The sequence below is a fragment of the Coptis chinensis genome, chromosome 2 (assembly GCF_015680905.1).
Source record: "Coptis chinensis isolate HL-2020 chromosome 2, ASM1568090v1, whole genome shotgun sequence".
In the NCBI taxonomy this organism is placed as follows: domain Eukaryota; kingdom Viridiplantae; phylum Streptophyta; class Magnoliopsida; order Ranunculales; family Ranunculaceae; genus Coptis; species Coptis chinensis.
The window spans coordinates 113049594-113117831 of NC_141457.1; the positions used below are offsets into that span (position 1 = coordinate 113049594).

A 68238-nucleotide genomic window follows, 5' to 3' on the forward strand; every position below is an offset into this window, starting at 1 on the left:
TGACACTCGTCAGCTTTGCTGCTCCCCTTAATGCAAGTCTTGTTTATAAAACACCCTTTACCCACTACTTTATTTACTTAAACTACCATTGGGACATAAACAACAGTTGAAGAAAACGACTCCTCTATCCCTCTCGTACTTTGATAACAATTGCTATTTTTTTTTGTTATTGTATTCTTTCGACATGGTAGTCAAAAAATTTATTATATCTTGGAAAAATAATTATATTAATATATATGGTGACTTGACTGTTGCTTTCACATGTATAACTCAAGTGCTTATGTTTTTTAATTTCAACTTAAGCCAATTTTCCCATCCACTAAAAATTTGGCAACACGGCATGTTCCTACCCGTCTGATCTTCATCAAAAGTTCAATATGTTGTGAAAGATAGAGCCATAGCGGGTATGAGAATATGTGGTGTGCAAGTGTGACTACTTTCGTTTAGGGTAAATTTCTGATTCAACCATGATAATGTCATTTTGTTTTTAATCCGGCCAGTGCAAAAAAATGCTGACAAAATGCGCTGAGTTGCAAATTATGGCTGAATTGGAAAACATTAATATTATCATGGCCGAATCATAAATTTACCCTTTTTTTTATTGGTCTCAACCCAAACCCAACTATGATGGACATCACCCCCTTAGCCTAGCTAGTGGATGAAATGTGGGCACCAATTCCCTCCTTTTAGCCAATCTTTTTAATTCTCCCACTCCACATGCAGAGTTTCACATCCCCTTCTCCCGATGTCACAAGAATTCAACAAATATATCATATAAAAGTTCCCATAGGTTTTATCATATTCCCTTTCTCTAAGACACATCCCTATAACAGTGCTATCACACAAACCATTTTTTTAAGTGTCCATACTCTTTCTTTGATAGAGTATCTAATTAAGCTTACGCACCTGGTGCTGACTGTAATACTGGAACTAAGGAATCTATAGCAACATGAGAATTTGATTCCTGAAGATATGGTATTCGAGTTTGAGCTGGCTTAGAAGTTATAGAACTCAAAAGTTGTCTATACGAAAGATCCTGTCGTTACAAATTGGATTGGATTTTGCCCAAGTGATCAAACCTCATTGTGGCTCCCTACATGATCTAGACAATGAATTATCGTCTTCGTGGGAGTGTTCGATTTTACGACATGTCATGCTCAACCAAACTTAGAGGTCCTACATGTCTAAGATGACTTTTTAGAACAGTATAACAACCATTCCAAGCTTGTGGATATATACCAACTCAGGAAAAAGGGTGTTCTAGTGTATGCCCCATATGTTTGGCCGATGTGAGTTTTGACCCAACCATAGCCACATTTATTTGGGTTATGGTTAGCTGCTTGGTACTAGATGAGGTTATATATGAGACTCTAGATGCTCATCTTCACTATGAATAAAAAGATCCCTAGACATTACGAATATCTCATAACATAATGTATCGTAAGTTCTTAACCATAACATAGTCATCTACTTGTGGACAGTGGATCAGTATCAGACAAAGGAGATCTCATCTGTTTACAGTCTAAACATAACTATCGGTCCTAATATCTGGTTGAAGAATATTGTAACCAAGACATGAATATCTTCTACATTGCTTGGGCAAATCAACTAGTTATGAAAGAAATCAAGTAGATAGAGAAGATTATAGGAATCATTTTAACAACTCATCTAAGTCTAAACAAGAGAAGAGTTAAAATATAGCTAGTGGAAAAAGCATTCTTAATTACCTGGTGAAACACAATGCACATGGCCAACAATAGGTATATCACATACCCCGGCCTACAACTGAGTACAATAAGTATCACATACCATACAATTGACATTAATTAACAAATCATTTTACGAGCCCCCGTTATATGAATTCCATCACAAAAAGTGGATTTATAAGATGAATTAAGATCTGATTTTTTGTGAAGATAGTTTTCTCATAATAGAGAATCTCTTTACAAAAAATCAGCCCAAACAAAAATATTTAATCTTATCAAAAGTTGTTTTGAAATTTAAAAAATTTAGACTGTTGGATAATTTTATAACATTTATAAGCTAATTTTGATAGCTCTAGACATTTTCAAATGTGCTATTTTTTTTTTTTAAAGATGATATATATTGTAGGGAGAATTTATCCACCAAAAATTAGTTTCTAATTCATTATTTTTTATGGTAGAGTGTTTTTTGAGTTTGTATAAGTAGAATTCATATAAGGCATGATCATTTTATTCATTAACTTTCTACTAATGTGATCGTGGAGGTTCAGTCAAAACTATTTCCATTGATACGTTCACACCAATGAAGTGGTTATAAGTTGATAATATGAATAATCTTTGTGACGATTTTATAGAATCTCATGTTTCCTTCACAAAATAAATAAATTTTGTACCACATTTGTTTTTCTGCAAAGTAGAGCTATAAACAGAGGAATGGAGTCTTTTGAGAAATGAGTGGGGGAGTCACTGTCTCAGCCTATATAAGAAACACTTTGCTGATAATTTTCATTATAGTTAATTATTAATAGCCTGAAAAGTTTTATCAAATCATTTTACAACATTGTGAGAATTATCTGTATAACTGCATTGTGAGGATTTCTCACCGCATACCTTGGGAGATTCAATCAGTAATCACAGACATCAAGGAGCTACTAGCAGCAAACACAAGTTTTGAACTTATCTGAAGCTATAGAGAGAGCAATTTTGTGGCTGACAAATTTGTGAAATTTGGTTCAGATCAAGCGACTGATAATAATTGGTGGATAAATCCTATTCTCATTCAGCAAGAAGTACCTGAAGAGTTGTCTCGGCTTTCGCTAGGATGTACCTCGTTATGGTGCAACACAGCACCATAACGTTGTGTTTGCTTTACTGTTTAATGACAAAATTGTTGTATGTGCATTTAGAGACATAAGATAAATAAATTGCAGTTACCAAAAAAAAATCATTTTACAACATCTTAGTCCTGGTTGCAGTTCAACTTTACTATCTTGGCATATATATTGCCATACCACATCCAAACGACTAGCTAGAACAATTTATATGTAAAAATACAATTTATCTTAATACATATTCCTTTTTCCATTACCTGAACAGAATAAATTTGTGGACAAGCAACTGTTTGCTGTCCACAAGACCTCAGCTTTTATTGGTGGAGTGGCTACCCAAAAAAATTGTGCCTACTGCCCGAAAAAACTGTTAACCAATAGAATTGTGCTGTTTGTGGACAAGTCTGTCCACAAATTCGGACTCTTACCTGAATGTAATATCGAAATTTGTTAGCAGCATACTTAAGCAGCCTAATCTAGTTGCCTATATACCTATTGTCGTCCATCAATCATCTAACCTTACTTGATACAAACAACGTAACTCAACAAATTGTCAAGGACTGTTTCACCATTAATTTTCTATTAAATTTTTGTTAATATTATTTAAAATGACTAAAAGTTCGAAAAAATATAGTTAGGTTAGACCAGGGCAGCTCAAGGCAATCGGGGCCTATGCAAAGTTCCAAATATGGGGCCTTATAGTATTAATATATACCAATACAATTGTTATATCTTATTGATTTGTTTATATTATTTCATATGAATACAAACCTCACTTTATTTAACAAAGAATTTACAAAAATATCACAATATTTTCTTTTTTCTTTCTTGAATAGTCATCTCATAAACTTAAAACTTCGATAGATTTATTTAACAAAGAAATACACAAAAATAGAAGAATTCTATACCAAATATGCAATATATAAAATGAATGAAGGATTATAGGGAAAAACCATAAAAGACAAAAGAATGGTATACATAAGATTGAAGTGTTGGTTTCAATATCTCATATTTGATTATTTGTTATAGAGTGATGAATTTTTTTAATAAATTATAGAGTGTATGTTTTTTTTTGTTGGAGAAAGCAAAAATGCGAGGAAAACAAAGGGGTTTAACATGATCTTCTAGTTTCCAATATAAAAACGTTTATCTATCGGATTAAAATAAATGAAAAATAATAGTGGAAACTTTTTTTGGATAATAAAACAATAATGGGATGTGGGCTAAAATATATTGGGCCCCTTGGCTGTGGGGCTCTAAGCGACTGTTTATTATGCTATGGGGTTGGGTGTTAAAAGGGCCAGGTCGGGCTAGCCCTAGCCCGACCCTCAAACCATAAAATCCCTCAAGGGTCGGGTCAGCCCGTTCCTAATGTGTGTTGAGGGCCAGGTCGAGTAGGGCCAGGACATAAATACGCAAGCCCTTACCCGCCCCTCAGCCCTCAATTTTGAGGGCCAAATGAGGACCGGGTCGGGCCCAATCAAATTATACACTACTAATTTACTTAATTTTTTTTAGTAGTTTTAATTTTTTTTATTATACTTTTAATTATGTATATCAATTTCAACTAAGGATATAAAACTTATTTTTATATATTTAGAAAATGAGATATAGAGATGGTGGAAGAGATGAGAGCCTTACACTTTCAATATTGAACTATGTTACTATGGCAGGGGTATAGCCGGCTCTGGGTTAGACATACAATTCCACATTTTAGGTTTAATGATTATTCAAAGTTGATTTGTTTTTGTTTTTGTTTGTTTTTTTTTTTTTTTTTTTTGCCAACTAGGAAAATTGGTAAAAACCTTTGGGTGATGATACCAGAGGTCTAGAGCTCGAACCCCACCACCATCAAAGAATTATTGATCTCATTTAAAAATAGGCTTACCAATAAAAAAAAATTGATTTGTTTTGTAATTGTGATTTTCGGTCATTCCTTATAGTCTTTTTTATTTTTTAATTTTTTTGAAATATTTAGAGAGTTAAGACAGACCGGTTATATTGAACGACCCTAGCTTGAAGAGTGATTTTTTGCTCCCAGTAATATTGCTCCAAGGCCAACCACCTGTTCAACATCATTTGAAAACCAGCCTAGCAGTAACTGACCTTATTTTCGACTTTCTAATTTGTCCTTTACCTTATATCAAAACAAAATGAAATTTATCCTTGTCTTCTCCGTTGAGGCTGAGTACGTGATTTCGGCTTCGAAATCGGTGGTAATGAAAGGCTACCACTGATAACCATTCAAAAATTTCGATCTTATTTGAGTTATTTCAACTACTACTAATAACAGTGATTAATGAAAGGCTACTTGTATTTCTAACTAAATCAAAATATGTAGTGTTGCTCAAAATTGTGGGCTATGGCTAGAATATTGTTGATTTTCCTCTTGATGAAATAACAAGGGGGAGTGGGAAACCCAGCACCGTACGTTATCTCTTTTTCATTTTGTATTTTATAAGGGTAATATAGGAAGTCAAGATTTTCCATGGTTTTTGACTAGCTGGTTTTCTGATTTTACTGACAGGTGGTTGGTTCTAGAGTCCGCTTGGAGCCCTTGGAGCAATATCGCTGGGAGCAAAAAATCACTCTAGCTTGAAAGCTTACATAGCCCGAAGACTCATCAACCCCGAAGGGAACCTAGCCCAAAAGCTCACCCGGCCAAAGGCCCACCACATAATTACACAAGAAAGAAATCACAACTAACACTTGGTGGGATTCAAACTTGCAAACTCTCCCATGAGAAGAGGGGTACACAACCAATTAAGCTATAAACTCTTGTGTAAATTCCTTATATAGTCCTTAATAGAACATAAACAGCAAAATGTTATATTTTAGGTTTAGCGATGCTTTCCTAATTAAGACACGAATCAAAAGTTTATAAGTGATTGAACTAAATGTGTGAAAGGAAAATTGCATCAAATAGTGAAAAATGATATATAACATCTGGGAGGCCGGGTTTTAGTGCTACCTTAAGGTGGTAGCTAGGTTAATTATTAGTCATCAGCATTAGTCATCTGTTAATAGTTAAGACTTAAGAGTGAAGAAAAAAAAGGTGCAAAGAAGAGATCCTTTCATTATATAATTAAGCTTCTTTGTTTATGAACTTGCTAATATTGAACTAATACGTACACTGTCCATCATATCCCCCTCTCTTCAAGTATCAAGATGTGCCTGATTATCTCTCAAGATGTGCGTTAGTCTATATTGTTATACTTGCACAAGAGGTCGGTATGTACTTTAACTCTCAAAGCTTATAAACAATTAAGATTATTGACCAGTGAAATGTATCTTCTCCTGCTTTCGGCATATATATAACTAGGAATTGAAAATCATGATCATGACTTGGAAGAATGAACTATATGGCGCTGGTAAAGAAAAAAGTTCGAATTGTGGTGTGGACGGGTGACAAGAAGAAAACAAGAGGAACCAAACAGTAAACTAGTAATCAAGATCAAACCAAACTGAGAAAAGATTCTCTAGCTAATACTAGGATTGCCCAATAAAAAGTTTTACAACTTTAACCATGATACGAGTGAGTGATTTATATATATGTTTATGCCCCTTTATTCTTTACAGTACACTTCTAATTCTTGCATGAAACCTAACTGTTTCTGTGACACTTCTAAAGTTCCATAAAAGATGTGGTCCAAAGGCACCAAGTTAGGCCTGCTTTTGCTTTTTTCAAGTGAAAAAGTACTGCTGAAGATGATGATGATGATAAGAGTCTTAAGCTCCATCAAGCAATAACCACAGTCCATAGTATTAGGAACCATATCATCTATCTACTCATATCTCTCGATCTCTTCTATGATGATTACTTCTTTCTCTCACCTTTTCTAAAAACACTTGCATAGTTGCATTGATTGAGATGATGTAGACGACACATGGCCTTGAGACCACCATTAGAAGGTACACCAATTCAATGACCAACCATCAACATCTTTAGAGAAAGAAAGAGAAGAAGAGCAGATACATTTGAGAAAAGAGAGAGAGATGTACTCAATTGACAATGCATGCTCACTAAGAGAAAAGAAGAGGGGTCAGTTCGTTGCTTTGGAGTTGTGTCAGCATCTGTTTGTATAGACTATAGAGATTCTACTCTTATTTGCTTTCACAATATGTTCATATATAAGAAGTGGAAAGGCACGCGATGCATGATGACCATGCTGATCGTGATGGCCATAATGTGTTGTTCCAAAAGACAACAAAATCTGCCAAATTCCATCACTCATTCCTTTAACATAAAATCATGGATAGATGGAGATATATACTGGTATGATTAGCAATTAGCATCTCAACTCTATATAAGGAGTATACATACAGATATAAATAGAATTCCACTTTTTAGGACAAATTTTGTGTTAGATTAGATTGGAAGCAATGAAACATACATGGGCGGATTTCACGGCCCTTGGATCGTCTCTATTCCATAAATATTAGGGTCTTTTTGTAGTACATACGTCACACTATATTAGTGTGCTTTTGAGTTTAGTCACACAAAGTTCAAAATTTTGATTTTAGTCGATCATACTCTGTTAACAAGTCTGTCTCAAGCAGTTAGTCAACGTATTTGACTAGATTTGACCGTATGTTGACCATAGAAATTAATTTTTTTTAGAAATGAAACAAATACGGGTCATTTCTAAAAAAAAATTATATGTCAATTTTGTATGTCAACGTAGCGAGCCCGTATATATATATAAGGTCAACGTATGGTCAAACCTAGTCAAATAGGTTGACTAACGGCTTGAGACAGACTTGTTAACGAAGTGTAACTAAAATCAAAATTTTAAACTTCGTGTGACCAAATTCAAAAGCGCACTAATATAGTATGACGTACTACAAAAAAACCTTAAATATTATTTCTTATCCTTCCTATGTAAACGGTAAACCTTACCCTGGAATAGAAGTTTTTTGAGCGGAGTTCATAAGTGATTCCTATACCCCAAAGATCTGCACGCACTAGAATAAATCCAACGTAAAAATTCGTGTGCGCAATCATACTTGCCCTTAATGATCAGATGACAGAATTCACATTAGATGATCAACTTGCCCTTAATGATCAGATGGCAGAATTCACATTAGATGATCAACCTGATACATGTAGGACCAATCAGCCTGACCATTTTGTGGGAATCAAACAAAAACCGTCTCCTCAAAAAGATCATAATAATGAAATAAAATATCTTATAGCCCTCAATATGAGTATATACAATCTAAAGTATTAGAGGTCTGTAACATTCATCATAATGTATAAGTTTTTGTGAGGTGATTTGTATGATGACGAGCTCATAACTTCGTATTCATAAATAAAATTTTCCAGACGAGCTTTTCAAAGACCAGAATAAACTCCTCGTATTCATAAATAAAATTTAAAAAAAAAAAAAATAAAAATATATATATATATATATATATATATATATATATATATATATATATATATATATATATATATATATATATATATATATATATCCAGCCGCACATTTGCGTGCCAAAAAACGGAATTTCTCTTCTAAGCTTGAAAACAAATTCTCGAAAAATTGGGAATTAAATCGGGAATCATTCAAAAACATTTTGGTCAATTGAAAAAACGAAAACTTTTTGTTATAAAATTAAAAATAGTTAGCCAAAAAAACGGTACCAGAATGCAAACAGGAGATCCTGACCGTGGATATTCTCACCTTTTTCCCAATTGAAAAAACGGTTTTAAAACTTAATTAAAACAATTTGGGATTATCGCAAAAAAAAATATATATATATATTCTCACTTTTTGGATTTTGGGCTTTGGTTTATGAATTTTTTGACATGTTATTGGGTCCAAAGGAGCCGAAGGTATATTAACTTTGATGGGCTAAACCAACTCATGAATGAAACCGATCCAATATTCGAGAAATAGCGGGGAAACTGGGCCTTAGTTTAGCATTTTACGAGATGGACCTTACGTTTGGGCCTCAAGTACTTCAGCATTGGGCAATCTTTTAGGGTAACGGCCCCTAACCATAAAGTAGACCCAATACTGCTGGACCTAATCTTAAAACTAAGCCCAGTTTTAAAGCACTCCTCTAAAGTCTAAAGGAAAATTTCATAGGACGGAGGAATCACAATCTTGTTCTCTTTATATTACAACCCAAACTAAGATTATTGGGTGTATATATTCAGTTTGCAAGTACAAGCCTGTTATGTTATATGAATTCTGCCTTAAATGAACTCTAAATGAATTCTACCACCAAAAATAGATTTATAAGATGAATTGAGGGCTGATTTTTGGAAAGAAAGTCTTCTCATAATGGAGAATCTCCTTACAAAAAATCAACCCAAACGAAAATGTTTAACCTTGTTAAAAATTGTTTTGAAATTTGAAAAATCTAGACCGTTGGATAATTTTATAACATTGTAAACTAATTTTGATACGTTTATACATTTTCAAATGTGTTGATTTATTATAAGGATAATCTATATTGTGGGGAGAACATCTCCTCCAAAAATCAGTTTCTAAGACTATCTGAGTCCAATAGTTATGTATTCTGCATCTCTATCTCTCCAAAAAACAGTGTTATACGGATAGAGAGGAGGTTTCGCTGAATCAATGGTCTGAACAATCCTACACCACTTGAATTGGCGTGGTTTGAAACCCACCTATTTTTCAACGTCACTTCGACCAGTGACGTATGAAATTGTATTTCAAAATCGGTTTGGTGGGGACACTTCACAATCCACTCCACTTCAAATGTTGTTGTATGAATTGTTTTTACATTCCACGCCACTTCAAATGGCGCCATTTGGATTTTTACAAACCACGTAATTTCAACTTGCGTGGAATGCACTCTCCATTCCTCGATAATACTCTCTATATATAGAGAGTTAAATGCGGATAGGGAGAGAAAACCACCGCAACTCCCACCGATTTTAAGGGAATGCAAAGCCATTGCACCCAGCCTAATTCATTGTTTTTTGTGATAGAGTTTTTTTGGAGTTCGTATAAGTGGAGTTCATATAACGGGAAGGTTGCAAATATGATCCATTTTCAAATGTTTTAACTTAATCCTAGCTAATATATATATTTCTTCGATAATGAATCCTAGCTAATATGATAGATCCATCTTCTAATTTGTCAACACCGTACTCTATTTTCTTGATCATTACTAACACATATTTATTTTCGTGTGTATATGTACTATATAGACAATGCTTGGTCACCATATTGAGGTTTATATCCATTTTGAGATTTTTATGCCACCGTATTATTAAGGAGATCTCGGGTGTATGATGATATCAGATCACACTTGATTTTATTATTTTTATGGACAATTAATATTGATTACCAATGTTAGAGGTTTCCAAATGAGCTAAAATTTTGTAGAGATGATCTTAATATTGAGTATATCATATCCACAAAAAATAGGTTTAAATTCATTTTGTAGGTAAAGTCTTTTAAAAGAAGGACTGTATATATATATCAAGTCTTTTAAGAGAAGGACTATATATATATACAGTCCTTCTCTTAAAAGACTTCACCTACAAAATGAATTTAAACCTATTTTTTTGTGGATATGATATACTCAATATTAAGATCATCTCTACAAAATTTCAGCTCATTTGGAAACCTCTAACATTCGCAAAAAACAATTACAAAAATTCAATATTTCTGGACCGTTAGATTTCTTTTTAAAGATAACAACAATTTTTATCTATGTTAGAGGTTTCCAAATGAGCTGAAATTTTGGAAAGATAATCATTATGGTGAGTGCTTCATAACCACAAAAAAATTATGTTTAAATTCATTTTGTAGGTGAAGTTTTACGTACGGACTTATTTTAAGTTAACTTAAGTAGCTACTTTTTAGAGAATTATTGTATATATATATATATCTGTTTTTTCTTTTATAGTAGTGAATGGCTCTTGTGTTGTGGAAGATAGTTAGTCAAGGAGCTCATAAGCAAATGTTGTACATACTGTGAGGGACTAATATACACAACCAATATATATTATACATGTGTCTAGCACAACTCATTACATAACTATATCAAGACCTGCCAGGTCACTCACGTCAAGACCTATCAAGTTGCTCATACCAAGGCCTGCCAGGTCGCTCATATCAGGATCTGTCAGGTCACTCACGTCAAGACTTTCAGGTCGCTCACCTGCCAGGTCACTCATACCAAGACCTGCCAGGTCACTCATATCAAGACCTGCAAGGTCACTCACGTCAAGACCTCATCCAAGTCGCTCAGCTAGGTCTTATAACGCTCAAAGAAGAAAAGACAACCGTTACAGCAATTCTTTAACAACAACCATGCACTCATTTATCCTCCATCTAAGCTCATTCAAGAGCCACATTGACCAAGGATCACACGCTATAAATGACGAGAGAACTAACAAAGTAGGGGAGGGAGCTCTACGCTCACATTCTCTTCATCTCCAACTCAATCACACAACATGAACTACGTCTGACTTGATTCCAGTTCACCAGAGAACTGGATACGTAAGCAGTTCTATCATTCGAACTCAGTCATATCATCACCAATCTCATCTACCCCCTATTCTCATAGGTTGATCAGGTCAAACACAAAATGAACCTTTACACATACTACGTATATATAGTCACAAACTCTCACTCTAGAAAGATAAAGTGATGTATTTTAATTGAAATAAGTGGAACTGTAGAAGATAATTCTATTTTTTAGTTACCACCACACTCCTTGATACAAACCATTGACTGTGCAGTGGGTTGTTATTTTATTGTGGAAAAGAATGTGCTTATGGATAAATAACCTAAATACGATTACCCAAAAAAAAAAAAAAAAACTATGTAGTTGCAAGCTAACTTAGTTGGTAAAAATTTTGGGTGATGATACTATAGGTATGAGGATCAAACCTGCCAACATTCAAATTGCCTGAATTACTGATCTCATTTAAAAGATAATTACTTTAAAAAAATTATCTAAATCTATTATTGCACAGTGGGCAAAAATGCTCATCTGCGATTTCATGAGGCCACGTCAGCAGTATTTTTAAGTGGGTACCTAAAGTTAATTAAAAGTCAGGACAATATTTTGATTATTTGTGAGTCAATCCCTACTAAAAAGTACACCAGCCCGTTGGATTTGCTTGAGATTGGTTATATGTTTTCGAGATCCATAAAATAATGAGAAAACAATTACACGCCAATCAAAATTATGATTCGTGATATACCTACGGAACATTAAAACACAAAAAATGATTAAAAAAAAAACCCCCATCGCCTCAAACTATGAATCCTCAAAAAACGAAAAATCTTCAGCTGAAATAGAAAATCGTTCCCATCGTCTCAAACTACGAATCCTCATAAAACAAAAAACCTTCAACTGAAAATAGAAAACCGTTCGTCAAAACCCCAAAACTTTTTCTTCTAATTCTTGAGTTTTGTTCCCAATCGCATCAAAATGGTTGAAGGTAATCAGAAACGCTTTGAAATCCACTGGTATTCTTTAGTTGTATGTGTACTGGAAAGGTAAATATGGATGAGGTCTCACTTCTTGCAAACGTTGTTTCTCAACTTGATGATCCATTTTTGCTGGTTATAGTGGTAATTGTTTGTTGAACTTCAGCAAACTCCAGTTTGCGGTACACATTGGTATTAGCTTGAAATCTCCAATAGTTACCTTTGTAAATTGTCGTTACATTGATTGCTAGAAGTCATTTATTTCCATGTACTCCTTTTTTTCTTTCTTTCTAACTTTATTTCATGATTTTATTATAATCATTTGATTGGTTTGATTAATTTTGTTTGTTTGTTGGGTTGTAGATTTGAGGAGTAATCATCATGTCGAGAAAGATGTTAATTGACGGTGAAGTGAATAACTCGGTGGCTACTGATGCAGAAGAACAAGTATATGATTATGATTTGTTTGTTATTGGTGCTTGTAGTGGTGGTGTTCGTGCTTCTAGAACTTCTACTGCACTTGGAGCTAAGGTAATCTTAAAGGCTATTAGTTGTGTTGTTTGATTGTGTTGTTGTTTTAAATCAACCCTTATATGTGTTGCAAGGTTGCCCTGTGTGAACTTCTGTTTCATCAAATCAGTTCAGAAGTTATTGGAGGAACGTAAGTTTTCACTTTTTTAACCACTACTAAGAGTTCACAGACTGCTACACAAAAACCTCTAGAATACAAAGTGAAAACACTATTGTTTGTACCAACTGTTTCCCATATCGCAACAAACGTATCACTGTGGAAAAACTTTGATGCAGTAAAAGGTACACTTTATTAACCAGTTACCTACGTTCCTCTTGACTTCCTCAAGCTGTTTCCAGACATTGAAATATGGCAGCATGAATGTCTGTTGTTCAGTGTTTCAAGTTCTTCAAGGCGTATAAGGATCAACTGAAAATCATTTGTCTTTCTTCGTTGTAGTTAGAAATACAATCCTAATGTTCATGGTTTTTATGGTTTGAATATTGTACTTGCTGCTATCATCTATTCATCCATAGCAAGGGATTAAGATACAATCTGCAATTGGACTGTTATGCATTATGAGTTTAGCTTTGACCGAACACATGACCATAGCAAGGGATTAGATACAAATTATATCTGTCGTTGGATTGCTCGAGATTCTCTAGATGTTCTCGAGATACATATTATAAGAACAAAACAATTACACGCCCAATCTCTAAACCAATTCGCGATAACTACGAATCATTCAAACACAAAATTTGAATCTTAAAAAAAAAAACCTCTTCGACTTCAACTAGGAATCCTAAAAACCCAAAATACCTTGGACTACTATTAACCAAATAAATAAAAACACCCAAAATCCAAAACCTACGAGTTCTCAACCTCAACAAAATGAAGAGTTCTCTTATTGACGAAGGAAGAGGAAGCAATTTGCCAGTCCATTGATTCATAAGTTTTTTTTAGTAATCTATTTTTCACTATTTTTTCAAGGAATATATTGAGATCTATATTAAATTTTGAGTTATTCTTATTGTATTTTTTGGTTAGAGATTTCTTTTTGTATGAATTGTTTTGGGTAATGGATGTGAATAATTTTCCATTGAAAAGAGAATTTTGTGTGTGCTGCACTTTAAATTTTGAGTTATTCTTACCAATTTCAGTAATAACAATCGCCAAATCCAAGAAGCCAAGGAGCTTCAATGCTGTATTGGGTTTAAATAGAGCATAATCAAGTGTGTCAGCTGAGTAGCCAAAGAATGGATATGGATTTATCATGAAAGGAGAACTGGTGGCTCTTAGGAAGCTAAGCAATGGCTTTAACATAACAGTATCATAGCCTTTTCGGAACTTCCCAGTTGAAGGGGGACTAGAGGAGGATAATATGCCTAATGAATGTGGTGTGGATACTTTGATTTGACGGTCAAGAGACATGCCAACAAGGGCTGTGTGGAGGTTTCACATAGCTGGAAGAAGGCTTACTATCAGTGATCTGCTCACCGTTGATAAGACCTCATTACCTACTAAGATGCGAACAATATTTGTTCTTTGGAGTGTAAGGAAGCACATGAGTACTTGATCCACTGCTTGAGCAAAGGAGAGCTTGGCAAGGTCGCATTTTGTTCATTAGGTACAGTGATGGTTACTTCAATGCCAGTGTGTGTAAATGCTCTTAACGTCGAGGGGTTGGCATCGAATAGTCTAACACGATTTATAACGGTTTTTTGGAGGAGAAAGTGTGCAACTTCTTCTACTGGAGGAATATCGTTTGCTACTGTACCATAGTTCACACCAATGGTTCCTTGGACGCCTAAGGCAGTAAAGAAGCCAATTATATTAGGGGCACAAACAAAATTTGTAACTAAATATAGCTGTAATATAATGATTTGGTTCACATACCTCTGAAAAAGGTGATTACAAATGCAAGCAAGACACTGGCAACAACTGAAGTGGAGACACCATTTTCTTTCTCCATGTTTGAGGTGGGATGGCTGGGGTGAATGGTTAGTAGCTGCTAACTAGCCTCACTTTGAAATATTTGAAGTTGATCATATGCTTTTCTTTGGATATGGGGAGTTCCTTATGCCATGGTATCAAGTGTAATGAGAGCAAACTATTTATTCATTCGCATGTATATTTTCTTTAGTCAAGTGACAACAATCTATAGTATTCTTAAAACTATGTATGTACTTTTTTGCTTTAATAACCATTATTTCTTTATGCTATCAAATGGGGTCCTTTTTATGGACTGTTAGGTTAGGCTACAGGCCATATGATTTTCATGCATACATGATTCTCATTTTCATACATACACACCAAAATTTTGTTTGGGTGAATTTTTTGTCTGTTGCATTCTATTTTATTTAGAAATTTTCGATTTTGATTCAGTTTTGAGTTATTCCATCTCACTGTTTTTTTTTCCGTTTTTTACATCCCATGTCGCCAAAATAGACTAAGCCAGTTAAGTATAGTTGACTCTAATAATTTTATAAAAATTAAGCCCAAAATACAGATAAACCCAAATGTTTAAAGCATATAATGAAACAATCCCGGTGGAGCCGGGTGAAATGCTAGTATTGGATTAAAGAACAAACAATTTTACACTTGGCAAACCCAAGTACACCGTTAATAAAGACTGAGGCCCAGATGTGGACCTTTATTGCGCCCCTGCGATAAGCCCAATACTGCTGGGCATAATTGGTATAAACCAACAACTTAAAACTAAGTCTAGCTAAAGTCCAAATACAACTAAGTTGTTACCTGATGCTGGCGTTATATCGAGTCCTCCTAGGCCATTTTGGCAACGCCATCAAATGACTGATTCCGCGCGGTTCAATGGAATCTGGGGCTGACTATAGTGACTTGTTCTGTCCTCATTGCATGAATTGCGAAGTTCACTAGGAAGCTCGGCCGAATTAAGAGTATGTGAACTTTGTTTGGTAGGAGAATTTTCATATGCAATGCTACAATTTATATATGCCAGTCAACACGTTTCTTAATCTTATTTGAGCAAGTTTCACACTTTTGAACATGGTTTTAAGCAAATTATACTCTCTGTGAAGTCATGATTACCTAAAATAAGCTTCATTGGATTATTATTAGAGACTAGATATGTATCTTGTTGAAAGAATAAAGTCTACTTGTCAAGTTGTCAATGGGCGAGTATAGTCGTCCAGTAAAGTTGCCTATACAGAACTAAATGATCTCAGGCATTGCATCAACACTTCAATAGATAATTCCAGAATGATCTCCGGTAAGTCTTTCTCTACCAATGTAGGTATTCAAAACCTTCTCCCACACGCTAGAAACACGGTACATTATTAAACAGCAAAAAAATACTTCGCATATTTAACATTCCGCAACTTACACCCAAATTCATACCTTCTTTCATTTACCACATGCCAATATCCCTTGTCAACAAGTTAGATAATTTTTTTTAAAAAAAAACATACTTCGTCACCAATGATTAAGGTGTGCGAATTTAAGCAGCAAAGACGACTAATATTAAGATCGAACATGCAATTGGATCACAAAGTCAACAAGGACGTGGCGACTTGAACACCAAGATGCCTTCATCCATTTAGAAATTAAAATGCAGTTTATTGGAGTTCAACAGTAGTTCTGTCGATCTTGAAGATCAGAATGAACAATCAGAAGATATATTTAGACATATTCTCATCATTCTTCAAGTAAGAGGATACAAAATTGGATTACTCTTTGATAAGCACTGGGAACTTTGATTGCGTGTCTTTAAGTAATTCTTTCAATCATCACAAGTTTATGCACCAACTAGACAACTATGGTCTTCCAATCAGAGTATAGTTTGAGTATAAAGTTTCTAATTGGGAATCAAAGTTCGGCTACAAAAGAATGTGTATATACTCTCCTTACCCGTCAATGAATTCAGTCCCCTATGCTGGCCCTAACTTTGACAAAAAAATATTTTTGTACAAACTAGACTTTAATGTAGACTAAGCAATTCAACTTTCAATTTGGTCGGAATTGTTCTTAGGCAAACGTTTTAGCTCGCAATATTGGGCATCTATCTAATGAAACCAGCATTTTCATAGTACCTAGTGATCCAGGGAGACTTGAGTTCATAAGATACCTCATGTGTGTCGGTATAGTTCATAATAAGCTCAGTTTAATTAATAACTGAATTGTATTATCGTGGCTTAGTCGAATTGCTTCAATCACACGCACCAGAATCATATGAAACACATGGAAGTTTGGTGTTACACTTCATATCATCAATTTAACATTTTAACTTTAACATGCAGATTGGAAATCCATAAACAGTGGTCTGCCTACTTACCACGTAAAAGAACCAAGAAGTAAGTGTAAGTAACATTAGCAAAAGGCAAATTAAAATGAAATCACTTCAATTATGAAATTAAGGAGAAATTAATTTTACAAAATGAATGAATTAAAGATTCTCTGTACATCAATTGAACATATAACTTTCAAAGAACAAAATTAACAAATTGAATGGATGAATTGCTCTATTCATATCCCCGATGGAATCGATAAACGCGATTTCTTCATTGGATGAGGACTCTCAACCTCTTCATCTCCAGAGCTACGACCAAAGCTAAAACCAGGAAAGAATAACTCCTGGGGAGCAGGCAGATTGAGATCGAAATCGCGTTGGCTGTGGCTGTGAGTAGTGGTAGAACCTGCACCCTCGGACGAGGTAAGACCACTACTACCACCATCATAGTGACACCTTTTGTGACCACCCAAAGCTTGTCCAGAAGGAAAACACTTGTGACACACAGAACACTCGTGTGTCCTACCACTTGAACTAGTAACAGTGGTGGTGGAGGTTGATTGATGTTCATCAGATGGTACAGCAAGTTTGCGGTGACTTGCCTTATGTCCACCTAAAGCTTGGTAAGACGAAAACGCCTTGTTGCATACAGAACACTTGTAATTCAGCTTTAGTATAGGTGGTTGTGGTGGAGAAATCATATTAGTCGTGGTACCACCTCGAGCGAGCATGATGAGACAAAGAGCAAGGTATTCTTCTTCAGTAGGCGAGTTGTTCTCGGAGCGTGATCGCTTGGAACGCTTTCGCTTCATCCATGGCTCAAGACTGTGAATATCCATGTCGTTATGAGTGTGGAAGGTGGGAGCAAGTGTTGTGGGGGAGTTCAAAGTTTCAAGAGCCATCGTCTAATGAGTTAATTGAGGTTTCTTTTGTGGTTGCTTCTTCTTGTTGTTGTTGTTGGTTGGAGCTGAGTGTGAATGAGTGATTTATTTGGAGTTGGGGATGGTTTTATAAAGGAATGAAGTGAAGAGAGTGGAGAGAGGGAAGTTGCGTGAGAAGTGGTGGGAAAGAGTGAATAAAGATGCAAAAGAGTGTGATTATAAAAAAGAGGTTGGACTTGCACTTAGCACGTTTTAAGTTTGTTTGAGTCGTTGGTGGTGGGGAGGGAGGGAGGGAAGGTGTGAAGTGAGAGAGTGAAGTCAGGTACTCAGGTCAAACACTTCTAGTGATCGATGAAGTGGTGGAAGGGGGCTATATTTTGGTGACTTTTGACTGCTTCCCCAAGTCAAAAGTCAAAACTCAAAACAAACGCGGTCGATACTATTAGCGCAGCCCCATCTAGTCAGAGTGTCTTACTAGTTGGCTGTCGCTGTTGGCCAAAGTCTAAGGTCTTATCACTTGTTTTATGGGTTAGGCCTTTTTATTTGGTAACTAATTGGGTTAGCTTTTATAATAAGGTTGAGTCCAAAAGTCTGCCATTCTCTCTCCAATTTCTATTCCATGTAAGCCACTAGGATTTTACACTCTTATTTTTTTAAAAAAAATAACAATGGTGGTGTGGAAATAAGAGTAAAACAACAGACGTTAACCGTTGCAAGTTTGCAAAAGTAAAATTTAAATAGAGAATCGCACGTCACTTCAACTATCGTCCGTATTTCAAAAATCTGAAAACAAACGTAGCGACGGTCATGGCCCGTCGCAAATGAAATATTTTAACTTCCCACATCTGTTGAAGTGACGTCCGGACTTAAAAAACCCACCAACAACATTTAAAGCTACGTCCGTGTTTCTTATTAGCTAATAACATGAGAGGGGAATTTCCACCAAATTTTAACAACTAATAGCTATTGTATACGGTTTACCCCCTCCATTGGAAGGAGTTTTTTCAAAATAGGAGTGTAAATTTCACACATTATACGCTTTACACTCTCCATTGGAGATGCCCTTATAACGATAGAGAGTAGTTTTGGGTGAACCAATGGTTTGAACAATTCTACACCCATTTGAACTGGGCAGTTTGAAACCCACTATTTTTTACGCCACTTCGACCAGCGTAGAATGAAATTTTATTTTGCATTCCACGCCACTTCAAGTGGCGCCATTTGGATTTTTACAAACCACGCCATTTCAACTCGCGTGGAATGTACTCTCTATTCCTCAATAATACTAATAATACTGTCTATATATAGAGAGTTATATAGAGATAGGGTAAAAAACCACCACCGCTCTCTCTGCTTTTGAGAGAATCGAGAGCCATTTCACCCAACCTAAAGGCCCACTGTTACTAGGTTGACTATTTTCTGAATTACCAATTTATTTCACGAAATTTCAACCTAAAATTTTGAAATTAAAATTGCCGCGCCAATCCCCGCACCGGCTAAAACCTTGCCCACTTTACCCTTCACCATCACCATGGCGATCAGCAACAACAAATCTTACGAAGATGCCCGAAGGCAACGCCTTGAGGAAAATAAGAAACGATTGCAGGTTCTTTTTCTCCTCCTTCTTATGTGTTTTCATGTTAATTTACGGATATATTGAACGAAAAAAAAGGCAGTTTGAGTTACATTTATTAAACTGGGTTGTGTTTATATCGGATGAGATGTTGGAAAATGTTTGTTCAGCATATGTCCATCTTATTTACTCCTTTAATTATGTTTTTTTTTTTTTTCTTTGTTTTGAAGGATGAGAACGAAACCAAGCTATTTTGTATGCTGAAGTAAGGAATTCCACAATCTCATCTGTCTTTTTGTTTACTTGCTTCCTGATCCAAGTATTCCAACTAAACTAACTTACGTATGGAGTATGGACCCTAATGATATTGCTCTGTTACCCACTTATTCTGTAAGCAACCCATGTGTCCATGACTCCATTACTGTGAGGAACTTCATACAAATGAGCAGTACTAGTGTTTCCATGTTGACATAATTTGATTTGCTGCATAATAGTTAAGTGAGCTGAGCGAACGTTATGGGCCGAAGGGAGGTATGTGGCCTAAATGTGAGTTGGTTGGTTTCTATCTGTTTGTCCTCATTTTTTTTCTTTTCATCTCCCTCTCTCTCTCCTCTCACGCCCCCACTGCTATGGCAGTATACTAGTTACTTCAGGTTTGGCATTGCTACATCAAACTTGGTGTTTATATTTCAGTGCCTCATTGTATTTCTTTGCAACAAGCCTAAACTTTTCAAATGTGTGATACAGTTTACTGAAGAGCTTCCTCTTACACGCAAAAGGTCAAGAACTAGCTCAAGCTCATTCGTCTCATGGAACTGGTAGCTGAACTGTTTGCATTTTTCATTTTGTGTTTTCTTACTATCATAGATTGCGAATACTAACTCAATTTGGATATTCAGCTACTTTGCCACTTATGAAGAACAGGTTTCTGCGACAAGACGTGCTGAGGAATTTAATACCAACTTACAATCTGGGAATCCATCATTTGTGAAATCTATGCTTCATTCACATGTAGCAAGAGGTTTTTGATCATCGAAGTTAAATTTTGTGTATGATTTACCTTTTATTGGAGCTAACTCATTTCTGGATCTTAGGGTCTTCCAAGGAAGTTCTGCAATGACCACCTTTCTTCTGAAAAAGTGGAGGTGCGGAATACCCATCTATATTCATTGGGGATAAAACTGGCCTAGGTGGCGGATGGAAACGTTTTGTTGAAAGCCATAAGTTGGACGATGGGGACGCTGTGGTTTTTGAGCTTATTCATTCAGATAAGTTCAAGGTAAAATCTATAGTTTACAGATATTTAGCAAATATGCTGTGGTTTATATATTTGGACGTGTCCTCTCGAAAAAAAAAATTCGGTTTTTTTGTCTGTATTCCAATGCTCTATTCATGCTCAGCGCAGATTCTTATGTTATCATTGAAAAACTCACGGCACATTTCAGATATGGTCTTCCCGAATTGGCAAAGTTATGGTGATTGGTTTTTTGGATTTAATTAGTCATGTTGCATTTGTTAGAGTATTCCCAATGCAAGTTACTATGTGAAAATAGGGACTAGCACCCTTATGAAGCCAAAACCCTTGCCCAAAAGCAAGGGTGACAAATCAGTAACTTGTAACTCAGTGACAATGAAGGTAGTACTTGATGCGGAGATAGCTGCTGAGTTATGAACTTCGGATGGGACTTTTTATTTTGTCTTGCGATTATTTTCGATTTTTTTTTTTTTTTTTTCTGGACGGAATGAAACCTGCGAGTTTTTTCGACTTTTTTCGTTTTTTTTTTTTTATTTTGTACGGGATGTTTCATTCCGTCCAACATTTTTTTTCCAATATTTTTTCATTTTTTTACATTCGCATGAAATCATTCCATCCGACGTTTTAAAATCATCTCTGCATTGGACAACCCCTCATAGCTTTTCACCATATTGTCCTACATGGAGGTGAAGACTTGCTGCTTGCATTGGGAATGCTTAAGGGCCTTATTTTGTTCTCTAATTTATATACATAATACATTCCTATCTTAACAAAATTTCCTTTTGTTTCATTTGATTTTGTGTTTTATTTTCTTCATATTAATGATGACGGGTATCATGCATTGTGGGTAATTTTACCTGTAATTGGAATATTACTTACAACTTATTAGGAGTATAACAACTTGCAATGTATGATGAACGTATAGTAACAAAATGGTATGCAGAAGAGAGGAATTTATCCTTGGCGATTAATAACAAAAGGTTATCACGGAATTTTCATTAATGCTTAAGGGCCTTATTTTGTTCTCTAATTTATATACATAATACATTCATATCTTAACAAAATTTCCTTTTGTTTCATTTGATTTTGTGTTTTATTTTCTTCATATTAATGATGACGAGTATCATGCATTGTGGGTAATTTTACCTGTAATTGGAATATTACTTACAACTTAGTAGGAGTATAACAACTTGCAATGTATGATGAACGTATAGTAACAAAATGGTATGCAGAAGAGAGGAATTTATCCTTGGCGATTAATAACAAAAGGTTATCACGGAATTTTCATTATTCACAGATGTCATTTGGTTTATTCAAGCTTTGCTTTTTGCACACATAAGTTTCTCCTGCTTGAATCACAGTTGATGTTCGTTGTGTAATTGTATTTGAGACACAATTGAGAAGAATTTTCTGTTAGTTATGTGGGAACGTAAAATTGCACCCGAGGAATTGTCAACCCATTGTCTCAATTAGTCATTAATTTGAAAACGATAAATTTAAGGTTTACACCCAGAAGATAGCTACTGCATGCTTTGTATTTTTAATTTTTTGAACAGATGTTGAAATTAAGTTCTGAATTTGATTTTTGAACAGATGCTTAGAATAGTTAAAATCCCAAAAACCATATGTTAGTAAAGTTGATGAGTTCCTACTACCTGAGAATCTTGCCAACATGTGCTTTTCCAATTTGGTTGCAGATTTATATCTTCAAGGTGCATGAGGAGTAAAAACCTGATAGGAGTTTGGCGCGAAAGAAGGCAACGAAGAAGTCCAACCAAAAAGGCCTCTCCATATCGATGGGTGTCAAACATGTTGAGATTTGAAATCCGTCCATAGATAACCAAAACTTTGAGTGACTGAAGAGATAAAATGGATGCCATGAATTTGTTACATAACATGTGGCACAATAGAACTCTTATTAAGAATCTCAGTTAATATGTTAATAGTTTATTACAACCGTCTCTCAGAGTCTGAGTTCAATGATCCATCGAAAAAGAAAAAGAAAAAAGAGTCTCCGTTCAATGGCTCAATAGTAATAGTAACCGTCCAATTGAACTAGTACATTGAAATGGTCGTCAAAATAGTAGCGAAATACTAGTGTTTTTTTGAGTTATCCCCCTAAACTTACCTAACGTTTTGTGTTTAATCCCTAAATTTTGAATCATCACAATTAGATTTCCAATTTCTCAAATTTTGAATCATCACAATTAGACTCTCAATCTCTCTCAGACTTCTAACATAACTATTCATTTTTTCTATAACGCCCAAACTACTTTTTCAAAAAAATTGCGGGAGCAAATTGTTTTCCCTAATTAAACATGTTACTATATTCTTCCAATGGTTCAAATCGCCACATTGAAAACAACTAGTAGCCTGAAAAGAGAAAAACATAACCCTCAAATCATGTGTTAAAATTATGTTATTAACCCTGCGAGCATCATCAACGCATTTATATTTTTCGATGTGACACTTCAGCAGTTTTGGTACTTCAAAATTTCTAAAACGAAAGGAAGAACCAGTGCATTTTGGGCAAAATTTGCTTTTTAATTTTGGACAGGAATAGTTGTCCTGTGCCAAATTACAAAAGCTGAACGGTACAAAATCGAGCCATTTGAAATTTTTTATTAAAAAAAAACGAAAAAAATTCTAGACAGCAAAAGTAGTTCCGTCTCACTTTTGGATGGGACAAATTGTCCCGTGCAAGTCATTTCTATATTTATAAGTAATTTGGTTCCGGATTTGACAATTGTTATTATGAAAACATTGTTATAACAACGCGTTGGGGACGAAAATTGTCAACTGTCACATTAGAAATAAAATTTATAAATCGTTGATGATGCTCTTACTCTTTGTAACTAATTTGTCATTAATCCCCAAAAACCAGGACGACAAAACGAAAATTGTCTAATTTTAAGGACTCTAATAGTAACAACTGAAGTGTCAAAAACGATACTTTGAAAAGATAGTTTGAATATTATGAAAAAAATAACAGTTAAAACATATTGGGGTCTAATTGTGATGATTCAAAATTTAGAGGTTAAACACAAAACACCAAGTAATTTTGGGGGATAACTCAAATTCACCCTAAGACTACATTACATATTTACATATGCAAATCTGAGACAGCAGATAAAGCAAAATGAGTAGCTTATTATTATTATCACACATCGCTGCTATTGGCACGCAACAACCTAGGGAAAGGACAAAACGGGTAATAAAAAAAAGTGGACTCTCACCCTTTTTGTTACTGAACCACTCTGAAAAGTCAAACAAAAAGGTCTACTGTGTTTCTTCTTCTTCATCAAGAGAAACAGAGGAAGAGAAAATGAGTTCTACTAAAGATGATCGAATTGCAAAAATTTCTTCTGCCATTAGAGTGATTCCTGACTTCCCCAAACCAGGTTGCTAATGATTTTGTGTTTTTTTTTTAGTAAAGATACTAACTTTAGATTGGGCTAGTTGCCTTCGTTTCCAATCCTGGTCGAATCACTTTCAATTTTTCATGTTAATTTTTGTCTTGGCAGGGATTATGTTTCAGGATATAACTACTTTGCTTCTGGACCCAAAGGCATTCAAGGATTCCATTGATTTGTTCGTTGAGCGATACAAAGACCAACAAATTTCTGTTGTCGCTGGTATTTCGTTTGTTTTTTTCATGTTCATGTTACAACTTTACTGATATTTATATCCTTGGAATGGTTTCTAGAAACACTTGATTGGGTTTTTGTATCTCTACAAAGATCTTATAAGAGGGTAGTAACAGGCCAATCTTTAATATAAACTTATCGAGCCTCAGGGGTAAACAGACTTGGGCAATTTTTGAGTATTAGTGGATTAGTCACAGCTTACAAGTTCAACCTATTTCTAGATTTTTTTTTATACTGGATGAAATGTCATCCAGCATTTCATCTTGTATTGGTGTTTATTTGTTTACTTGACACGGGAATTTTTGCAGGAATTGAAGCAAGAGGGTTTATATTTGGTCCTCCAATTGCCTTGGCCATTGGGGCAAAGTTTGTACCTATGAGAAAACCCAAGAAGTTACCAGGTATGGTTGCAATCCTTATTCATGTATTAGCTTGGCGAATTGCTTTGTTGATGACCAGAGTAGTGAAACCATGCTACGTGCAAATGGCTTTCTTTCGAGTTTCCATTAACATTGAAAATTTGAAATAGGTTATGTGTTTGTTTTGACTGCTAAATTCTAACGGGAAAGCAGATGGTGTCAAGTAGGATTGATATGATTGGTTGGTTGTTGTACATCTATGGTTGCTTGCATGTTTTTATAATTTATGGTGTCATGTTAATTCTAATAGATGTGGTTCACCAGGGGAAGTTATCTCGGAAGAATATTCTCTCGAGTATGGAACAGACATAATGGAGATGCATGTAGGAGCTGTGGAGCCAGGAGAACGTGCTCTTATTATTGATGATCTCATTGCAACTGGGGGCACCTTGTGTGCCGCAATCAGGCTACTTGGTAATCTGAAACTGCTAGAGAATATAATTATTTGCACTACAGTCTGAAGCCAAACTGTCAATTTTCAATGGGCACTGTCTGCTGCAATCGCTAACAATAAATGAGTGTAGTTTGTGACAAGTGGTGGTTGGAGACTAAATATAGCTGTCTAAGATATAAACTTTGTTTCTCAGTCCTAAAATTTAAAGTTAATTTTTTCTGGTTATTTGGTTTGTCCTCAAATTATTGAACACAAGTTGGTTCTCTCTTTGCTTATCAATCTGTCTTCAAGCAAATCCTTTTCTTTATAATACATTTAAATTTTCATTTATGTTAGTTTTTCATCTATATTAGTTTATACATAACGTCGAACTGTTGGTATTCAACTATATTAGTTTTTCGTTGCAGAACGAGTTGGAGTGGTGGTGGTTGAGTGCGCCTGTCTTATTGAGTTGCCAGAGCTGAAGGTAGTGCGCCTGTCTTATTGAGTTGTCTTAGAAATTTATGTATTGATGTCTCTTATGATTGTTCTTTGAGATGGTATCCTTATTTGGGTACCATCGTCTACAATATTTGTCTAAATTGTCTCTATATATGAAATATTAGTTTCCAACTTTCTATGAAAGCAGGAAATATGCTTCTAATTATTTGGGGGGGAGGGGGAAAGGGAGATTACTGCTAGTCTATAATGAACCTGAGTCCACCTCTACCTAGATACAGAGCTTGATTGTGCAATCTCAATTCCAGCATATGGTCAACTGGTCATGCATTTAAAAAGCTCAACAATCCAAACTCCCTTGTTAAAACTAGTTGCTTACATCCAGATCTACAGAAGCTTCTCCTTTTTAACACTCTTAACCTAATTACAATTACATTTTTCGTCTTAGTGGTTCTTTCAACCACTAGCTCTTTACATTTACGGTTTGTCTTGATATATGCAAGTGAATGCTTTCTTTATCTCTTTTGCAGGGCCGGGACCGCTTGGGAGACAAACCACTCTTTGTTCTTGTGAGTGCAGATTGATAATGGTAGTTCCCAATATGGGATACTATTGGTAGAGCATTTTTAGCTCGGGAATCTTGAAGTCATCATTTGAATGGACGTTGTCTTAATAAGAGGAGTAGTTGTAAAAGATGTTTCTTTCATTTATGTTTAATTTGTACTTTAAAACAATTATGTTTGAATGTAAGAATATGATGATGCTGTGGGCTGAGGTCCTTTGTATTTGTCAGAGTTATTGCAAGAGAAATTTATCTAAATCTCAAATTCACCATTCATCTGGTATTTGCAGGCTTGCCCAGTTGCACCTGTCTTATAAGCTTTCAAATTGTTTTAAATTGCTTCCCCCCTGTTTTTTCTGATAAAGAGAAGAAAAAGATCAGGGTTGGTTGTGATTTAGTCAGCATTCAGCAAGGACAAAAGTTAATTCCTTTGTATCTATTTCCAAACACTTGTTTTTCTCTGACAGGTAGTGTTCACATGTTCATTTTGTTTGAGTAACTGAGCCGCTTACCTGTTTTTACTAGAAAAATTGAAATGCCACTGGAAGCTTACCCTTTTGGTCTCTGCCATGTGGGGATATTATCGATTGACAGGGATTGGAAACTGCTCAGTGATTTCGGGATCACAGTACAGGCTCATTGACTGGTAAGTACTCGTTTTAGATGTAATGGCGGCTGCTGCTAATTGATGATTAAGCATCCACAGGAAGCAGGTGCAATTGAAATGGATGTTGTCGATAATGCAATGAATTTTGTTCCAGAGACCAACGGATGCAACTTAGTGTTTTGAGTTGCCCGCACGTTAAAATAAACTAGCATGCTTGTCACATTTGAAAATGGAATCTTGAAGGGGAAAAGGATTTCACTATAGAACACTATTCTTCCTAACCAAAACATCAAAACTTAAAAGTATAATATTTAGAAATATTAACACATTAAACCCCAAAATCTTGACATTATTGTATAGATTTTCTCATACTGAAATATAATATGGCGATATTTTACAAAATTATGCGCCATTTTGGTCTATCCTCGTGAGTCGTGACATAACATGTTATATATATCATACTGATACATGATCATTTGCCACGTCACTGTGTCGGATGAATGTGTCAATTTCCTATATCAGTGTAGAATTATTGTATTTTTTCGAAATGCAATATGATTTTTAGAAGACCTAAAGTTGGAACTAATCAACTAAATCAACATTTTCCTTGATTTAGCATGTGTTAGTTACTCTGACCAATGGTTTCTTCCTTTATGCAGTTTGACTCAAGGCCTAAAATATCGCCGATATATCCGATAAATCACCAATATATATTGTTTTTTGGGTACACCGATATGGATATATTTGATATATTTCAACCGAATATTAAATCTTTTTTTTTATAATGATATATATCAACCGATATATATGATATAAATTATTGATTTTGACCGATAATATTTACTTTGACCAAATATTATTGACTTTGACCGATATAATTGACAATATTTTCGATATATAGACATACAAAACAAAATTTTGACTGGTCAACAAAAAAATAGATATCTCTGATATTTTCGATATATCCAATATATATCGATTTTTGGAACATCGAAATATTCACCAAATTCAATATTTTAGGCCTTGGTTTGACTAAAGTTTGGTAAGAATCATCCGTACCATTAAGCATAAAAAAAATTGTCTCTTCCCTAGTTTAATGCCTCACAGTTCTGTGTTGATATACCGTTGTTGTTAAATCCAGACCATCGATGTTTCTTACTCTAATTAGTAGGCAGGGAATCGGGTCGGTTTTGACTCAAATTCGGGTTTGGGTTGATTTTTATATCTATTTATTTATTTGGGTCGGGTTTGGTTCAGGTCTTTTGGATTCGGGTTCATATATTTTTTGGATTTTTTTTGAATTTTTAGTATTATCTGATCGGTTTAGTTTAGTCGGATTCGGTCGGGTTCGGATATTAAATTTCGAATATAATCGGATTCGGATTTTATGAAACTATAAACTATTCGGATTCGGATATAACCATATCCAACCAATCCTACCCTACTAATTAGTAAGCATTTCACATACCTCAAATAGTAAAACAAAAAAATAAAAATAAAAATAAAGTCCATGGCAATTGGTTCTTACATGCTCTGAATTACCATAAAATGAAGTCGTGGTTCCTGAGATAAATCTCTGGTCTCGGGTTATTATCCCACGTTTCAACCATTAGATAACACTGAAGATGCAACACCCAGGAAGGGTGCTACTAAACATACCACGCTGGAAGCAATTGGGAACCGTTTGCAGGATAGCTCTATTTTCATTTTCTTTCTCCACACTGATGCTACCTCCTCCATTGGAACAAATTCCCTTCCCATCTTCTTTGGCTTCAACCTCCATTACTTTTGCTAGTGTTAACATCTTCACTAACATATGTAACACCATGAGTTGCAACCTACTATTAGGTCATAAGGCTGAATTTATAAAAGAAATGAATAAATTGCAATATAAGACTGGAATAAATTGCATTATAATGCTGACCTGAATAGCATGGCAATACTAAAAGACAATTCTCTGTATCTTCATCCAGCACTTCGTTGGTCATTTCATCAGGACTCCTTCAAATGTACTGAAAAACAATTCTCTTATCTTCATTCCAACAGATGGTCACTTCATCAGGAAAGGGTCAAATGTAAAAATCTGGTCTTTTAAGAGGTAGCTACTTGTTAGCTCCCCTTAGGAACAACTCCTTGGCATTTCTCACGATTATTTCTATATTACATCCAGTTGTACTAGCTAACTTTCAAAAGAATGTGTAGAAAACTAAATTTGTAATTTATAAATTAGAGCAATTGCATGTATATATATATACCACTCTTTAAGGCAGATTACGACCAAGACAGCTAACTCCTCTTCTAGTTGCCATAAGCTTCCTCTCCAACTCTACATCAAACCTATTCCTTCTCTATAACTAGCCGGATGCTAGTTACTTCCAACTCAGCAACATACGACCCAAACTCCTCAGCTAAGTGCTCCCATTATTTTGCATGTTAAAAGATATCTCACTAGAACTCCTTCCTTGCTTTAATAGCTTCTCAAACTCTATCCTTCTAGCACTATTAGAAAACCCCAGGAACCAGACAACTTGCTGACTGTAACTCTATGCCCCTATACTTTGTCCGAAGGTACTCCTCTGTCCTCCCCAATAGCCATTAAAAGCTGACAGGTTGATCAGGTATGCCTGAAGCATTGGTTTAAAAGTAGGACATACAACTTACCAAAAAACAGTAAGACATACAACTTAAGAATTCATAGCAAAAAACACGCAATGAACAGCTCAACAAGCATTACTTAAAACCTCAAATCACCATTTGGTCCAACCTCATATAGGACACAATTGACTATTACTACTGGTATATAAGTTAGTTATATCAAAAATTTACATGCTTTCTCTTAAACAGACTGTCCATTAACGGACATGTTATATAGTGTTTTGCACAACTTATATTTGTATCCATTTAAGTTGTGGTTTTGTTTTTGAAAAAAATAGGGAGGTTTTATGAGTTCTCTCGCTGGGGAGGAGTTTTTATTGACCTGATTATGCACTCAGGAGATTTATCGTAAAATCTGCAAAATTTGAAGCTAATGCCCACGGCGGATGAAATGCCGAGTTGGGGAGCACAGTTGACAGATGAAACCTGAAGTAGATTACATATGAAACCTTCTAAATCCGGGCCATTTAATAACAAAAGGCATCAAATCCGAAAAAACTATTTAGTTGCATATTCTAATTTGTATCTGAAAGTTTCAATATTCTCAATAAGTGTGGCACAAAGTTTCCTCGGGGAAAATGAAAAGGTCGACAGATTCAAGCTTCGAGGATGGATACAAGTAGGGCTAAGTACCAAGAATGAAGAGTATCAAAAGGAATAATCTCAGCTAAATCGAGGGACATAATGCCCAAAAGGAAAGGCTGCACAGAAGATTTTGAGCTACACTTTCAGCTTTGGTTTAACCTCATCACTGACGTCGCGGACAAAGATAGAATCTGTTTCATAGCTGCAGAGACAAAAAGAGAATGTATTAACAATTTGTAGATGACAGAAAACGAAAACAAAACAAAGTGGAAGGAATTTTCCAAGCTCATGGATCAAGTTGTTTAGATTATCGAAAGCTCGAAGTTTTTAGTATGTTGGTCCATCGGGAAGCCAAGAACTACAAAATAGCAAGAAAAAGGGCTTTCAGGTAGGATCGTACTGCTTCTTTCCTTCTTCATATGTGTAACTGGATGCCACAGCCAACATGCAGCCATCTCTACTAAAGGCTAATGCAGCGATGCTTGTTGGATATTTCGAGTACTGAAAAAAACAGCAAATTGTAAGTCTCGATTCAAGCTACTGAAATCATGTGTAGCAATAGCTTCTGCACATCATACCTGATATAGTCTTTTCTTGTTGTTACCATCCCACACATTTACATACCCGTCACAACCTCCACTTGCAAATGTACCATAGCTGCAGGAACGGTTTCGCAATGAATTATAGGTGAAAATGAGCATATATAAAACTGGCTAACTAGAAAAAATATACTCCAACTAAAGAGCAAATAAAGGCACTCTCAGCATGATAGACACCCACCTTTATGCCAGAGAAGCCAGAATATTCATTGATCATTTGATCCCAACCATGAAAAGGTTGGCTTTAGCTCATACTCAAATTGGCTTAGGATAATATTTAAACCCTGAACCCTAAATGTACTTACGCATGTAACAAGCTTTTTTATGATATATGAAAAGAAGGGACCTCTCTAAAAACCCTGCTTACCGACCGAAAAAATAAATAAATAAATAAAAATAAAGGGATTATTCAATTCCTAAAGAGTATCACGTGATCACAGGGTACAATTTCCACTCACTGTTACCACTACCAATCGCACTTCGTAAAAGCTAAGGTATGGATAAAGAAAGGAAAGTAAATCAACATACATGGGGTGGAATGCCATGGTGTTGACAGGATATAAAATTTCCTTTCCATCTTCTGATTTCCGATGACACTTGAAAGCATACCTGCACCAATACATAATCACAGCATTAACTAGGAGAAACTAAGAAAATGCAAAGTCTGTGAACATAGACTGATAGACACATCCAGCTCTTTCATGTCCTGGGTGCTGAAATGGAAGCAGAAGAGGTGCTCCATGAATTTTGGAATTTGTATACTTGTATAGAAACATATATAATTCCTTTAGGATCATTCGCGAGGTTAAACAATGACTATGACCTCAAAGTAACCGATCAAAAAATGATTTGACTGAGCAGCTGCAAGAACTGTGCATGAGGCAAAAACCGACTAAGAAACCTGAAATTTGGTGATTGTCAAGTAGATATAGGAAGAAAACGGAATCCGTCTCAATTAATATTTTGCAGCTATAACATTCCTGCAACTACAGCTTTGAGAGAATCAATATGTACCTCTTAGCTTGACCAGCTTCAGTGATATCGAAGAACTCCATTGCAACCCGACCTTCCACAGAACTAACAGCAAAACCTGCAAAAGAGACCAGGTTAATAATAGCATTGATCGCCTTTTTAACTAAAATTCTCACAAACCCTAGATGTACCAAATGTGATAGCTACCTGAATGTTAAGAGGGCCTTATCTCAACAAAGTTTGCACTCTGAGATCTTATTGGTACATGTGCCCTATATTTCAGTCAACACTTTATACTCATTTCTTCTTGCCCAAGTGTTTCATTGTTTGATAAGATACTATACATTTTAACATCTACAACTACAAAAAGACTACTTTTCAATGTGCTTCCTGTCAATGTGACCAACTAGTAGGACCGACAATGACAAAACATAAACTGATACTCAGTTCCAGTAGTTATTCAGATAAAGTAGCTTAGTAGCTCCAATCATGACTCTAGAGACAAAAGGTTAGGAAACTGAAAGATAAAATTCCAGTGCGATGAGATGATTTTGCTCATGCTTCTAAAATATGAAAATGTTGATCTCTCCATTAGGAGGAAAAATGAGACGAGGATGGCATACACGCTCTTTCAGGAGCGTGAATAGATTCATGCTTCCTGCCTGGTATAGGAATCATTATGCACAACTCGCAATCTCCTTGTAAAAATTAACTTACAGAATACATATCTGTAATGCAAAGAAGAGACTTCTGCAGAACTACAAATAGTTCACATACATACCTGTTCCGTTTGGATAACAACGCACAGATCTAGTTTGATACTTCAATGGAGATTCCCTCTGTTGCTCTGGTTTTGACATATTTCGTAGATCATAAACATTTACATGTCTGCCTGCGGTTGCCACTACCAAACGATTGCCAACAAGTGAAACTGAATAGACCCGCTCAGGCTGTAGGTGTGTTCCAACAAGGGTATGCTCCTTTCCACTTGCAGCTCTGGGATCCCAACACTTCACAGTTTTGTCCCAACTCCCAGATATCAGTTGTCCTACGACCATGCCATAAACAAAGGAAAGGACCATATTCTTAGCAAAAAAAGATAATTGATGAATGTATTACTGAACCCATCATTAGACATAGATAACACTCTACTCGCTGAGGATGGAAACTTGTATTACTAAAGAAAACAGGGAGTAACAAAACTCAATAATTGAATCAAAATAAATATGTTAAGTGAGGAAAAACCATGGTTTTTGTTTTCACTTATTCTAATATATAACAGTAATAAAAGAAACCACTTTCAGAACTCAGAACATATTTATTGCCATAGTAGTAATATTGAAGGCGAGGACAGTCATTTACTTGTTTACCATGTTAGGTCGCATGGTGATGTGCTTTCATACAAGTAAACTTCTGAAACATGTCTAGAGGCGATGCTTTTTGAACCATTGACTGTGCTAAGCACTAGCAATAAACTTACTGGCACTGGTAACTATCTGTGCGTTGTTAACGTATTAACAAATGTAAATTCATTTGCAACACGTTGTCAACCTGATCCAGTACTAAGTTCTTGCCCACTACAATTTACACTTCATTTAAACATTTGGTTTAATTGATTTCAAAGCTAGTAATATTGGAAAATGAAGCAAGTGCCGACTAGCAAAGTCGGTAAAACCTTTGGGTATTTGTATATAAATGGGTTTTCTTGTGGTTAAAAATCACATTGAAACATCTAAAATTACAAAAGTAGAGTAAATTTGAAAATGGTTCAAACTTCAAGTCACCTTCACATTATTTAGCACATCTGGTTTTTCAATGGCCGACAGTACAGTACTGATAATACGATTTCATTCAACTGAAAATGCTCATATCTTTAAACATGCTCAAAAGCTTAAAAGACGATATTCATATCAAATATTTAAAATGAAAGTACCTGATGCATTGGAGTGTTCAACACAACGAACAGGTGCCTCATGTTTTCCTAATACATCCTCCTTGCCGGAAGTAAAATCAAATCTGAAATAGCAAAATATTAACATTTGTAACCTCCTGAAAGGTTATGGGGAACAACTATCCAACTACAAGATTAATGTGTGCTCTTAAATGCACGAATAATTACTTGTATCGACAAACGATCAATGATAAACAAAATTCGGCAAAAAATGGTTAACTCATTGTACACTACTAGAACTTTATTTCCAAACAGCTAAAGTAAGTTGAAAGAGATCTAAAGAAAGACGAGTAATGAAATATATGGGCAATGGTACTAATTCCACTTACTTCCTCACAGTATTATCAAGGCTAGCACTGAAGAAACCCGAAGAATCTTCGTCAAAGCAACAATCCAAGACTGAGCCTCCGTGAGTGAATTTAACTTTTAGGACATTCTCGCTCGGATCATAAAGTCTAACAGTCTGGTGACATGACAAATAAACAGTGCAATTAATTTAAGATCCAAGGTAAATAAATTTATTTCAGGAAATGAGGCAGCACAAACCGAGTCCCAAGACGAAACGAGGAGATGATTGGTGTGACTAGAGAATGTTATGTTGGTGATTCCATCTGAAGGAGGATCTGATAGCTTCCTGCCAAGAGTTGGAAGATTGAAAGCAGTCATGGATTCTGAAAGAGAAGAAGCTGATGAGAGTGTGTTTCAAAATTTAGGAGGACATATACTCTTAACGGTAGTTTCAACTGAAAACAACAAAAAAAAGAGTAAAAAAAGGAGAGGGAAATTTCTTTGAAACGTTAGAAATTCAAAACACAGTTTACAAGTTAGATTGGTCATGGACTCATTGGGCCTTTACATAAGCCCACATACCACAGATAGCGTTTGGGGCAGTAGGCCTTTAAAATATAGCACATTTCAAGGCAAGGCCCTAAAAATCGAATTCAGTGAAAAAAAACGACTTTTTTCCAAAATGTACCCAAAAAGATTTATATCACTATATATCAGAACCAAATATTAGCCGATATGGTTTTTTTTTTGTTTTCATCAAGCATGTGTCTCTCCCGAAGATGAAAAACAAAATTTTTTGGGAATTTTGTTTGATGTTAGATATATCAAAAATATCGTCAATATATCGGAGTCGTCAAAGTCAACAATATTTGGTCAAAGCCAACAATATCAAAATAAAAAAAACAATTTATATCGCGTTATCGGTCAATATATATGTGCTAAATGAAAAATTGCGGATATATATTTCTGAAAAAATCCATAATATTTTTGAATTTTTTGGAATATATCTATATCGATTAGATAAATTCAAAAACCGATATATATTGGCATTATATATCGACCCTTTTGGGCCTTGACCTTTCGAAATTTTCATTCCATATATTTTAAAAGAGTCTTAAATTTTGAAGGAGTTTGAAAACCCAAACCAAAGTTAAGACATTTGCTAACAAGTTTCTATAAAATTCGGGAAATATGGACCGGATGATAGTTTCTACCGTCTTTTTAAATTTAAATTCGACACGGACGATAGAAACTATATCGTCCATCCAAACTTATTTTTTTAATAATGGGTCTTAACTTTGGTTGAGTTTTTACTCCTTTAAAATTTTAAAACTCAAAACAGACAATGCGATTAGATTAGTTTTTTGATTTTGGGGAGCCAAAAAAAGTCAATGTGGCACTTTTAGTAGTCCAATTTTAGCATCTCTCTAAATATTGCTGCTCTTACAAATTCAAAACAGGGTTTGATTGGTCATGGACTAACCTATTAGGCTGTTGGGCCTTTATATAAGCCCACAGACCACAGATAGCGTTTGGAGATGTGGGCCTTTATATAAGCCCACAATATTACCTCTGCAAAGCCCAAACAATAGAAATAGAAATCAGATCTTCAATTAATCTCCATTCATTTTCCATACTAAAGCTAGAAATCAATCTTCTTAACGCCTTGCAAAATTATTAGTTTACACAATCTAATCTCATCCTCTCTATGGTGGTCTGTAAATGTCGCAAGGTAATTTATCGCTATCAATTATAAATCTGAGGAATCAATTCATGTTTTATGATTCTTTTTTATTCTGTTTTCAGGCAACGAAGCTATATTGTTTCGTTCATAAATTACCTGTTTGTGGAGAATGCATTTGTTTCCCAGAACACCAAATTTGCGTGGTAATTTACATATCAATTTTATTTATTTATTTATTTATTAATAGATCTGTTTTAGTACTAGATTTTATTTTATTATGTCATTTAACGGTAATCTCGATGCCCAGTTATTTACACTTGGCTGCATTCAGCTACAAATGCAGATTTAGTAGAGAATTTTCCAGCACCTGGTATTGATTTTTATCACTTTTTCAGGTTCGTACTTACTCAGAATGGGTAATAGACGGGGATTATGATTGGCCTCCAGCATGCTGCTTGTGTCAGGCCATGCTTGAAGATGGGAGTGACTCTCACACTACTCGATTGGGTTGCTTGCGTATGTTACTCATTCTCCATATATTCGTTGCTTGTTTAACTTGCAAGGTCGTCTTTTAAGTTTTAACTCTTCTTTTTCCCTTTCTCCCGTTTCTTTCAGATGTCATACACACAAGTTGCTTGGTGTCTCATATTAAGAGTTATCCTCAGAACACTGCACCAGCAGGTTTTGTATGCCCTGCATGTTCCACCTCGGTGAGATACATATCCCTTTTGAAGAATCATGCATGGTTTGATCCTTGCTCAAGTTGACCTTGTTTTTCCTTTATTACGAGTCTCTGGTATATTAGTACATATATTTGTTGTAATTGCGGAAGTTGTGAGGCACTAGCAGAGAGTAACTAGTAAAAGGTTTGTGTTGAGCACATTGTGGCATTTATTGTTTGTATATATTCTCTTTTATCTAAAATGATCTTGATATCTTCTAGAGTGGCCAATTTCCATTCATCTATGGGCCTCAAATAGTATACTAGGGTTTTTAGGTAAATTCATTTCACCCTTGGAAATAGCATTAGCCATTTGGTAACAGGGTGATACGAGTTGGTAACAAAAAAATTATCTTGTAGTTACTGAACCACATTATTTTAAGTTGGACTGCTAAGTACGTATGGTAATGTTGGTTTTATTGTCTACTGAATCACAAGTAACTTGGGCTGGTTCTTCTGTCATAATTCACTGAACTTGGACAAGTCAAAGTTTCATATCGTGCTCTTGCTCTTCTTCTACCACCTATAGTGACACTTTTTGTGGAATGTCTTAGCGAATTTTCCTAATCTCTTATTTGGTACAGATATGGCCTCCTAAAAGCATTAAAGATTCAGGATCCAGTCTTCACTCAAAACTGAAGGAAACTATTATGCAGGTGAGTTATGAAGCAAACTGTTTTTTCTTGGCTATACGCCTAATACTATACCCTATCCATGCAAATTCTCAAATTGACCGGTACAATAAAAAAAAAAAAAACAGAGAGAGAGAGAGAGATGATTATGCACTTAGATTCTTATTACATGTTTCTACTTATGAAGATTATGATTTGATTCATTCCTTCTGATTGTCTGTAGACGGGATTGGAGAAAAACTTGTTTGGAAGTCATCCCGTTTCACTGCCAGCAGCAGAGTACCATGGTCCCTCCTGCTTTTGCTTCAGATCCACTTGTGCATCTATCTGCCAATGGAGGCAGAGAGAAAAGTAGTTCAGATCCATCAACTGCTACTGGAATAGGACCTCGGGAGATTTCAGTTACAGACATTGTAGAGATAGATGGTCCAAATGCAAGGGGAAATCAAATTATGTCCGATAATGGGCCCAACTTCATAAAAAACACTAGTCCTGCTGGTGTAGGTGGTTTTTTGCATTAAACATTGCTTTTTTTACAATGCTTATTCCAGTTGAACTCTCATTTCATGCATTTAAATATGACCTCAGTTAGGCTATATATATGTGTGTGTGTGTGTTAGCATATTTTTGTGAACGTGCTTTAGTATGCATAATCTCCATCTTATGTACTTCTGTTTGTATGATTGAAATATACTACAGCCTGGTGCCACAACGAGAAAGGGTGCTTACCATGTCGAGAGGCAAAACTCGGAAATTTCATATTATGCAGATGATGAAGATGGGAACCAGAAAAAGTACACTCGAAGAGGTGAGAACGTTTCTACATTATCTTTTTCCAACTACTTTGTTGGTTACACGAGCTTTAATTTTGTAAGAACTCCTACTAACTTGGATTGGACTGTCCAGAATAGAATTATGAAATTGAATGTCATCTGAAAACAATTATGAAATTGCTTAACATGACATAACCAAAATTATGAAGTAGCATCAAATCAGTTAGAAAGGTGCTCAAGTGAATGGGCTACTCTAGGCCACAAAGCTTTCATTCTGGAACTTTTAACACAATAGTAAGTATTCTTCATTCCCAAACTGCCCATGGTTTGTTATATGGAGTTGGGGGAAGCTAAAGGGACACTATTCTTCTATTTGACTTATTTGACTTATTTCTATAGCTGTTATCTATTTTATTGTTTTAAGACATTTGGTTATAATCTCTTATACTCCTGTTCAAAAGCTATTGGGGTAAATTATATAAACAATTTTACTTGCTTTTGAACAACAGGACCTTTCCGTCACAAATTTCTAAGGGCTTTACTACCTTTCTGGTCTAGTGCAATGCCTACTCTTCCAGTGACTGCACCCCTGCGCGTAAAGAAACATCAAACCTAGATGATATTCCAGAAGGTCGCGTGCGGCATCAAAGATCTTCAAGGATTGATCCAAGAAAAATCCTACTTATCATGGCAATCATGTATTAGCTTCTTAACCTTTCTTCTCTATCTTTATATTTGATTTGTTTTCTTCACAAATTAAGAACATAATTATTTTTAGAAGAATAAAATTGCACCCTGTCTAGTGATGCATCTGTATTAAGCACTTGAGCAGCATGGTCTTGTTCGCGGTATAAGACTGTAACATTTTATTAACAGGAGATCCCTCCTGCCCATTGCACACACTCATGCCTTGGGACTTATTATTAGATAGGCTTACCATTGGACTTCTAAGCCAAACATTTGTAATCTCATGATTGAGAGAATCTGGTCCTTAAACATTGATTATTTGTAATATTTATGATTGCCAAAGTTTTTGTTCGTAGTCTAGGATCCTATGCTAGGATCAAGAAGGATCCCAATTCTTTTGCAAAACATGTAGAGGGCACTGCAATTTCTTTCACTCATTCCCTGCAAGTAGTACCAAGTTCTCACCTGCCAGCACCCACCCCACGCAGCAGACATCCTACACCCACCACATGTGCTTTGCAAAGTTGTCATAAATTAAGATAATACTATATACTGAGGCATTCGCTCTATCATCTTTTTCAGGGCATGCATGGCAACAATGGGTATATTGTATTACAGATTGGCACAAAGAGGCCTTGGTGAAAACCAGTCCAATGACGAACAACGGTAGTAGACTTGAAGCTTTGGTCTGAGCATGAATGACTCAAGATTCAACGGTAGAATCTCTTGATTGCTTGCTTTGTACTCCTTATTCCATGTCTGTTTCTGCTCGGTACCCGTTAGCCTTTTAGTGGAGAGCCTTTTGTTTGGATGATTCGAAGGTTTTTGTTGTTGTCAATAGCATTTAGTCACAGTGTGATTACACTAATGTGGTGCATAACTCCTCTTACCTGTGTTGCTCCATATGTGAGTTGAACTTGAGGAGATGTTAGAAGTGAATTATATGTATTTCTTGCCCACAGAGTAGCTGTACTCTTTGTTTTCTGTTGGTTTTTAGAGGAAAATTGTTTAAATTAAATCTGGGTTTTAAAATCAATTGAGTGTGCTTTAGGTTCTTAAAGAGCAATGATTTTTTTTTTTTTTTTTTTAATGAGAACAAGGATTTTTTTTTTTTGAATATTACTCACGTCTATTTTGGCTTCTAAATATCGCTTTACTCTTTGGTTTGACTGATGATATTGTGAGCTTTTCATGCGGATTAGAGATATTAAAGATGAGTATGCCCAATGTTTATTGTGTACATATCTTTAGGGCAACATGATACAAATTCAGAAGACCTATCTTCTGATCTTGTTCTGTGAAGCGACTGTAAGGAAAAACAAGGTTTATCTAGGGTTATCGCAGTCCCCCCATAGAGATATTGGTCATTTGGACCCGAGTCAGAGCGAGAGAGTGGGAGATGGTGAGTGGTGACTACCATAAAAGTACTTTTGTTCTGCTTTATAGGAGCCTCAATGCAATGGACATGGAACCGCTGGAACAGATTCACTTGCAGCCGTCGTGAGGAAGTTGGGTTTTCACTTGGTAACCCTCTTTTACAGGATGAAGTTTGCTCTTTTATTTACCCATTCTGTATTATTTCTGCCACAGTTAGCAAGAGGTTGAGGAACAAATCTTGCTGTAGTCAGAAGATTGCAAAACGTGTATGTGGTAGGAATAAAAAAGTTCAGGATCCAAAGAACACTAGTTTATTATTATTATTATTATTTGTTTTTATTACATTTTTTGGGGATAAACAAAGAGCACTAATTGCATGGTGAGAATTGAGAACCGAGAAGTTCTGCAATATGACATGTAAATATATGGAACCATGACTGTTTTTCCTTTTCTTGTTAATAAGCCATGATGTTTTTCGTTTTTGTAAAAGATATTTCTATTATACATATTATAAATGGTACTACAATTCTTTTAGGTTTATGGATAAGCCTATACAATCACAAAAATGTTAGTTTAAAAGTATTTTGATCGTGTGAAATCATTTTTCAGTCATTTGGTTGGGTATATTCGTATAGCACTTCTGCCAGATCATAGACCATATAGGTTCTAATTCTTGCGTTGATATTTCGTGGTCGAAAACTCGATATTATTTTAGGTCCACAGGTAAATTATGATCCAAACATGGAAATGTACACTTCCACAAAAGGCATTTACATGCTTCCTCTCAAATGCGTAGGAACTAGGAATAGATCCGCATTCTAACCAAAAGTTATATATATACGTGAATAAAGGGGGAGCTTATATGAACTCCACTCCAAAAGAAAAAAAAGAACACCAAAAGTTTCATTACGCATGCATATTAAATGGTACCCGTGTAGTCGGGCCATTTTAAATTTGGGTAAATTCTTGATTCCGAAATTTACATAGTAGTTTGAATATGATGATAATGTCGATATGTTTTTAATTTGGCCAATATCGACAAATTTGTTTCAACTCATTTTTTGTTTTACCAATGAAAAGATCATTAATTATGGAATAATGTTAGCAATTTTTTTTAGCATTGAGAGTTTAATTAAATTTTCTACCGAATTGTTTTCATTAATCAAAGAAGGAATTAATTAAAAACAAAATGACATTATCACGGCTGATTTAAATTTCAACTTCCTTTCTAGTCCCTCAGTCCCTACTCCCTACCTAACTGAAGAAGTACCACTAGAAAGGAAATACGTGGTACTTCAATTAACATTATCTTGTTATTCTATTTATTAACTGTACGCATAATGCCTCGAGGAGTCATTAGAAAAATACAACAAAAATTGTACTTGCTTTAATTTAGAAATAAATAATAATTCATTTTTGTCTTTATCCATTTTAATATGCAACTCATCGTTGTTTAAGGTTTAGTGAAGTTAGTTACGGGTATATGATTGAAGTTGAATTCGATATTTATAACTGCTAGCACGAAGAAACCATGTATTCCAAATTAATTATTAAAATAATATAAGATATATGTATGGACATTGGACAGTTCCAAGATGACGTCTTTAAAAAAGGTCTTAAAAATTCCGAGCTGATAGTGTGCTTACCGCTTAAACAACTGTTTCGTTTAGTTTCTCAATCCATTTCGAAAATGACAGTTCACAAAGTAACACATTAAACCAGTTTGCATGATTAAACCCTACGGTTTTGAAGAACAGAAAAATGACATAGTCAGCTTGGACAGATTATCGACTTTACGTCTAAGACTCAAGCCTACTGATGGCATCAATATGTGTATTTTGCATGTCTCGTGGGCAATTAAGGGGTTTTGAATTGGAAGTCATGGACCAACCGATTTTTGTATGGAATCTGTTTTAGAAGAGCGGGTGAAGAGGAATATATTTTATCTTGATACGTAAACAAATTTAAAATTGTTAGGGCATTTATAAGTTTTGGATTATGCTAATTTTTTTGTAGATATAATCTCTTAACTATTCTAAATATTGTCAAAAAAAAAAAAAAAAAATTCCAAACTTACTAAATGTAGTTAACAATTTACAAAATTTGACTAATTGTAGAGTGTTCATTTTCACCATTTGTAATATTATTTGGCAAGTTCATAATTTGTTTATTTTTTATTATTATTTATGACAATGTTTATAATAGTTAGAAAATCATATCTACAAAAAATTAGTCTAATCCATAACTTATAATGTACTAACGATTTTGAATTTGTTTACCTATTAAGATAATATGTCTCTAAAACTTCTCCCATAACTAAATTGTGATTTAAATGTTAAAGCAATAGAGAAAACAAAATTAGATCCACTGAAGTAGCAAATGTCCAATGGTCTCAACAAATCGGATAAGCTCTAACTCATAATTATTATTAATTGAAGAAATAAGACAAGTCATAGAAGTCGGCAGTTTTTTTTTTTTTTTTTTTTTGAGCAGTCGGCAGTTTGTAATGAAACAAAGTTCAGTATCGTGTTTGGCAATTTGCACTGAACTTCGCTATTATTATATGTTTGTTGCCATTCTGATGACCCAAAAATTTGAAAGCTCCATTTATAAACAAACAAGTAGTGCAGAGATTAAAAACTATAGCATTTTCATATTACAATTTCCAAATAAGATGGATTACAAGTCTGATTCAGTTACTTCTAAATTGTTTAAGTGTTCATTACACATGTTCGTAAGACCAGTGCTTAACACGAGAGTGGGACTTTCAGAGCCTTCTACATTTTATTCTAAAGAGAATAAATTTCACTGCCCTCGATAAACGCAAAATGGTTCTCTTATCTTTCAAAACCATAACTTACAAACTGTTATTTATGGGTTGGATAGGTGGGGATATGTGCAAATCCAGAACCGTTCCGCATTTTAACAATGCAGATTTAGAACTGGACCGACCTGATTAGATATTTGAATTTGAGAATCAAAACCGAACCGATTTTTTTTTTCTTAATTCAACCTATCCGTTCCGAATCAATAATCTTAATTTAGACGGGTCTTTTATAATTGAATTCTAATTACTATTATATAATTTTTTTTTTTTGTAAAATATTAATACGGTACATAAATCCAAAAAGTATAACACATTAATTAAATAAGAAAATTTTAATTACTTAATAAAAAATCATTACAAAAGCTTACAACCTTGAATTTTATCAACTCTTGTTTATTATCTTTTGACGGCGCATGTCACAAAAACCTATTACAAAAATTTATTACAAACAAAAGAAAAAATGTCACGGAGAATTGCATACACTCTTTATTCACTTGATGAATCTTTATACGGTGGAGGAAAATCAAGATTTTGGAAGAATAAAGTTTAAAATTTCAATTGGATCAGGCCATATTGGTTCGATAGATACTTAATCTAGAAACAATTCATTAAGAGTTCGGTTCTAATTTTCAAGACCTAGAACCGGTCCAAAATGCTAATTATCTATTCCAAACCTGCTTTTATTGATTTGAACCGGATCGGGTATCGGTTCTTACCAGACCCATTGCCAGCCCTAATAGTTTGGAAATACTGTTATGTTCAATATTCGGAGATGTTTGATATGGCTTTTGGTCCAATAGAAAAAGAGAGAGCAGAAATGCCAGTTTGCATAAAAGAAAAATCACGTGTAAGGCGCTAGCCAAAAACTGAAATAAAAACTCGTGTTAATGCCGGCCGGATGGGCAAAAAAATTCAAACACTGAGGAAATCAGATTTTTTCATAGGTGGTATCAAGTTTCAACGTTAGCTTCTAAAGATTTTATTCCTTGTTTGGGCCTTCACAGTTCATACTTCATACTTTCGAGAGTTTAGTTCTCTTTCTGAACTAGACATTCAGTCGTGCAATGGCCGGCCCAAATATCAGATTAGTAGGGAGTTCATTTCATCATTTAATAATCAAGAGACCTACCAAATCTGTGAACCATGCGAGCAATCTAATCGTGAAAACCGCCTTAATCTCAGCTCTATATAATTTTGTCTAATTCTTTGAGGCACTCATCCAACTGATCTCTTTGAGTTTGTTCCATATATTGTTTGTTTTAAGAAATGCACCTTAATAACTGTTGTTAGGATTTTGTGCTTCATCCTTAATCTTAAAATTTAGATCTCACAGCTGGGAAAATTCAAATTTTTATTCGTTTCATGGTTTTTTTTAAAGAAAAAGGGCATATGGCGAGAAATGCAGCTACCTTACGCGCATTGGTGAATGTTGGTGCCAACTGGTCAAGCCTTAAGGGCGCGGTTGTCTTGGAGATTTTGGGTCCGAGTTCCATTGGGCAACGAAGCAGGAAAAAAAAAAATGAGAATTTTTTTGCTCCTAGGCACTTAAGAGTGAAAAGTCTCCTAAACACCCATCCACCATACATATCCATCATCTCTTTTAACTAGTGATTAATTCTAGTTAATTTAAAATCTAAATTATTAACTAAAATTAAAATTAAAAAATTTGCAAATAAATTTTTATTTTGTGTTGCAGATTTTTCAAGGGGTTCTCTTTCATTCAATTACATTGCGAATTTCTCAATTTTATTTTGTATTTGCTATTATTGCCAATAGTTTGGAGTATAATAAAGTAGCAATTTGTAATTACATTTACGTTTCTTTAAAAATTATGACAAAATTTATTTAAGAGTTTTTTTCATAAATGTTAGTATAGCTTTCAATTTATTATATAAGGTTTATTATTATTATTATTATATAATATAATAAAATAAATATTTAATTAGATTTTAATTAACTAGATACTAGAATTAATCAATAGTTAAAAAGTAGTGGATGTATAGTGGATGGGTGGTTAGGAGATTTTTCGCTCGTAAGTGTCTAGGAGCAAATTTTTCTCAAAAATAATATAACATGTACCAAAAAAAATTTGCGTGTAGTCTGTGTAGGACAAGGACAAGGGTGTTTTTGAATCTTGCCATAATTAAAGCCAGCCTTATCAAATGAGTTATTTCATTCTATCATTATATGTACATGCAAAAGGAATTTTGTTAGGTACGAGCAATAGAAACACAAGGATCATAGGCGGCAGATATCTTGTCTAGTTCCACGGACTTGTAAGGATGCCATACGGCCATGCCCAAGTCCACATCCATGCGCTCTTTTGTGCTATTATATATAAATTCCTCCTACAGAATTGGCACTAAATTTGTTATTGACGAAGACCCCCCACGTTCAAGCATTGCCTTTCCTATGTCACTTTTAAATTTTCCTCATTAACTGGGATTGTATGTATAGGTTAATCATTCTTAGTCATCTATCAATGATTGAATTTAGACCCTCTCTCAAATTAATTGTGTTCGTTAAGCAATTTAAAACTCTTTAAGATTATTGATGTGTCGCATTTTTTTTAATCCCTCAGCCTGATTTTGGCCCCCCTCTGAGTTGTACTTGGATTCCTGGCTAGTGGCTACCCCACATTCGAGTACTTGGGCAACTGTTTACAGAGGATTAAGACTGTTGTATAGATAATAGATTAATAATATGGAATTTTGTAAGTAGCCAAGTTAATTTGTTTATAGAAATGTAGTCAATCCAGTGCTACATTCCAAGGTTGGTTGTAGGGTATAAATATGTCACTTTGTTTTGTTTCTCCATCATCAGCTCTAATCAAGTTCTCCAAATAGCCAACAATCAAATACCAAATCCCTTTTCTCATTACGAAAAAAATGGAGTCTGTGGGAATCTTACCTGAGGGACAATGGAACTCTTTTAGTGGGATTTGTGCTGAGGAGTCAGATTTCATGACACAGTTGCTTGGCAATTGTTACTTTTCGAGCGAGCAAGAGGGAAGTACATCGACTTACTGGCCTAGTCATGAATCTACCATCAACATGGTGTTAGGGGGCAATGAAGGTTCATATCATTGTTCAGGAAACACTATCCATATCCCTGAAGAGACTACTTACAGTGACGATAGTACCTTCCATTTTCCTAGTTTGAACCATGTAAACTACTTGAATGATCCTAATCTTAATCTTGTCAACGAGAATAGTTCCGCCATGGATTATTGTATGGTGCTAGAGCACAACATAAGTTCGTCAACAAAAGTTTTTCCTGACAATAGCGAAGATGTTTGCAAGAATGAAGAGATTAGTAGAGGTAGTTTAGGAGAATCAGGAAGAATCCCACGGGACTCGCTTGTTCTTTCAAACAAGAAATTGCAGCTGAAAAGAAAATCTGAGGTTCCAGAACCAGGTGCAACGTTTGAAGATAGCTTCAACAACATGCTGTCAGAAAACTCAAAGATGATATCTTGGGTATGTGACCAAACATGTTTTCAACCTTGATCCTATATGCTCTACATATAGATGCCTTGTTTTCTTCTTCTTCCTCTCCTAATCTCTGCTCAATAATGCGAAAATGCAGGTACAAAACAATAAAAAGCATAAGCTCAGATCGTGTAGTAAAGTTGAAGCAGAGACTAATGGTGTTTCCAATGGACCGAGTTGTAGTTACAGCTCCGAGGATGACTCAAATGGTTCTCAAGAGATAAATGGAGGAGCCACTTCAAGCTCCAAGAGGTCTGCTGCTCTCAACTTGAATGGAAAAGCAAGAGCAGGTAGGGGGTCAGCCACCGATCCGCAAAGCCTCTATGCAAGGGTAACTACCACAATCACAATTGTGCAGCAAAATGAAAATCATATTTGTTAAAAAGCATTTGTCTCCGTTTAACTCGGTATTCTTATATTCATTTTGCAGAAGAGAAGAGAGAAAATAAATGAACGACTGAAAGTCTTGCAGAACCTGGTCCCAAATGGCACAAAAGTGGGGAATAAATCCCATGAATATGTGTATGCACTGGTTTTATGCAAGCATTGCATTCTGAACCCTTTCTTCGTTATTTGACAGGTTGACATTAGTACAATGCTTGAAGAAGCTGTTGAGTATGTTAAGTTTTTGCAGCTCCAAATCAAGGTAAACAAACTATTTACTTATAATATGTTCAATATCTTCACCAGAAATATTTGTCGCTCGGTCCTAGTCTCTTTTGGTATCTACACTTCATAGTTTTACTTGATAGCCTACCTGCAAAAACTTACTAACCTTATTTATGTCTTTTGTGTGCATTCTTGCAGCTCTTAAGTTCTGACGATCACTGGATGTATGCTCCCATTGCTTACAACGGAATGAACCTCGGGCTCGATCTTAAGATATCTCCACCACAATAACAATATGACAAGAAAAATGTGTAGTATATTTTTCTGTCAAAAATATTTATTTATCTCTACAAATTCATTGCTATGTTTTTTTTTGGATAAAGAATTCATTGCTACGTTGTAATAGCTTAATCCAAAGATCCTCTTTTTTGGCAAAGACTAAGTAGACCCATGAGTATATCATTACATCAGAGAGCAGTACCATTTTTCCATCCCGGTTATATCTCAAAGCTCGGTTTCACTCTTGTTAAGAAGCAGTTCATTCTGTGTTAAGAAACTCCCAGATGCAGCTGTTTATCATTTCAAAATGCAAAGAGATAACTACGGCATAAACTACACAGTTAGTATTTGAGTTAACAAGTAATACTAAGTGCAAATAATAGGTTTAACAGATATTCTGAGTATGAATACATCAGAAGCTCAACGTAAGCAAACTCCAAATACATATTGGTCTCTGTTTTCTTTTTCTTTGGTACGATATGTATTGGTCTCTGATGTTGGGCGCACATGACCACAAAACAAGTACAAGAGTACATAAATCACAAAACCACATCTTACACACAGAATTGGGGCGGGTAAAAGTTACCAGACAACCACTTAGCCACTTAGACATCATTAAGACCGCAGTTTCGGATAAGGGAGTGGTATTGTGTTGTATGTTATTTTGTGTTGTATGTTATAGGAAGGTCACTTCAACAGGCATCCGTTCCTGATCAAGCCTAAAATCCTAATAAGATCTTAGTTTTTGAGCAAAAAAAAACCTAAAATCCTAACAAATGTCGTGTCTCTTTCTTTCTTGGAATTATACGATGGTGTTTTGAAACTCAACTACCTAAAAGAGATTGCCGTCATCATATTTAATTTGTTAAGCTTGATACCAGTTCTCACTCCAAAGGACTGTTGTAAATTGCTCCACTGCATCACCTGAAGTACAGGGAGGAAAGCTTGGACATCAATGTCAACATTCCTCGGTATATCATCCAAACTCCACAAAAATAATTGGCAGGTATATATTCATTGTGGTTTAGAGCTCTTTCCTTGCAGCTTAGATAACAGAGTGAGAAATTCTTGGGTTGCTACAGCTCTGCAAAAGGAAATGAAAAAAAGACAAAGACATATATCAGAAAAGGACGAGTAAAAAATATTTAAGGTAGGTGCTGAGTAGTGTAGGCTAAAGAACCTGCAAGCAAGATCAATACACTCTCTGTCCAGGAGACCAACTAAGTAACCCCTCTGGTCTTTAACGTGTTCCAAAACAACTGGAAGTTGCTCTTGACTCTGCCTATTCATGAGAATTTGTGCCGATAGGAGACTCATATCTGGTGTTGCTGTCCACAACATTCGACCTTTTTCACTTTTTACTTGGCATATTTCAGATACAACAAGCTTCTCTACCTGATACATCAACATTGTGAGCATATTGACCTCTTAATAAACAGGTTGACATTTATACAAAAGAGATCCTAATAAAAGAAGCAGGGAGTCCTAGAAATTAACAATATTTTTTGTTGCCAGACATCCATCATAGTCTCAAGCACACTGATATGTGAAATAAGCAGGTTGAAATGATCATATAAATGTCACAGGTAAGACGAGATGCAAATCACATTGTGATGTGCAAAGATCAGGCTAAAAATGATATGTCTGACTATATCAAGTTTGGCAAGTTATCATAGTTGCACCATTTGTTTCCCTTTTAGAATGCGAACTATATTTGCTAGCAAGTAATTGGCTGACTAATAAGCCTTTTGGCCTTGATGTAATTCAGTAGTTTTGAACTTTTGGTCATAAAATTATGAATAAAGAATCTGTTTCATGTGTTTTTTTCTTTTTGTAAGATGTCGGAACCCTAAGTGAGTGTTATTTTAGTGGTGTCTTAATTGATTGAAAATTCCGCCAAGCAATTGATAGTAATAGCACTCCAACTGGACCATGATATTTTCCAGGTCTTTTCTCCCATAACACTATAAGTACCTAAGTTTACAACTAACTCGCATATACTAATCAGTTGCTTTATAGCATTGTAACTGGCATAGTTGAAATGGCCTACATACTTTTTAGCTGGCATTTAGTTACGACAACAAACAAGAAAAACAATAAAAGAATCCCCACATAAAATCTTAAAGCATACAATAGCATGATCCATTTTTATTTGTATACTTGTATTACCTTAGCTGTACTGCTTGTTATTCTGTTAAACTTGCAGAACTCTTGAATGTCCCCAAGCGTCAGAAAACCCATGAGGAAGTTATCGTTGCCAACTATCAGTGCACAAGACTGCTTCTCCACAAGCATCAGCGCAACTGTTTCTGTCAGCAAAGTGCTCATCGATACAGTTACATATCTTGTTCGCATGGCTTGTGAAACAACAATGCTCTCTTCCAGAATTTTGAGTTCTGTGAAAGAGTAATCTACACAGAGAGAACTCTCCAGTTCACACAGGTCAGTGAAATTAGAAGCTGCTTCTAATTCCACAGAGTTGGAAGATGGCATGCCTGAGTATAGAATCGAATCTCTACTTTCCTCAATGTCATTACCCTTTGATGCAAACGATGCAGTTTTATCTACAGTATCCTTTCCTCTTGTCTGACCCGACGCAATCAATGAAGACAGGCCAACAGCTCCTAGTAGTGGTAGAACAATGCGGTAGTCCTGAGTCAATTCAAAAAGAAGCAGAACTGCAGTGAGGGGTACCTGGCATACTCCTGCCAAAGTAGCAGCCATCCCCACCTGTATGAAGAACCTAGTGATTATAAAGCATACCGAGTTATGAGATACCCCTCGCAAATCATTTCTCTTTTATAATTTAAAAAGTGAAAATAGTGAAACAAGGCCCTAGTTCTAAACTCTAGAAGGCTTTGTATGGCCTAAAACATCTTTAACTCTAAGAGCCTCCTATGAAGATTAAGTTATGCTAAACAAAAAACTATGCCAAAAAGAAAAAGAGATTAAGTTATGCTCTCCTCAGCAAAAGTATTAGGAGAAAGATGACCCTTCCTTGTTTGTTTAAAAGTGTGTTGGTTACCTTGATCGCTCTTGTATATAAACGACTTTTTTTATTAAGAGTGATTAGCAAGAACTTTTACAGCTAAAGTCTCTTCTCAGAATCATACCAGACCATATGCTTGAGGTGATGCCACTTCCAAGAAGGAGAAATGAAACACAGGATCAGATTGGGAGATTGCATAGCTTACGAATTTCCCATACGCCATGCCTGTTGCTGCACCAATGAAGAGAGATGGAGCATAGTAGCCTCCAACCAAACCAGAAGCCCGACATAAAGAAGTAGCTAGTATTTTAACTCCTACTAACTGAAGCAATAGATCAGCAGAAAGTCCATTCACCAAAGGCCGAGATTCTAACAAAATGTCAACATTCTCAAATCCCCAATAAAGAATCTCTGGATATGCTAAGGCTATCAACCCAACAGTGAAGCCACCAAGTACAGGGAACACCGACTTTGGTATTGCCATTTCCTTGTGAGCAATGTCAACAGCCATAAGTGTGTATGATGTGCACCTAGATAAGGTCAATGATACTAAGCCGCATAGGACACCCAGCAAAAGATAAAGTGGAAGTTCTGAAGATGTATCAAACCATGGTAACATCAGAATATGTTCATCTATCAAATATACTGAAAGAAGTTGGCCAAGTAAGGCATGACAAAGCAATTTAGGGGAGTTTGAAATTTTGAATGCAGCTGGGTTCAGGTCCTTTATCTTATCATATGAAAACATTTACCAGTTGGAGACCGGAAATCATATTCTGGGACCTTGAATGCTGGTTCTGTACCAAGACCCACTTGTGATACTACTGCAGCAATTACAGCACTAAGTATCACCATAGATGTTGTATTAGTGAGTGACGGAGATGAATCTGCAGGTGACGGCCTTAGGACAGATTCCACAGCGAAAAAGCAACCAGTAACAGCAGCATTGAAGCCTATAAAGCAGCTTGACAGCAAAAAATATCTCAATAAAACTAGACAGAGATGCATATGACTTATTAGTTAATCATGTCGGCAGTGTATAACTGGAACAGAACTAAGATGATTGGAAAATTTTAACCTGATGAAAAACCTGCCGCTGATCCCGCAGCAATAAGAGAGAGCCTTGTTCCAACACCTCTGGCAAAGAAGTTACTGATTCCCTTCGCTATGGACGAACCTATTTCAACACTAGGACCTTCAGGCCCCAAAGAATTACCAGTTCCAAGGGTAACAGAAGCAGCTACTGCCTTCAAAAATGATCTCAGTGCAGCCCTTACATTATAAAACTGGATTCCAAGAGGAAAAGACGTGTCTAGCTCTAAGGCAGCACGTAAACTGTTCAGCACTGACACAATTACACCTCCACAAGTAGGTACTAATATAACTTGTTTCCAAGTGTCTTGGATGGGCTCCTCTCTCAACCATGAGGCCCCTCGAGAAGGAATTCCATCCCAGAAAATATCACGTATCTCATGCACCTATAAACGAGCCATAGACATACAATGAGTGATCCATAGTTAACAGTGAACAAACTCAAAGTACAAAACAGAATGCACACCACGCACCGCGTTGTTAAAGAGAACGACACCAATGCCTGTGAGGAGACCAACAACACAGGCTGCTAAGATACTCAAATTTTCCTCATTCCTCTCATTCTCCTGTCTGGGAATTGGAACAAGTAATCCTAAAAGCTTGCCAACTCCTTCCAATTTTTCTTTCCCTCTCTCTTCCTCCTCCTCATTACTGTAACCATTATCACGGTTCGAGTTGTTCGCCTCTCGACCCTTGGAAAAACTTAATGATTTTCTACGTTTGCAAGGGAGTGGACTAAAGCTAAAACTAGTCGCACACTCTTTGTTATTTGATCTTATTGAAAAATGTCTGTAGCGTATACAACTCAAAAATGAATAACTCGCCTTCAACTTGGGGAAACGACATATACAACTGCATAAATCCATATAGTAATAGCATGCCCACATCCCACTCTTAATAACCTGAAAACAGTTTCCAACTAACAATACTGAAAATGGACAAAAACAATATTATGCATGGAACTAAATATAAAGCTAGAAACAGCAAGAGAGTTACCTTTTCTATTCCATTGATGTCATGGACTTACTTAGCGTGTATACTTCGCATGGCCAAAGTACTAAGGAAAACATAGTTGCATACGCATGGCGAGCGAGAGAAGATAAAAGGGCCTTATTGTGAACCACGAGTCTCATTTATAGTTGTTGTCCGGCACTAAAGCGTCCAACAAGGCAACAGCCAACAAGTCACCCAGTCTACTTTTTGGATGCTTCATTTTAGATACTCAGTGAATTATATTTTTTTATTTTAAAAAATTGACATCCGCACAATTGTCACGTCTTTGATACAATTTTGTTCGTAAAATGTCTGCATGAATTATTTGTTGCATAATTTCCGTAAAATTTCACTAGAGAAGAATGTCCCATCGAGATATTCAAGGGGTAGCACTTTCTGATATTTTGTATAGAAAATAAGCGAAAATATTATGTTTTACACAACCAAATATATTTTGTATGGAAACCATTGGATGTGAACCACATGTAGCAACCTCTAGTCCTCATAGTAGAGGAGAGGAGAGGAGAGGACATGACCATCGGACAGAATTGGGGATTAATTTAGCTTTTAGTTTGGGTCGGCAAATAATTATGGCTTAAAGACAAACCGGATTGGCTACTGCTAAAAGATGCCCTCATTTAAGTTTTTATGAGTTAAATCAAAATCAAAATTAAAATGTTGTGACTAGTGGGGAAAGCTCTCACGTAACTTTTTAATTTTGTTTTTGACCACCTCAACACACTTACATTTTATGTTAGGACTAATAACATGAGAAATTTAATTTATTTTATATTGTACACATGCATAGTAGTGTTTGCATGTTTGTTGAACACATACACACTGGTGTGTGCATGCATAGTAGTAGTGTTTGTATGTTTGTTGCACACATACATAATGGTGTGTGCATGTGTTGTATACACATACATAGTAGTGTTTGCATGTGTATTTGCATACATATTGTACACATACATAATGGTGTATGCATGTTAGTATACATATGCAATGCATATCATATATACATAGTGGTGTTTGCATGTATATTAGAGAATGACATAATTAGTATTAATAAAAAAATACGTCAGCTTGAAAATGTCCTTATAGCGAAATTATTTATGATAGATACTATTGTCAGGCTGTTAGTCCGTTTTTATCTTAAAACCGTAATTATTGGTCAACGAGGCCTAAAACCGAAATTATCAGTCAATTTATGTGTTTATGCCTAAATTTAAATTTATGGATGCACATTGAGTCTGGGCTCGGGTTAGTTTTAAGGCCCAATTTGGATTGGACTCGAGATCGAGATAAGACTATAAGAGATATGTGAACTTGGGTTGGCTGGGCCCACTCGTTTCATTAATTTAGAGAATTAGAGGGACCACAAACGAAAAACTAAAACACCCAAATTTATTATGTTTTTGACTCGTTCATCTTGCAGGTAATCATTATTCGATTCAATCCTTAATCTTAGCTTAGCTTGTAATTCATTTCCATTGCATGTAATTATTACGGTTTTTAGCTTGCCGTTGCACTAGAAAATTCGATATGTTTTTACTACGTTTCTATTTATTGAACTGAGAAACACTAAAACTATGCTCTATCTGTTTTCAGTCATAGTACAAGCAACAATGTCTCGACGAGAAACCAAACGCTCCTCCTTTTCCAGGACTGAAAGAGAATCCAGGTTTGTCTTCTCTCATTCTTTGCGTAGAATGGTGTTTTTGAGCTGTATATATTGTGTGATTAAATGCCATTATGGGACGGTTCCTGAAACATTAGGATTATGTTATTTGAAACATGAGGATTAGTGTGAGAAAAAAAAGTGTGGAGGATGAGTGAGCTTTTGACCTTTGACATGGTTTTTATGTCCTTAATCCTAGCCCAAAGAGATCAAGAAGAGACGGGAAGCCGGAATCGGAGAGAAACCATTCCAGAGCTCATGATTTGGATACTTTAAACAGTAAAGATAAGGACCAAAAGCTCCGTAGGCGGTTGCAGGATCCTTTACCTCTTGAAGCTCCAATAGAGCCCGAGTCTAAAGTAGTTACTGATAATGCTATTTCAGAATTGGAAAAGACGGCAGATGAACAAAATGCTGGGGCCAAGCATTTTTCTGATCCAACTGAAGTCCCCAGATCTCGATCTTATTTCCAGGTTTTATGTCAATATTTCATCATATTTCTGCAATGGTTAACTGATTTGTGATTTGATTAGTATATCTTTTATACCCCTGTTATTTTACTTAGACTAGAGTTGCATTGGCTTGACGGTGTCTGGGAGAAGGTAAAACTAGGGAAAAAGTGGTGGAAAAAGGTGGTCTCGTGACGGTGGCAGCACCACCACTGGCAAAGGGTCACTTGATAAAAATTAAACTTGGCAGAGTATTGACAGATCTATTACTTTTTATCATTTTTTTTTTTTTTTTATGATAATCGGGTTATAATGCTTTGAGAGTTATTGACAGAAAAGAAAGAAAGAATGCATTGATAACTAAGTGATACATGTATCTATAAAGAAAGAAAATATTGAGTCATTTGCATAGACAGTTCATAGCGTATGCAAGAAGCTTGTTTGGCTCCATTGTAAGTAATAAATACTTCAGTTCCCACTCTTGGTATCATGATCTTCACTTTTGCTTCCAAGTCTTGTTTATTGGATAAAGTGAACTCTCATCTCTGGCTTCCATTAACCTTAAAGTTGTATCTGCAGTTGTAATTTACTGTTATCATTCTCGTTTTTATCCTTTTTCTCTATTTATTACATTTATTGGGTGATACTAGATTCTTGTTCAGATCTGTGATTTGAGGGATATTAAATCTAAGACCTACCAATACATGTTTGTATACAGCATGATGAGCGTGCCAGTGCTGGGCAAGGCGGTCGAAGTTTTGGCAGAAGGGCAACAACTGGTGTGCTTCCTCATCCTTTATTTCTTGGGGATATGGGTCCATGTTTTGTGCCTTTTCTTGAAAAATTGATTATTCAATTGTATGCATTGTCTATAACTTCCTTTTGAGAGCGCATTGTATCATAACTTCCTTTTTCCTTTTGATTATTCAATGACATCTAAATGTCCATTCAACTGTCTACTTGTGAAAGAAGTTGCATAGATTGGGTAACTTGTTAGTTCAGTGCAGAACTTAGTCCAACTGATAAAAAATTTAAATGAAAAATTGAAAAGAGATGACAATTCATTGGTCAATTTGGAACAAAGAACTCCTGTCGCTGTCTGTTGTTTGTATCGTTTATCATTTATTAAGATGATATCTGTGTCATGCCTTCTTAATAGAGCGTGGATGGGGTAGCGGTTCAAAGGAGCGAACGAGTGAAAGGCTCGTAGGACATAAAGTGGATATGAAAAACTTCCGTAAGAGAGACGAGAGGACCCAAGGCAGGGTTCATGACAACAATATTTGGCATCATGACCGTTTCCATGAATTTGAAACAGATGCACCGCCCCCTGCGAGGAAAAGACCAGCATTCAGGGAGAAGAAGTTAGAGCCTGAGTCTGGAAATGCAGGAGAAATAGTAACTGAATCTGAAAGACCTAACCATCCGGAGCTAAATGGAGGAAGGGAGGAAAGGGGTAGACGCTACCTCCATGATTCGAACAGACTTGAGAAACCAGTTACAGGAGATCGAGGTCCTCCACACAGGGGAGAAACACAAAGGTTTGGCTTTTCTTCAAGAGATAGGTTTGGTGGTGCAGGTGGTTCCAATGGAAGAGACAGAAACACTGGAAGAAATTGGGAAAGAGATGAGTATCGTCCGGACAATCCACGCAAAGAGAAGTGGAAGCATGACATGTTTGATGAGGCCAATAAAAGTCCATCCCCAAAGACTGCAGAGGATCAAATTGCCAAGGTTGAAGCACTCTTGGCGTCATGATGGAGGAAGTTATTTATTCTCGCAAGCCCATTCTCAGTACGCAAGTTACTGTTTTGATTGTTCGTAGTGACATTTTTTTTTTAATTTCCCATTTTGTGTAGTCTTGGTTTGGTTTCATATACCAGATAATTGTACCAGCATTTCTGCTGGGTTTTGTTTGTTCTTTTTGTTTATTCTAATTTTTATATATGCTGCAAACGAACTTGTCTGAAGCACTGAAATAAGTCAGTCCGTAGGCTGATTGCCGAAGTAATCTTTTGTGCTGCATGGCATACATATAGAAATCAACAGTTGGCTTTCTTAAAAGCTTCCATCTAGCGAGTATGTGCACACGGCCTAAACGATCAGTTCTACACTCTCCATTGTCTATTGAAGTTTGAAATAACACTCATTCTCACTGCAACTTTTTTACACGGTGATTCCGTTACTCTTCTTATTTCCCTTGTAAGTGTAATAATAAGGTGAGTTCTAGACTTATTGTTGTAGAAATAATTTTTTATTAAACCTAGAATTTCTAAAGACTTGAAAGAATTGAAAACAACAAGACCATACCGTTTTTAAGTTGTTATTGTTTCTGTTATAGCCGTTCACCTAGATTTTAGCTTTTTCTCATCGTGCTCGCTCTAATACCCAAACAGTTTATTTACTTGGTTGATTTCATCGCCGGTCAGCCATAGGAGATCTTTATATATATATTGAAAGCGTTTCTAGAGTGTTCACGTGTCGTGGCTAATTAAGAAAAAGTATGATATAAAATAAATATATATTATAGCTATATCCACACCAATCTATTTTTTGGAATATTTGAAGAGTTGAGGGTCGGTTCATACTTTGAAAAACTAGATGCAAATGCATTGAACTAAACTCAAAAAATAATTAACAGGAGATCAGAAACTGGACGTAAATGCATTGAATTAACCTCAGAGAAAAAAATTAATGAGAAATCGAAAACTATATGCAACTTCATTTGAACTAATCTCAAATAAGAATAATTAAAAAAAAAAAAAAAAAAAAATGCAATTGCATGAAACTAACCTTAAAGAATAATTAACAGAAAATCGAAAGATGGATACAATTGTATTAAAACTAATCTCAAAGAATAATTAACGGGAATGCAGTGAACTCACCTCAAACAACAATAATTAATGGGAGATCGGTCCAATTCTTTTTCATTTGTTTTCGGATAAGAATTGATGCAGCATTCAACTAACCTAAAAAAATAATTAATGAAAAATCGAAAACTGAATGCAAATACATTGAACTAATCTCAATAATAATTAATGAGAAATTGGAAACTGGATGCAAATACACTGAACTAATATCAAATAATAATAATAATTAACGAAAAATCGGAAACTAGATACAATTGTCATTGAACTAACCTAAAAGAATAATAATTAATGGAAAATCAGAAATTGGATCCAACTACATTGAAGTAAAACAATTAATGCAAATTCTTCAAATTTGCTTCTAAAACTCGGAATTTTGCAGAAATCCAACTCTATGTGGAAGCAAATTCAGTCGCATCACGTGTCTAGCCGCATCCTTGTTCGCAAACCCAATGAAATTTCAAAGTAGTTAGATGTTGTGGTAGATTAAAAACTTTTTCCAGAAATGCCAATGTAATTTCAACCGAGAAAATGCCAATGAAATTAGAAGACTTTCCTGTTTAAACTTTAAACTTATTATTATTATTAGAGTTCGTCTACCCCGAGGAGGACGATATCCAATACCGTTGGATCCGAGATCCAACGGTACGAAAATAAAAAACAAAAAGGTTTTTGTTTTTGATTTTCGGACCGTTGGATCTCGAATCCAACGGTATCGGCACACTCATCCCTATAGGGATATCCTCGGGGTAGCCCAAATCTTATTATTATTAACCCATGTTTTTAAACACTATAAAACCAATATAAACTTATTAGGCTCCGCCTTCCCTTCTTCACACACTCTGGTAGTAAACATGGCAGAAGAAATCACAGAGAAAATTACAGTAGTAGAGGAAGAAACCATGGACTTACAAACATCAGAAGCCAATAACGGTGAAGCCCAGAAAAGGGCAAGAGACGAAGTGGAAGAAGAAGAAGTGAATGGAAAAGAAGTAGAGAATGATGCAAAGAAACAAAAGGTTGAAGAAGAAGGAGAGAAGGAAGTAAGTTTGGGGCCAAAGAAGTTTGGGTCATCAGTTGAGATGTTTAATTACTTTTTCAAGTTTGTTCATTATTGGCCAATGAACTTTGACATCAACAAGGTACCATCTTTTTCATCTTATTTGGAAATCGTGTTATTTTCTTTGAAATTCTTATATGTTAAGTTTATATGAATCAGAAAGTTTAAAAATGCAGGCATTGCATGATTGTCAATAATCTCATGTACTTTTTTTTCGATAATTTTTAATATGAGGCCAGGGCGTTTATCGATAATTTAGAATTTAGATATAGAATTGGGTTTGCTTCTGGAATTTTACTTCCAAATACTTTCACTGACGTTCACATAAAAAAAATTGATTAACTTTTGATGCTTTGCATTGGAAATATCTTTGTAGTTGAAACTGGGCGTTTGTATTGTAACTTGCATGCTACATCATTGTTTTTAGTTTCCTTTCGGAGAGGAACTCACAGTGTCCTCCATTAGTTGCGACCTTTGTTACATGTTTGGCATTGGAGCTTCCTTATAGGAGCAAAGCGGCATTGAAAATATATTCTATTCATTGATTTTCATCTAACATTTAGAATGCTGTACTTATGGCTACTTTTTGAAGAAAATCAAAAGTTTGACGTCACCGATTATAAATAGAGATAGATAACATGACAAGATTTTTATAATTAGGAATACTTTATCCAGTCATGCTAGTTTGTTGTTGCCATTCTGAATTAAGATATTGTTATATATCTTTGGTATGTCTCAATTTTACTGTTATTTTCTGCAGTATGAGTACATGATTTTGCTGGACTTGCTGAGGAAAGGGCACCCAGAGCCAGACAAGAAGATTGGTGCAGGAATTAGCGGTTTCCAAATTCGTGTCCATCCAATGTGGAAAAGTAGGTGCTTCTTCATCATCAGGGAAGATGAAACTGTGGATGATTTCAGCTACAGGAAGTGTATTGATTGCATACTGCCATTGCCTGAAGAAATGAGAGTAAATTCAGATGCCAATAAGGCCCTGGGAGGCCCTGGGGGAAGAGGAGGCGGCCATGGAGGAAGAGGTGGCGGTGGAAGAAGAGGTGGACGTGGACGTGGACGAGGAAGAGGCTCTAGAAACTAATTAGAATCTCAGTGGAGCGTGGGTTCTTGATTTACTCGGAACTTGAAAGGAATCTAGACGTTAGATCATTTCGAGTGGAATTTTTGTTTTTGTCAAATGTCTTCCAAAGTTAAAGTTTTATATTATTCTTACGTTTAGACATTTTAATTGTGGTTGTTCTTTTCAGTTTTGTTCCAAGTGTGCAACCTCTATGAATGGAAGTTTTTATTTTTAAAATTTTTTATTGAGTCAGAATTTTGCAATCTGTATTTTTTGAGTTTTGATAAACTCCAGGATGTGGGAGCAGTGATAGTGCTATGAAACAGCACATAGTGCCTCTCATTGTTTATTTCTTTTTCTTTTTCTGGATGCCGTGATTCGTTTGGGTATTTGTATCACCTTTACACTTGCTTTGCTTGAGAGCCTCACCAATCTCGAGTTCATCCCCCTCTGATCGATCAAGATTGTGGAAATTTTGAAAAGTAAGATTGTGGTACCACCAGAGTTGGCGAAATTGAGTTTGCTACAAATGTTAGATATATCTAAAAACAATCTTTCAGGTAGTTTGGTTACAGTTGGTGAGCTCGATTCTTTAATCGAGGCAAATGTTTCGTTTAATCTATTCAGGGGTTCTGTACCAGGATCTTTGTTGAAGTTGCTGAGCTCCTCTCCCTCTTCGTTCGTGGGTAACCCAGGTCTTTGTGTCCCTTGTCAGTCAGGAATGGTAATCTCGATACCCAGTTATTTACACACTGAATTTCTATCATCAACCTCCCTGTTTGGTTGGCTGCATTCAGCTACAAATGCAGATATTAGTAGAGAATTTTAATCAGTGTTTGCTCCAAATTAGCATGTAGGCCAAAACCCCTTCCAGCGCCTAGATTGACAGTGGTATTGATTTTAGCACTTTTTCAGGTTCGTACTTACTCAGAATGGGTAATAGACGGGGATTATGATTGGCCTCCAGCATGCTGCTTGTGTCAGGCCACGCTTGAAGATGGGAGTGACTCTCACACTACTCGATTGGGTTGCTTGCGTATGTTACTCATTCTCCATATATTCGTTGCTTGTTTAACTTGCAAGGTCTTTTAAGTTTTAACTCTTCTTTTTCCCTTTCTCCCGTTTCTTTCAGATGTCATACACACAAGTTGCTTGGTGTCCCATATTAAGAGTTATCCTCAGAACACTGCGCCAGCAGGTTTTGTATGCCCTGCATGTTCCACCTCAGTGAGATCCATATCCCTTTTGAAGAATCGTGCATGGTTTGATCCTTGCTCAAGTTGACCTTATCTTTTCCTTTATTACGAGTCTCTGGTATATTAGTACATATATTTGTTTTAATTGCGGAAGTTGTGAAGCACTAGCAGAGAGTAACTAGTAAAAGGTTTGTGTTGAGCACATTGTGGCATTTATTGTTTGTATATATTCTCTTTTATCTAAAATGATCTTGATATCTTCCAGAGTGGCCAATTTCATTCATCTATGGGCCTCAAATAGTATACTAGGGTTTTTAGGTAAATTCATTTAACCCTTGGAAATAGCATTAGCCATTTGGTGACAGGGTGATATGAGTTGGTACCAAAAAAATTATCTTGTAGTTACTGAACCACATTATTTTAAGTTGGACTACTAAGTACGTCTGGTAATGTTGGTTTTATTGTCTACTGAATCACAAGTAACTTGGGCTGGTTCCTCTGTCATAATTCACTGAACTTGGACAAGTCAAAGTTTCATATCGTGCTCTTGCTCTTCTTCTACCACCTTTAGTGACATTTTTTGTGGAATGTTTTAGCGAATTTTCCTAATCTCTTATTTGGTACAGATATGGCCTCCTAAAAGCATTAAAGATTCGGGATCCAGTCTTCACTCAAAACTGAAGGAAACTATTATGCAGGTGAGTTATGAAGCAAACTGTTTTTTCTTGGCTATACGCCTATTACTATACCCTATCCATGCAAATTCTCAAATTGACCGGTACAATAAAAAAAAAAGGAGAGAGAGAGAGAGATGATTATGCATTTAGATTCTTATTACATGTTTCTACTTGTGAAGATTATGATTTGATTCATTCCTTCTGATTGTCTGTAGACGGGATTGGAGAAAAACTTGTTTGGAAGTCATCCCGTTTCACTGCCAGCAGCAGAGTACCATGGTCCTCCTGCTTTTGCTTCAGATCCACTTGTGCATCTATCTGCCAATGGAGGCAGAGAGAAAAGTAGTTCAGATCCATCAACTGCTACTGGAATAGGACCTCCGGAGATTTCAGTTACAGACATTGTAGAGATAGATGGTCCAAATGCAAGGGGAAATTAAATTATGTCCGATAATGGGCCCAACTTCAGTTACAGACATTGCTTTCAGAGTTCGTAATGGTAAGGCGAGGCATAGCTCAAAAGATAACCAGAGCAAGACTAAGAAGGCTACATCAGATATGGAGCCTTCATCCCTTTCGTTATATCAACCACATTCACCGCGACTCCAAGAAGCTAGTGTTTTTGGGAGTGCCTCTATTGACAATACTATATCAGAAGATTAGCGATCAGAGTTTGCACAACGAGAGTCTTAATGAAAGGAATGTTGGTGATATTGTGAAAAGACTGTACAAATGCCAAAACACTGATGACTCTCGCGATTGGATCAAATACATGGTCATGCCATTGGCAACCAACTTGGGAATAACATTTGTATCGGGAAGAATGGGCTTTGAAAAGCTTTCTGGGGAAATACATGGGAATAACACTAGGAGCTGTGGGAATGAACAAACTATGGGGCTTTAGTCTGTCCTAGAGAGGGAACATGAAGATGATCATGTTGACTAACTAGGTGCACCTCTAGCAATAACATTGTTGCTAGTGATAGGGTGGAATCTTGGGGCCTACAAGTCGTCGTTTGGGGTGTAATTTCTCTTTTAGAAGAGCTTTACGGTATTGGGTAGTGCTATAAGAGGTCATAGGAGGTATCTAGTCCGCTTGTGCACTGGTTGCATATTGTAAGTTGTAAGTGAGCTTCTCTAACACTTTACACTTGTACCACATTGGGCAACCAATTGAATAAAATTTATTTATCCAAAAAAAAAAAAAAGGTGAAGAGGAATATATTTTATCTTAACACTTAAACAAACTCAAAATTGTTAGGGCATTTATAAGTTTTGGATTATGCTAATTTTTTAAATATGATCTTCTAATTATTCTAAACATTGTCACAAACAATCAAAAAAATCAAAAAATTCTAAACTTGCTAAGTATAGTTAACAATTTACAAAATTTAGCTAATTGTAGACCATTCATTTTCACCATTTGTGATACTATTTGTTAAGTTTAAAAATTTTGGATTTTTTTTATTATTTGTGGCAATATTTATAATAGTTAGAAAATCGTATCTACAAAAAATTAGTCTAATCCAAAACTTATAAATGTCATAAGGATTTTGAGTTTGTTTACGTGTTAAGATAAGTAGAGAATCGCGTGAAAAATCAGACTTGGCTTTAGAAAAACGCAGAGTCCATAAGCCCGGTGGGTCTGTGAAAAGAAGGTCAAAAGCTCCATAGCAAACATCAAATCACCTTGGGCCCTTGTTTACTTTCTGGCTTTCCGCAGCTTAGGCTTGGCCCTTTTCATTTTCTTTTTCCGTTTTTGACTTTTTCATAATAAATAAAAATTGAGATTCCCACTCCCACTTATAATGAAACCCTAATCATCAATTTCTGAAATAAAATTTCTAATCATCAATCATTTATGATCAAGCTTATTAAGCATTTTAGTTCTTTTGGAATAAAATACCCTAATTCTTTCAATATTCTTCAATTACTCCTCCAAACTCCTCTATCAGGAACCATTCCTGGAGAAAGAGAGAGATAATTAGCCAACTACTTTGTATTAACTCGCAAGATAAGCTGGCTTGTGAAAACTTGCCTCCCAGGGAATGTCACTGGATTGCTCTCAGGACCTGTATTTTCGACACTTGGGTTTGAAGTCTATCTTACAGAAGTAATCTCAAGTTCTCAACAGATAGGAATCATAGGATGGTATGGGTGACAAATAACCCAATTCATTATCAAACAATTTAACTTTACTTTATATATATAGATCAAATAAACCACATGTTTGATCCATTTATAGGTTAACAGAAATACAAGGGGCGTAATCTTGGCAAAAGTGTAGCACCAGAAGCTATACATAAATACCATTGCTATCTACCTAAGACTACCAACGGCTATCCAAGTTCTTTAACTTACAACGAGAACAACGATATACTACAAACCAGAATCAACAGTTTCAAGACCAAAATTTATCCTTGCTTTTCTCTGTCCAAATAGATCTCATGGCAGTCTCTAGCATATGCTTCTAGCAACCCATTGTAGCGCGAGTACCTTTCGGTTGTAGAGAGCTTCCATGATGGGATATAAATTATGGAGAACAAGACAAACAACATCATTTGAATTTCCTTAAGATCTGAGAAAGCTGGCAATAATTTCTTCAAGCGCGATCATCACTGACATGATTTGGAACCTCATTTTGACTGTCTAGTGGCATGTATTGTGCCATTATAGCTCTGATCTCCGAATCCATGTAGGACTGATAAAACAAAAGAGGTCATCAACAATCATGGACCAACACAAGTACTTCATATTCCTAAGGGAAAATCTGATTAATCTATGCCAGAGTTGCTAAATTAAAAAATATTAGCTAATGAAATATCACATGGATTTCCCCAAGGGATTTTCATTATGATATTCAAAGAAGGTCCAGTTTTAATATCATTTCCAAAAAAGCTTTTGATGGAAACAATTCAAACACTGAGAGAAAGAATGAACCAAACTTACTCGCAATCTGTATTTGTAAATAAGATATCCTCCGCCTGCGGCCATAGCCAAGCCTATCAAAATGACCCAAATAGCTGTCCACGCAGTCTTCCCCTCACTAGCTTTCTTACCTGTATTATATGACAATGAGGATGAGATGGAGTGTATGAGAGCAAACACATTCACAGATTGGAATAGAACACTTACTGATGCAAGTGTCCTGGTCCTTGATGTACAAGAGGTCACCTCCACAAGAACAATCATAACTGCCCCACGTATCTTTGCAGCTGCATTCAGGGCACTGACAAGCTTTCTTTTCTTTGCATTCATCGATATCTTTTCGGGACCAACAAATAAGAAGATGAGAAAAAAGAATATGATCTGTAAGCATGCTAATTAATATAATAATTTTCAGGTGTGGTGAGGTCTATCTTGATCTTAATAATGGTTGCCTAATGTGGTTGTGCCCGTGCTAAAGTTCTCTTGCCATAGAATTTTAGGCTGGTCTTGCGAACCATTAAAGTGTGTTGAATCCTACAAAAGTACAAACCAGATGGTTCTCAAAGTCATCAACCGTCTGGACTTCATAAACCATTCCTACTTTAATCAGTTTCGCTTGATGAACTGCACCTAACACCGAAATATTGTGCACAATTGTGCCAGCAAGTTCAAAGATTTTCGAAAAATCCGCCATACTTTCTGACTCTAAATAAATAAATATCCAACCATGACTATCAACATATATGTAATGTTACACAGTAGTTCCCAAATAATTTAAAAGGAGATAATAACAGTGAACGCTGATTATAAAAATAGATCAATTGTCACACAGTATCTTAAATTTCTTAGTTATTTTCTTCATGACTTACTATTCTTCAATAACAAAAGCATGAAGGAGATTCTTTAAAGCAACATTTCTTACCTATACAACTTTTTTCACCATCACCCTTGAATCCTGAAGGACACTTGCATTTACTGCCCCCAGCTTCCTGTTAGCAGAAAATATGAGATGCTATCAGCCTGGTATCAGTAAAAGGAAGAACAATTAAAAGGATGACTGAGAGAGTACCAACCACGCAAGCAGAAAAGGTTTGACCATCTCGAGTTTCGTGCCAGCATCCCCCATTATTTATCTTGCATCGTCCAGGTCCGCTTGCTGCAAGAACATAATTGCTTTTAGAGATAAGTATAGGCTTATAGGGACTGTTACTTGGGTTTTTAGCTTTCTTATGCTTCCCAGTTGTACCAAAGTGATTACCTAATTTCACAAGCAGAAAACAAATACATCATGGAACATTTCTGTAACTTCATTAGCAGAAGGCAAATGCTATGAACTAAATCATCGAAAATAATCTCCTGGGGTTATCAGTTACATGTAAGTTGTGTAAGTTTATTACGTGGATTTTATGTTTTACCTTTTTTTAAAATATATCTATGTCATTGAAAAACACTTGTTTGTAGAACAGCCGTTTCGATGTGTCTAAATGTAACATTACCAGACAATTTGAGAAGACAGTGCCCACATAAGTCGAGTCTGAAACTCGTGTTTAACACATGGACCCAATTTTAGAATAGCTGGTACTGGAGTAGTTTAAGTACAAGATCTTTTTCTCTTTCATTATTTTGATAAATACAGGACCCTTTCAAACCCAACCAAAAGGAGAAGGTCAACACTGAAGAGGAAGTCCAAGTTGATGTTTGTTTCAAATCTCATTAAAAAGCGATAGAGAATGAAATGAGTAGGTTGGGCACTTTGTCTTATCTTGCCTTCCCCAGCATCTTGCTGATCCAAATGATAAACCAGAGGCCTAACGCATGTTCAGGCTATGGGGGTTGCCCTCAGAAATACGTGCTAGGTTCCAAGGTAAGATAGTGATTAACAGGGTTATCAGTATCACCAATTAACTTGTAACTTGATAAAACGTATTGAAAAGGTTTTTTTTTTTAAGGCGGTAAGATTTTGTTTTACAAATTTAAAAGATGAATTTCTAGAAAGCATTCAATTTATCTGCATTTCAGGAACAGCCAAAGGGTTTCTATTGAGTAACTAAGGAAGCATATGAAATTCACCTTCACATTTGTTGTATCCATCTCCCTTAAACTGCACGCCTTCAACCAGGGGACACTCGCATACCCTTCCACGGAATGTATCCTAAGTAGTAAATGTAACTGTGAAATGCAGATAGAAACAAATATAACCATTTTAAGCTAATGGATTATTATTTATATTTTATACCTTGCAAGCAGTGAAATTTGACACCTTATCCTTCCAACAACCACCATTATTATCCAGGCATTCATTGGTCTCTATATCTGCAAGAAAAGCCATGCTCAGTACCCCTTTATGTTTCAAAAATTGTGCAAAACTAACGATCAATGGTCACTTGTTTAGGGACGTCGGGGTGGCAAAAGATGCTCACCATCACTCAGACAAACAGCTGGCTCAGTAGTTTCCTCAAACCCAGAACATATAGCCTTCAAAACGGCACTTTTCGCTAACTTACCTGCAATTAGTACTTTAGAGGTGAGAAATCGGATCAAAAGACAAAAACGGAAGCTAAAAGAAACAGAAAAAATAACAAACATGCAACACATGAATGCATCACAGAGATTTCAATTAAGAAGGCTAACCTCGATATTGTCGATTGTTGACAACAAGGGTAGGCAGTATTGTAACATCACCTCGGGTCCCTTTTCCAACCTACACAAAAGTACTCTCATTATCAGTATATATATTACATAAGTGGAACTAATAATTTCAAGTTTGAAGGAGTGCACATGGTGGTCAAGGTATTAGGAACTAACGCGAAAACATATATAAGATGTCTAAAGCAAGTGTCGAGAGCAAATAGTAATTCCAAAAAAAAATCTACCTGAGCCTCTTGCTCTTCTTTCAGAACAGGATTGTCAGAGTCAGCATTTGAATCTCCCATACACTTCTCAATCTTCTTATTGTCAAGTCCTGTCAAGAGGCAAGATATGCATCTCAGCATTCATAGTTGAATTCTTCTAATAAAGAACGAAAACAAACACATAAAGAAACCTACCAAGAGATTTGATAACACCATCAGCGCATTCTTTATTGTATTTCTTCTCCTTCATGGGACATCTTATCTGAAAATCAGTTACATAGTCCCACCAGATCCAAGACTTTTTTGCCTCTTTTGCCACTTTATGAACACATAGTTGTCTTAAGTTTTCCACGACAACATCTTTCCCTTCATAACCATGAGTAAAATCTTGTTCTGGATCAGGTGCACAATATCTTCCGCGGTGTATGCATTGTGACTTGCACTGTTTGCTTATAGTAAACGCCTGAGGGCAATACCAAGTTATATAATGGGGTGTAAATTGTGTATAGCCACCTTTCTCAAGTATTTGTGCTGCACCTTTAAAGTCTTTCACAAAGTTTATCAACATGTCACATTTGGGACCGCATTCATCATTACTATTAGTCCACAACTCATACTCCACACGATCATCCGGATGCGGAACAGCTTCTCTCCAATCAAGATTCACACTAACCATATCCCCACTACTAACTGCTTTCTTCAATTTCTCACCGAATTCTTTAGTAACAAGTGCAGATGGTATAGTTATGTTCTCGATATACTTAGCGGCCGACGCACCATCTTCTTGAGGCGAATCCATAGTTATCAACGGCTCTTCAACGTTATCCGCAACAAGCAAAGCCGAAGCTCCCGCATTCTGTGCATTCCATACTTTTAATGCGAAAAAGCAATCTGAAACAAGTATACACCATTCCAATCCATAAAATTGTTCTACTTCTTCTAATACAACTGTTTCCGAATTATTACTACAAAACTATAAATGATCAATTAACTTATGTAAATAATCTATAAAATTCCCAATAAAAATAATTAGCCCAATAACAATAATGAATCAAAAGTTTGAAACTTTGGGTACCTCCACGATCAACCAAGACGAAATTAGGAAGCCCACCAGATTTAGTTTTGAATGAAACACCGAAATCTTCGAAATTTTTACAACCTTTTTGATTCTCTTTGGGAAACAGAACAGTACCAGCCATGCTTCCACCATATTGAGGAATACCAAAGTTTCCAATTGCACTATCATGTGTTCCTTTAATACTATCTGGTGATGTTACTGTTAAACTGTTCTTTTCCACCACGAATCTCGATGTTGATATTGATATTGAGGATATACAAATAAATAGTAATATCACAAACGCTACTGATTTCTCCATCTCGTTTTTGAGGTTGGATAAAAAATTTGGATGGATTGAGTGAGTGGGAGTTTTCACGACATGGCTCGTATCTCGATGCAAC

At 35.7% G+C, this 68238-nt stretch overlaps 11 protein-coding genes, 2 long non-coding RNA genes and 1 pseudogene across 20 annotated transcripts in view; 8 read left to right on the forward strand and 6 right to left on the reverse strand.

Annotated features, from left to right (window-relative positions):
- The window catches only part of LOC147520845 (phototropic-responsive NPH3 family protein NPY4-like), a 6436-nt gene extending 6320 nt beyond the window's left edge, over positions 1 to 116 (reverse strand). Inside the window, 1 exon segment of the mRNA XM_086592354.1 lies at positions 1 to 116. This exon segment is cut by the window's left edge and continues 33 nt beyond it. The gene's annotated coding sequence lies outside the window, so the exon portion shown is untranslated.
- Positions 117 to 11976: 11860 nt separating this feature from the next.
- Positions 11977 to 13353, forward strand: LOC147520846 (uncharacterized). Its single transcript, XR_015212884.1, has 3 exons — positions 11977 to 12432; positions 12604 to 12771; positions 12846 to 13353. It is a non-coding gene; the product is annotated as an uncharacterized LOC147520846 (long non-coding RNA).
- Positions 13354 to 13618: 265 nt separating this feature from the next.
- On the reverse strand, positions 13619 to 16963 carry LOC147520847 (glucan endo-1,3-beta-glucosidase-like; annotated as a pseudogene). Its single transcript, XR_015213165.1, has 2 exons — positions 14648 to 16963; positions 13619 to 14558 (listed from the first exon to the last, which is right to left on the reverse strand). The product of XR_015213165.1 is annotated as a glucan endo-1,3-beta-glucosidase-like (transcript).
- A 150-nt stretch (positions 16964 to 17113) lies between these two features.
- Positions 17114 to 18075, reverse strand: LOC147520848 (zinc finger protein ZAT10-like). Its single transcript, XM_086592355.1, has one exon. The coding sequence runs from the start codon at positions 17918 to 17920 to the stop codon at positions 17255 to 17257; it is 666 nt and encodes a 221-aa protein (XP_086448481.1). The 5' UTR covers positions 17921 to 18075; the 3' UTR covers positions 17114 to 17254.
- A 517-nt stretch (positions 18076 to 18592) lies between these two features.
- On the forward strand, positions 18593 to 22871 carry LOC147520849 (uncharacterized). Of its 3 annotated transcripts, XR_015212886.1 has the most exons (6): positions 18593 to 19505; positions 19703 to 20125; positions 20220 to 20290; positions 20372 to 20493; positions 20567 to 20751; positions 22425 to 22871. It is a non-coding gene; the product is annotated as an uncharacterized LOC147520849 (long non-coding RNA). The 3 variants fall into 3 exon arrangements; XR_015212885.1 differs by having other exon boundaries at positions 19703 to 20290; XR_015212887.1 differs by lacking the exon at positions 22425 to 22871 and adding an exon at positions 20878 to 21000 and having other exon boundaries at positions 19703 to 20290.
- An 862-nt stretch (positions 22872 to 23733) lies between these two features.
- Positions 23734 to 26461, forward strand: LOC147520850 (adenine phosphoribosyltransferase 1-like). The gene is made up of 6 exons (XM_086592358.1): positions 23734 to 24128; positions 24252 to 24362; positions 24683 to 24775; positions 25058 to 25207; positions 25595 to 25653; positions 26156 to 26461. Exons 1-6 carry the CDS (start codon positions 23867 to 23869, stop codon positions 26207 to 26209), a joined length of 729 nt encoding a protein of 242 aa, XP_086448484.1. The 5' UTR covers positions 23734 to 23866; the 3' UTR covers positions 26210 to 26461.
- Positions 26462 to 29861: 3400 nt separating this feature from the next.
- On the reverse strand, positions 29862 to 34346 carry LOC147520851 (mitotic checkpoint protein BUB3.2-like). The gene is made up of 9 exons (XM_086592357.1): positions 34103 to 34346; positions 33886 to 34019; positions 33539 to 33621; positions 32387 to 32653; positions 31648 to 31723; positions 31162 to 31242; positions 30613 to 30691; positions 30435 to 30535; positions 29862 to 30236 (listed from the first exon to the last, which is right to left on the reverse strand). Exons 1-9 carry the CDS (start codon positions 34220 to 34222, stop codon positions 30170 to 30172), a joined length of 1008 nt encoding a protein of 335 aa, XP_086448483.1. The 5' UTR covers positions 34223 to 34346; the 3' UTR covers positions 29862 to 30169.
- A 1078-nt stretch (positions 34347 to 35424) lies between these two features.
- LOC147520852 (uncharacterized) lies at positions 35425 to 39147 on the forward strand. The gene is given in 11 exon segments (XM_086592359.1): positions 35425 to 35576; positions 35651 to 35731; positions 35924 to 36044; positions 36144 to 36238; positions 36834 to 36905; positions 37105 to 37149; positions 37151 to 37381; positions 37581 to 37689; positions 38164 to 38240; positions 38243 to 38352; positions 38924 to 39147. Coding segments are annotated over 11 exon segments (1053 nt in total). The 5' UTR covers positions 35425 to 35552; the 3' UTR covers positions 39012 to 39147.
- A 6154-nt stretch (positions 39148 to 45301) lies between these two features.
- Positions 45302 to 47892, forward strand: LOC147520853 (uncharacterized). The gene is made up of 5 exons (XM_086592362.1): positions 45302 to 46024; positions 46134 to 46367; positions 46467 to 46532; positions 46617 to 46682; positions 46844 to 47892. Exons 1-5 carry the CDS (start codon positions 45434 to 45436, stop codon positions 46934 to 46936), a joined length of 1050 nt encoding a protein of 349 aa, XP_086448488.1. The 5' UTR covers positions 45302 to 45433; the 3' UTR covers positions 46937 to 47892.
- On the reverse strand, positions 47272 to 52156 carry CLC-E (chloride channel E). 3 transcript variants are annotated; one of them, XR_015212888.1, is made up of 9 exons: positions 52002 to 52156; positions 51479 to 51907; positions 50992 to 51391; positions 50666 to 50866; positions 50038 to 50504; positions 49094 to 49654; positions 48105 to 48319; positions 47686 to 48008; positions 47272 to 47643 (listed from the first exon to the last, which is right to left on the reverse strand). XR_015212888.1 is itself a non-coding variant. In XM_086592360.1 (8 exons), exons 2-8 carry the CDS (start codon positions 51890 to 51892, stop codon positions 47939 to 47941), a joined length of 2328 nt encoding a protein of 775 aa, XP_086448486.1. In that variant the 5' UTR covers positions 51893 to 51907; positions 52002 to 52156; the 3' UTR covers positions 47272 to 47938. The 3 variants fall into 3 exon arrangements, 2 of the variants coding, with proteins under 2 accessions (XP_086448486.1, XP_086448487.1); XM_086592360.1 differs by having other exon boundaries at positions 47272 to 48008; XM_086592361.1 differs by having other exon boundaries at positions 47272 to 48008; positions 51479 to 51924; positions 52002 to 52136.
- A 1175-nt stretch (positions 52157 to 53331) lies between these two features.
- LOC147520855 (cyclin-like protein) lies at positions 53332 to 56095 on the forward strand. Of its 3 annotated transcripts, none has more exons than XM_086592364.1 (5): positions 53332 to 53433; positions 53607 to 53679; positions 53876 to 54149; positions 54844 to 54904; positions 55285 to 56095. In XM_086592364.1, the coding sequence occupies exons 2-5, from the start codon at positions 53624 to 53626 to the stop codon at positions 55881 to 55883; spliced, it is 990 nt and encodes a 329-aa protein (XP_086448490.1). In that variant the 5' UTR covers positions 53332 to 53433; positions 53607 to 53623; the 3' UTR covers positions 55884 to 56095. The 3 variants fall into 3 exon arrangements, with proteins under 3 accessions (XP_086448490.1, XP_086448491.1, XP_086448489.1); XM_086592365.1 differs by lacking the exon at positions 53332 to 53433 and adding an exon at positions 53436 to 53494; XM_086592363.1 differs by lacking the exon at positions 53332 to 53433 and having other exon boundaries at positions 53501 to 53679.
- A 1496-nt stretch (positions 56096 to 57591) lies between these two features.
- LOC147520856 (protein EMBRYO DEFECTIVE 514-like) lies at positions 57592 to 59476 on the forward strand. The gene is made up of 2 exons (XM_086592366.1): positions 57592 to 58134; positions 58813 to 59476. Exons 1-2 carry the CDS (start codon positions 57847 to 57849, stop codon positions 59146 to 59148), a joined length of 624 nt encoding a protein of 207 aa, XP_086448492.1. The 5' UTR covers positions 57592 to 57846; the 3' UTR covers positions 59149 to 59476.
- Positions 59477 to 59518: 42 nt separating this feature from the next.
- On the forward strand, positions 59519 to 62208 carry LOC147520857 (uncharacterized). The gene is made up of 6 exons (XM_086592367.1): positions 59519 to 59658; positions 59755 to 59851; positions 60043 to 60163; positions 60260 to 60354; positions 60950 to 61021; positions 61216 to 62208. Coding segments are annotated over exons 1-6 (612 nt in total). The 5' UTR covers positions 59519 to 59656; the 3' UTR covers positions 61441 to 62208.
- A 969-nt stretch (positions 62209 to 63177) lies between these two features.
- LOC147520858 (vacuolar-sorting receptor 3-like) overlaps positions 63178 to 68238 on the reverse strand; it is a 5205-nt gene continuing 144 nt past the window's right edge. The window contains exons 1-12 of the mRNA XM_086592368.1: positions 67856 to 68238; positions 66976 to 67671; positions 66802 to 66890; positions 66560 to 66629; positions 66349 to 66432; positions 66165 to 66241; positions 65999 to 66080; positions 65002 to 65084; positions 64851 to 64917; positions 64136 to 64264; positions 63950 to 64059; positions 63178 to 63701 (exon numbers count right to left, since the gene is read on the reverse strand). The exon at positions 67856 to 68238 is cut by the window's right edge and continues 144 nt beyond it. Coding sequence (XP_086448494.1) covers positions 63603 to 63701; positions 63950 to 64059; positions 64136 to 64264; positions 64851 to 64917; positions 65002 to 65084; positions 65999 to 66080; positions 66165 to 66241; positions 66349 to 66432; positions 66560 to 66629; positions 66802 to 66890; positions 66976 to 67671; positions 67856 to 68156 — 1887 coding nt within the window. The 5' untranslated portion in view covers positions 68157 to 68238 and the 3' untranslated portion in view covers positions 63178 to 63602. The remainder of the gene's footprint in view (positions 63702 to 63949; positions 64060 to 64135; positions 64265 to 64850; positions 64918 to 65001; positions 65085 to 65998; positions 66081 to 66164; positions 66242 to 66348; positions 66433 to 66559; positions 66630 to 66801; positions 66891 to 66975; positions 67672 to 67855) is intronic.

Bases quoted from the DNA above. Each gene is read 5' to 3' on its own strand.
- LOC147520848 (XM_086592355.1), bottom strand. From the start codon at position 17,920: ATGGCTCTTGAAACTTTGAACTCCCCCACAACACTTGCTCCCACCTTC.
- LOC147520850 (XM_086592358.1), top strand. From the start codon at position 23,867: ATGAGTAGCTTATTATTATTATCACACATCGCTGCTATTGGCACGCAA. The intron at 24,363-24,682 runs GTATTTCGTTTG...GAATTTTTGCAG, and splicing joins ACAAATTTCTGTTGTCGCTG to GAATTGAAGCAAGAGGGTTT. The intron at 24,776-25,057 runs GTATGGTTGCAA...GTGGTTCACCAG, and splicing joins AAAACCCAAGAAGTTACCAG to GGGAAGTTATCTCGGAAGAA.
- LOC147520851 (XM_086592357.1), bottom strand. From the start codon at position 34,222: ATGACTGCTTTCAATCTTCCAACTCTTGGCAGGAAGCTATCAGATCCT. The intron at 34,020-34,102 runs GTTTGTGCTGCC...TCATGTCACCAG, and splicing joins TCGTTTCGTCTTGGGACTCG to ACTGTTAGACTTTATGATCC. The intron at 33,622-33,885 runs GTAAGTGGAATT...TTGCTATTTCAG, and splicing joins CTTGATAATACTGTGAGGAA to ATTTGATTTTACTTCCGGCA.
- LOC147520853 (XM_086592362.1), top strand. From the start codon at position 45,434: ATGGAGTCTGTGGGAATCTTACCTGAGGGACAATGGAACTCTTTTAGT. The intron at 46,533-46,616 runs GTGGGGAATAAA...GTTATTTGACAG, and splicing joins TGGTCCCAAATGGCACAAAA to GTTGACATTAGTACAATGCT. The intron at 46,683-46,843 runs GTAAACAAACTA...GCATTCTTGCAG, and splicing joins TTTTGCAGCTCCAAATCAAG to CTCTTAAGTTCTGACGATCA.
- CLC-E (XM_086592360.1), bottom strand. From the start codon at position 51,892: ATGTGGGCATGCTATTACTATATGGATTTATGCAGTTGTATATGTCGT. The intron at 50,505-50,665 runs GTAAATGTTTTC...ATACATCTTCAG, and splicing joins TGATTTCCGGTCTCCAACTG to AACTTCCACTTTATCTTTTG. The intron at 48,009-48,104 runs GTTCTTTAGCCT...TTCCTTTTGCAG, and splicing joins TGTATTGATCTTGCTTGCAG to AGCTGTAGCAACCCAAGAAT.
- LOC147520855 (XM_086592363.1), top strand. From the start codon at position 53,588: ATGCTCTATCTGTTTTCAGTCATAGTACAAGCAACAATGTCTCGACGA. The intron at 54,150-54,843 runs GTTTTATGTCAA...GTTTGTATACAG, and splicing joins GATCTCGATCTTATTTCCAG to CATGATGAGCGTGCCAGTGC. The intron at 54,905-55,284 runs GTGTGCTTCCTC...CCTTCTTAATAG, and splicing joins TGGCAGAAGGGCAACAACTG to AGCGTGGATGGGGTAGCGGT.
- LOC147520856 (XM_086592366.1), top strand. From the start codon at position 57,847: ATGGCAGAAGAAATCACAGAGAAAATTACAGTAGTAGAGGAAGAAACC. The intron at 58,135-58,812 runs GTACCATCTTTT...TATTTTCTGCAG, and splicing joins TGAACTTTGACATCAACAAG to TATGAGTACATGATTTTGCT.
- LOC147520857 (XM_086592367.1), top strand. The intron at 60,355-60,949 runs GTGAGATCCATA...TATTTGGTACAG, and splicing joins GCCCTGCATGTTCCACCTCA to ATATGGCCTCCTAAAAGCAT. The intron at 61,022-61,215 runs GTGAGTTATGAA...GATTGTCTGTAG, and splicing joins TGAAGGAAACTATTATGCAG to ACGGGATTGGAGAAAAACTT.